We start from the raw sequence: 72,089 nt of genomic DNA, 5'->3' as shown, positions 1-72,089 counted from the left end.
ATCTTTTTTTATCTAACTTCTTGACCTGCTTTATGTTACCTATACCTGCTCTTAGCTCTTTGAGGATAATTATTGTGCTCATTAAAATTCTTCATGAAAGAATTGCAGTACTGCTCCAAAAATTGCCTATTGAGATTATATCACTAATAATAATAATAATAATAATAATAATAATAATAATAGTCTTCATGAAAGTAAACAGAATAATAAAAAATAATACTAGGTTGAAGTGGAAATTTTTGGTTTCCTTCATGACTCAGTTGTGTCATATGATGTTTTTCTGAAAACTGCTGATATCCTGGCACTAGGTGGACACTTTTTATCTATATAAAGAAATGCAGAACATAGGAGATGTTGTGGATTGCCCTGGTGTTGCTTGTATCTTGATGTTAGTTCTGCTTCCTCAAGAGGTGTTGCTCCAGCAAGGAGTGAATCACACACTCAAGTGATTTCATGTGAACCTTCTCCCCATTCCAACTGGTCAAATAAAGGCTAGAGCCTGTGGTTGGGCAGTGGGAGGGAAAGGTGGGGCCGGAGGTTTCAAAGTGGGGGAAAAAGGGAAGGAGGGGGACAGGAGATGGAGAAGACGGAGGGAAAGGAGGTAGAAGGGAGATGGAGCAGAACTGAGTGTCCTGCAGGAGCCACAGTAGCAAGGAATCTCATAGCTGGGGAATAGAGTGGTGTAGAGTAGATCTGTCCAGTCTAGGCGTGCGGCTTATGAATATTATAACTGAATTGTGTGTTCTTTGCATGGGCATATTGGGGTTGGAGATTTACTGTAATGAGATGATAGATGTATAGAGAAACAATGATATTTAATCACATCTTATTACAAAGCAACTTTCTGTCTGAAATAAAAGTAGTCTCAATGAATAACATGTGTATGCACTTGCTATTTACATAAGAATGTCAACAAGGTGGTGAGGATAGAAGAGGAAGAACGGAGAGGGGGAGAAGGTGAAGAAGAGAAAAAGCTGAAAAGCAGGAACAGTGAAAGAAGAACAGGTTGTGCAAAATGAAAACAAGGATAGACACGTATCAACCATGTCAAACAATACATTAAATATTAACCAGCTAAATTCTCCAATAAAAGAAACATGGCCACACAGTATTTGTTGAAAAAAAAAAGGCATGGCCCAACTGCATGGTGTTTATAAACATTCACTGTAAAAAAAAGCAACACAGCCGGTTTAAAGGTATATGCTGAATAAATACCTATCATACTGTCAACTGTTTTAAGTGCTGTATTAACATCAAATAAAATATAACTTAACTTATGGGCAGTAATAAGAGATCAGGAAGAATGGTTCACAATACTTCAGAAATTAATTCTTCAAGTAGGCCTTGCAATTCTATTTGTAAATACCAGAGATCCAAATTATTACAAAACAGTAATCGGCAAGTCTAAAGAGAAAAAGATGTCCACAAATATGACTGGATAGTTTAACATTTTTCTCTCAGCTAAATATTCTAAGATGTTTCTTAAGTTAGTAACCATATAGTTGCAGTGTTTCTATTAAGGGTTAAATAGACAGTCGGAGAAATTTAAAACAAAATCCACTTTTTGAACTGAAAAATATGGTGTCATTGTAATAAAATCCCACTGTGTGGATTAAACAGCAGATTACTTGTAACTAAGCAACTGTGAGCTGATATCCGGTTACAGGAAACTACACAGGACCTAGAGTAAAAATATGCAGAGGCAGGAAACAGAAAGAAGGGAAAGAAGGGCAGAGCAATGGAATTTTATATCCACTGCATGAAGCAAAAAGGAAACATTTAGAATTCTATACCCAACTAAGCCCTCGTTCAGGAGCACAATGAAACAAGACTCTTCGAGTCCAACAGGATTTGACTCAGATTCTTACTGAACAAAAATATAAAAGTCGTTCTTCAGGTTATCACATAAGCAGGATCCTAAGGAAACTCAGAAGATAAAAGAATGATGAAAAACTAAAAGGAAAAAAATGAATTCAGTCGCCATGCAAATAAATGTGAGTAAGAACTTCGTGACACTGGACTCATAACAAAGATTAGTCTGTGAAACTCTAGGATTTATACGTGAGGGTGGGGGGTATGGAGAGTGGGTTTAAAACAACCTAAGGTTTTTAGGATCATAAAAAAAGGAAGTCTCAGCGAATTTGTTTAGTCTGAGAGGCTGAGGTCAAATCTAAGGGTAGAAAAGAAGCAATATATAAACTTTGAAATAGATGAGGACAGGGGTCTTTAAAAGGCTCAATTTTTCGTAGATGACAAAAAGACATTTGAAACAAAGGACTATAAATAGATAAGAAAAAAGACTACGGTACAAAAATATCTAAACAAATTCACAATAAAAATACATGAATCAAACTTTCCAGTTAAGAATTACTATTCCCGATACCCAAATCCGGTGGGGGAGAGAGCCAGACTCTCAGAAATGTGGACAATCCTGAGAGCTCAGAGGAGACAACTATTTCTGCTCACATTCCTGACCCAAGAGGAACCCACCTAGTGTCCTCTGTGCCCTCTGGATACTGGAACCTAGGAACAGTCAGGGGCAGGACCCTTCAGGTTTCTGCCTACGCACAGAGTTGAAAGCTAATCGCCAGGAGCGCTGGCACACCTGAGAGCAAAGGTAAGATCAACTCTTCTGCTCCAAGCAACCTGCCTGGTGGCCTCAGGACACACAAAGGCAGAAGTCATCTGGGACAAGACACTTCCCGTTTCTGCTCACACCTGGAGCTGAACGGCTCCCACAGCTCTCTGTACCTAATCCCATGGTAGAGAGAGCTGGATGACAGAAAGCCCACATATATATGGAAGTTGAACAATGCTCTACTCAATGATAACTTGGTCAAGGAAGAAAGAAAGAAATTAAAGAGATTTTAGAATTTAATGAAAATGAAGGCACAACATACCCAAACTTATGGGACACAATGAAAGCAATGCTAAGTGGAAAACTTCTAGTTCTAAGTTCCTCCAAAAAAAAACTGGAGAGAGAATACATTAACAGCTTGACAGCACACCTAAAAGCTCTAGAACAAAAAGAAGCAAATACATCCAAGTAGAGTAGACTGTAGGAAATACTCAAACTCAGGGCTGAAATCAACAAAGTAGAAACAAAAAGAACTACACAAAGAATCAACAAAACCAGGAGCTGGCTCTTTGAGAAAATCAACAAGATAGATAAACCCTTAGCCAGATTAACCTCAGGACACAAAGAGTGTATCCAAATTAACAAAATCAGAAATGAAAAGGGAGACATAAAAACATAATCTGAGGAAATTCAAAAGATCATCAGATCCTACTACAAAAACCTATACTCAACAAAACTGAAAAAACTAGATGAACTGGACAATTTTCTAGACAGATACCAGGTACCAAAGTTAAATGACTTTATGAAATTCATAGGCAAATGGATGGAACTGGAAAATATCATCCTGAGTGAAGTATCCCAATCACAGAAAAACACACATGGTATGCACTCATTGATAAGTGGATATTAGCCCAAATGCTTGAATTACCCAAGATACAATCCACAGACCACATGAAGCTCAAGAAGAAGGAAGACCAAAGTGCGGATGCTTCAATCCTTCTTAAAAGGGGGAACAAAAATATTCATAGGAGGAGATATGGAGACGAAGTTTGGAGCAGAAACTGAGAGAATGGCCATTCACAGCCTGCCCCACCTGGGGATCCAGCCCATATATATGTGTGTGTGTGTGTGTGTGTGTGTGTGTGTGTGTGTGTGTGTGTGTGTGTACAGCTACCAAAACTAGACAATATATATGTGTGTGTGTGTGTGTGTGTGTGTGTGTATGTGTGTGTACAGCTACCAAAACTAGACAATATTGATGAAGCCAAGAAGTGCATGCTGACAGGAGCCTGATATAGCTGTCTCCTGAGAGGCTCAGCCAAAGGGAGACAAATACAGAGGTGAATGCTAGAAGCAAACAATTGGAAGAGTCATAGAAAGGATTGAAGAAGCAGAAGGGGCTTGCAACCCCATAAGAATAACAATACCAACCAACCAGAGCTCCCAGGGATTAAACTACTACCCAAAAAGTACACATGGACAGACTCATGGCTCCAGCTGCATATGTAGCAAAGGATGGCCTTGTTGGGCACCAATGGGAGGAGAAGCCCTTAGTCCTGCCAAGACTAGAACCCCAATATAGGGGAATGTCAGGGTGGGAAGGCAGGAAGTGGGGGTGGTTTGGTAGGGGGAACACCCTTACAGAAGGGGGAGGGGGAGGGGATAGGGGGCTTAAGGACTGAAATGTAAATAAAAAACATCCAATTTTAAAAAAAAGAAAAAATAAGAATTACTATTCCCAGTGTGAATTTTCTAAGTGAGTTATATATTAAAGTTTACTAAATCTGTGTATGTAAGCATAAATAAGGTGATTTTTTAAGTCTGGTAAAAAATAGAGTACGATCATTTTGTACATGACTTAAAGTATATTAAACAATGCCTTCGCTCATTTATGAACATTAGTATATGAAGGACTAGTGTTTACAGTATTGAATATCAATATTAAGATTGCAGTAATTTCTAAGGAAAAAATGGAGGGGAGTTAAATTGGGGGAAAAATTGGCATAGACTTCATCAATACCCATATAAACCTTCATTTCATTTTTTAACTTTAAAACACACAGGGAGCAAACAATTTTAATTGGCTAAGCTCGCATTATATTTATGGGCATGTCTGAAACATGCCATGCAGAAAGACATAAATAGCTGAATAGAACAAAGTAATATAAAATAATTTCAATTTTATGGTCGTTGTTAAAGTCCTTGAAATTTAGTAGAAATGTTTGGTTAGAATAAGAAAACATTTTCTAGTCAATAACAATAATGGATTTTTTTTCTCAAAGATACTCCTACAGGAGCTAAGTTAAGAAACTTCACCACATCAAGACAGTGACCTTGCAAAGAAGGGTGGTGACTGTGGTCAACTAATTGACTTCTTAAAAATAGCTATTAGAGAGTTATACGAGTGTTCCCAATCAAATTAATGCCTGTGATAGATATGCCAATGACCCCAATCTTTATACATGTACCTATGTATTAAATATCGAACCTCCAAACCCAAAATATGTACAATTACTATTTGTCAATTAAAATAGAATTTTTTAAGCTAAATCAAAACCTTTCATTGCCAGAGCTCTGTCTTAGTAAGTTTTCCGGGCAGCAGCATGTGAGAGTAATTCAAGAATCATTCTGCATCACAAAATTTAAATCCTGATAACATTCCAAAAGTCGAGGGTGCCTCTCACCTGGCACCAGAGTTCAATCTGAATGTGTGCGTTCTCCCTGTGGTATCCATTTCTCTTTACTCACTCAGAGTGGGTGTTCCAAAGGCTTGGCTTCCCACCCATGTGCAGCAGCAGTCCTCTGGAGAAGCTGCTCTTCAGTCCCGTGGAAAGCTACCTGGTTACTCTCCATTAACCTACCTACCATGATGTTTTAATTCCACACTTACTGGATTACTCAAAAACATTACCCAAATTCCAAAGCATAAAAATCCCTACCCTCAAACCACTGAACTGAGAATAGGACCCCGGTTGAAGGAATCAGAGAAAGAACTAGAAGAGCTTGAAGGGGCTCGAGACCCCATATGTACAACAATGCCAAGCAACCAGAGCTTCCAGGGACTAAGCCACTACCTAAAGACTATACATGGACTGACCCTGGACTCTGACCTCATAGGTAGCAATGAATATCCTAGTAAGAGCACCAGTGGAAGGGGAAGCCCTGGGTCCTGCTAAGACTGAACCTCCAGTGAACTAGACTGTTGGGGGGAGGGCGGCAATGGGGGGAGGGTTGGGAGGGGAACACCCATTAGGAAGGGGAGGGGGGAGGGGGATGTTTGCCCGGAAACCAAAGAATAATTATTAAGTATTAAATAAATTTAAAAAAAATCCCTACCCTCCTTAAAAGCATTATTTTGAAAAACTTAACTCCATTCAATGTAAATGATACTTCTGTCCAGCCTCAAGTGCCCGGACCAAGAACGTTAAGAATAATTGTTTGTCTAGTGTGTGTTGAACATGGAGACATCGCCTAGCCCTATGCAGATCCTGTGTTTGTTGCCAATTTAGATATATTCACAAGCCAACCTCTAGAGCACCTGTCACAGCGATCCAGGAACCAGAAGTAGAAAACAGTTTCTTCCTGGCTTTCTTTGACCAAGTCACTAGCTGAGCAAGTAACTTGCTCCCTAAGAAGTTTTTGTATCTACCCTGAGTCCTCTTCCCTTCCCCATCCCCCTGAAGTACTGTCAAAGTCCACACTGAACTCTTTAGGCTTGGTTCCAGCTTCTTTGCATACTAAGAACCCTAGAACTCTACTCAGCTTCCTTATAAAAATGAAGCAGTCCCTGCGTGCGTGCGTGCAGGTAGTATTGTGGTGGTACTGGTATGTGGGCTAGAGGTCAGTTTGAGGTGATGTGGAGAGTAGTCTAGCTTCTGTCCCTATGTCTGTTTCTGACTTTCCAGTCCTCTGAATATCTCTGGTCCTCCTGTTCTTCCTGCCTCTGCCGATTCCTGCAGCATTTTAGCAGAAGAGAAGTTTAGAAGAGGAGGGAGACAGGAAGACCAGGAAAGAGAGGTGGTGCTGGTGCTGGTGCTGGTGCTGGTGCTGGTGCTGCTGGTGCTGGTGCTGCTGCTGCTGCTGCTGCTGCTGCTGCTGGTGGTGGTGGTGGTGGTGGTGGTGGTGGTGGTGGTGGTGGTGGTGATGGTGGTGGTGGTGGTGGTGGTGTTTTTCTCCCTGTTTTTCCTGCTGGCTTTTTCTCTTTCATTACTTCCAATTACTCCTCTTCTGTGTTCCCTGTGACCCTTTCCACACATGAAGTGAATGAACTGTGTTCATAGTCCACCAAGCTGCTCTGAGCACTGTGGTATACTCAAAAGGCAGGTTATAGAAGTGGTTTGCAGCTTAACCCCACTGGACTGGGCAAGTGGAGCTCTTATCCCAGAGACTCTATGTTTATCTTACCGCACAATCCTATTTCAGTTTATACACATCCTTACAACAGCCTTCTGAAGTAGGCACTACAGTTTACCTTCACTAAATCTGACAGAAAACTGCATAGTTCCCAAACTTCATTATCTGTCATTCCTGCATCTAAAGGGGGTGCACATGCAGTCACCTTGGGCCACAGGACAGTCCTCCTGGCTCACTGATTTGATCAGAACATTGTTAAAAGGGAGTGTTTTAAGAAATCCTCCTCCTACTTCACTAAGAAAACTGCCCTCTAAGAAGACAGAAAATCCTGTAAGATTAAAAGACAGACTAGGGCATTGATAAAAACAGTCACAGAAATTAAAGAGGCAGTCATCGGTGCTGGACAAGGGCTCATAAACACAACCGCATCTGATCCTAATGTGCCTTGATTATAAACGTGTGGTCAATTGTGAAAGGCTCCAGTGTGCTTGCCATGAAGACGCTCATCTTCAGAGTCCTGAAAGGGATGCAGGAGGAGAAGAAAAGAAGTTCAGTTTCACACCAAGGACTGGGTGCACTGAGGGACTATAAAGGGATGACTATAAAAGAATTGGATGCATTCAGAATGACCGGTGCCATTCCCAGTGGGGCTGCGACCGGGGTTCCCAGGAAGCAGCAAGAAGGTGACCAAGCTTTTTACCTGTATATATGTCAGGCAGGAAACTATACCTAGAGAGAAGCCTCTAGAGTGGTAGACAGCTTGTTGAAGGGAGTTAGGAAGACTGTATGAAGCATCTTACTGAGGTATTATTACTCCAATGATGTAGATGCCTCCTCCCACCATGTTGAAGAAGCAGCATTGTCAGTCAAAGAGTATATGACAGCAGCTGCTGTTGTGCTGGGAGCTTTCTGTGACCATTCACTGCTGGGTTTCCCAAGAATTCTCCATCGAGGACCCTCCAGTGCTGCGGAGTACTTCAATACGTAGGTCAAGACGTCATTGCATCACTCTGCACAGGAGCGACCGCAGCCCCACCCACCTTGTCTGACCTCCAGATCTCACTCACCCACCATCTGTAAGAAGTTTTAATTAGCACCATTTATCTTATTTACTGTGAATGGTTTCAGTGGGTCTAACACCCATTCCTCATTTACAATAGAGAAGGTGTCTGATGAACAAAGAAGTAGCCTGTGTGACTCTTATGCCCATAGCTATGGTGGTTACCAATGAGTTCATTGCTTAAGAAATGAAATAAATGAGGGGCTGGGGATTTAGCTCAGTGGTAGAGCGCTTACCTAGGAAGCGCAAGGCCCTGGGTTCGGCCCCCAGCTCTGAAAAAAAGAACCAAAAAAAAAAAAAAGAAATGAAATAAATGATATTTTAGATACTCTGTCATGCATGAATCCATAGTGGATCCTTATAAAGGAATTTTAATTCTAGGGACTGGGAGGAAATCAACCAGAATCTTAAGGCGATCTGGAATCCTACCATCATTCTATTTTTTATTTGTTTGTTTGTTTGTTTTCTTGGATGTTTTCTCTATTTATGTTTCAAATGTTAGCCCCTTTCTTGGTTTCCCCTCCAGAAACCCCCCAGCCCATCCCCCCAGCCCCTGCCTCCATTAAGGTGCTCCCCCACCCATCTACCCACTCCCTCCTGCCTCCCTGCTCTGGCATTCTCCTACACTGGGGCATCAAGCCTTCACAAGACCAAAGATTTCTCCTCCCATTGATGCCCTACAAGGCGTATCCTCTGCTACACATGCAGCTAGAGCCATGGGTCACTCCATGTGTATTCTTTGGTTGGTGGTTTAGTCCCTGGGAGCACAGGAGTGTCTGTTGATTCAAATTGTTGTTCTTCCTATGGGGTTGCAAATTCCCTCAGCTACCTCAGTCCTTTCTCTAACTCCTCCACTGAAGACCCTGTTCTCAGTCCAATGGTTGGTTTCGAGCATCTGCCTCTGTATTTGTTAGGCTCTGGCAGAGCCTCTCAGAAGACAGCTCTATCAGGCTCCTGTCCGCATGCGCCTTTTGGCATCCCCAATAATGACTGAGTTTAATGACTGCATGTGGGATGGATCCCCATGTGTCCTTTCCCTCAGTCTCTGCTCCATACTTTGTCTCTGTACTTCTTCCTGTGAGAATTTTGTTCCCCTTCTAAGAAGTACTGAAGCATGCATACTTTTGTCTTTCTTCTTTTGCTTCATTTGGTCTATAAATTACATCTTGGGTATTCTGATCTTTTGGGCAAATATCCACTTATCAGTGAGTACATATCATGTGTGTTCTTTTATGATTGAGTTACCTCACTCAGGATGATATTTTCTAGTCCATCCATTTGCCTAAGAATTTCATGAAGTCATTGTTTTTAATAGCTGAGTAGTGAGTACCACTACTCAGTATAAATGTACCAAACTTTCTGTCTCCATTCCTCTGTTGAAGGGCATCTGGGTTCTTCCCGGTGTCTGGCTATTATAAATAAGGCTGCTATGAACAGAGTGGAGCATGTGTCTTTGTTATATGTTGGGGCACCTTTGGGTATATGCCCAGGAGTGGTATAGCTGGGTCCTCAGGTAGTAGTACTATGTTCAGTTTTCTGAGGATACTGATTTCCAGAGTGGTTGTACCAGTTTGCAATCCCACCAACAATGGAGGAGTGTTCCTTTTCTCCATATCCTCATCAGCATTCATCGTTCTTTAAGAAAACAAACAAACAACAAAAAAAAAAGATGAGATGAGTCGAAAGACAAACATCACAGGATCTCACTAGTCTATGAAGCTGACAGAAGTAAACAGAGAGTAGACAAGGTCACCAGGAACTAGGGCCAAGGGAAGCCAGGAAGAACTTGGGCAAAAAGAGTCAAACTCTCAGTTAAGAAGGCTAAGGTCAAGAAAACCACTCTACAGCATGATAATGGGAGTCCACCAGTGCTTGAAAACTGATATTTTAAAGAAGGAACAAAAGTAGGTTTTATGTGTTCTTGACCACAAAAAATAAGTATAACTTGGAATGGTTGTTTTAGTTATCCATTCCACAATGTCCATATATTTCAATATATCACATTACATACCACGAATATGTTTATCTGTATATATGTGTGTGTGTGCATGTATGTATGAATGGAATGTATAATTTATAGGAATTAATAAATAATAGAAAAATAAATAGATAGCAAAATGTGACGTGGGCTGTGTGTGGCTCCAGGAGTATGCACTACCTTTCATGGACTTGGAACAAATTCCCTTTTTAATGGTTGAGAAGCAGAAACACTGAGCACTCAGGACCTGTACCTTCCTCACCAGCAGCAAGTTAGGACTAGAAGTGAGCCACAGTCAGCTTCCCATAGCTCAGACCACATCTTACATCCTCTTAGGAAACCCTGGTGAGGACAGACAAAAGAAACCAGAGCCGTGGTTCAGTTGCTTAGACAGAATAGGTGCATCTAGGGAGTCCATGATTCTTCAATAATGTGATAGCCATTGTGTCAAGAAAATTCATTAGGACATGGTATTTGCATTACCACAGCCCTTCAGGGCTGGGAGATTTTGTTTTTGTTGTTCTTTGTTTGTTTGTTTGTTTGTTTGTTTGTTTTTTCTTTAAGTTATCATAATTCTTTAAAAAATTATGATTAAGATCCTTTAGTCTCAGATTCCCTTGGTTTGTATAAATAAATATATAAATACATAGCTTGTTGAATAGCATCCTAACTTTCCATAATCTAATAACAACTTGGAAATTTAGGCAATGGTGACATCTAGAAAAAAAAAATCCATTCATATCCGGGAATTTTTAGAAGTCCAAACTTCAGGATGTCTTATACTTAACATAGACTGGCTCTAGGTTTAGGTTGCAAACCTAAAACACTGCTAAAGTTTTAATTGTTAATGACATGTATGCATGTGTGCCTGTATGGAGTACGTGCACATAAGAGCAGTTGACCTCAGAGCCCAGAAGAAGGAGTCAGTTTTGCTGGAGTTACAGGCAGTTAAGAGCCTGTGGATACTGGGAAGAGCAATGCAACTGTTTAACTCATCCCAGCAGCCCTAAAATGTAATTAAAATGCTGCCCCAGCCTAAGGAATCCCAAAGAAGACAAAGCCAGTTGGGCTCCCTCCATGTCCTTAACCTGGCCTGATTTACAAACAGAAGCAGGCATTAAACTTAAGCCATTTCCTAGAAAATCATCCTTGAAGAAAAATAGAACTGATCAATGAAAAGCAACCACAAAACTTACCATGACACAACCAGGAACTTCCAGCAGGACAGACACAGTAAGATAGCTTCACAACTGCAACCAATCAAATGTGTCTTCTTTGTGGTAATACCCTCTGAATGCCCTCTCATCTGATTCTCCCTAATTCATGAGTTGCCGTTTGCCCAGAGACTTGATTGACATTTGTACTGTGCCTTAGTTTATATTTTAACGTCATTCAGCATCGAAAATGAAGAGCCCACAAAGTTCACCAAAGGAAAACACATCTCACCACATATACTTTATCCTATCATTCAAAAAGATTGTGGAACCTTACGTCTTTTACTTGACATAAAATGACAGCGGTCTCTCTTCTCCGTGTGTGGTATGCCTGCCCAGAAGGCCCTTCGGATATGGTAGCCAGGGCCATAATACTTTGAAGGGCCTTTGAAAGGAAAAATATAAATTTTAGGTGAGTTAAGTTTTAATGTAATTTTTTACCAGAACACAATAAGTGCAAGTTTTTTTAGCATTTTTACGATGAAAGGAGTTGACAAGACTAATGTAATTCAAACCCCATAGAACCTGAGGTGCCTCCTCCTCTTTGCCCATTATTTACTAGGAACTCCAGGCATTTTTGATGAGTCAAGATCATGGCTTCCTAGAAAACAAAGAGACCACCGCTGCTACTGAAAACTTCTGCGGTGGCCAGCAGGGCTGTGGCTGCTGTTTGTGGCTTTATATTGTACAGGAAGACAGGGGATCCTCCAAGAAGATGGTCCATGGTGGCCAGTGTTGCAATTTGAAAATGGAAAGAGGAGATGGTTCTGATGACACACCACCAGCTCTCTGGATTGGTGTGCGAATCTGGTGGGACACAAATGTCAAGTTGGGTGGTCAATGAGCCCCCAGCATGAGTGGCCACTGCCCATTCAAACCCTCAGTACGGACAAAGGAAATGCAGTCCTCCCAGGCTGCACATCAAGCTGTTCACAGTGCCCAACCCCAACATGAGCACACTTCCCATTCCAGGGGAATCCCCCAGGATGTAACTCCCCACAGCTTGAGAAACCACTTCTTCAATGTCATAGTATGCTGACTGAACCCCAAAACCAGGTCCCCAGGACTCCAAAAGCAGTCCTAATCCTGACACAGGCCCCTCACCCACCCCTCCTCACAGTGTGTGCCACCAGTTAAATCAGTCCCATACACCTCAGCACAGTGAGAAACTAAGACTAATAAATCATTGACCACACTCAGCCCACAGATGGGAACTGTGGTTCAATGCATCAATGCAGGTACACACACACGCGCGCGCACACACACACACACACACACACACACACACACACACACATAGCTTTAGGAGTAAAAAAATTAAAACATGTGAGTATGTGTCTAATAGAAAGGGCTTATAAGGAGATTTGGGAGTTCTAATGACTTGCAGGAGCAGGTGGAAGGTCTCAGAGCCTGACAGTAGTGGGGCAGCCTGATTGACAAGATCGATCCCTTCTTTCCTCCAAGATCACCAGGCGTGGTATCCACTCCTGCCGCCAGTCCCTTGTGCCAGGCTACTGCCGGGTAGGAGCTGAAGTGTTCCCTCTTGCTTTAATGTGTTACAGGGGGAAAAAAGCCCCCACAAAGCCATCAATTACCAAGACTGTCAGCACCAAGGAGGTGTGGGGACAGTGACAGGGTTACATAAAAGCCTCAGGGGCTACACGGAAAGAGTCTCTGGAAGTGTTAAACCACTCTTTATAGCTGGGCTCACCTCCTGTTCTCTGTTACACCCCCCTCGGAAGAGCATGTTTTTCTTTTTCCTTTTAACTTTCACAAGGATGTTTGTGGTTTGCGCAGAAAGCAGGGTGGATGACAGGTCTTTATTATATCAGCTGTCACTCATTAGGGAGATCAGTCCTTCCTGAAGCTTGCTGCTTTCTCCATCCACCCACCCCCACCCCCAGCCCCAGCCCCCACCCACCCACCCCTCCAAGCAAACTCCAGCTGGTTGGTGCTTCCTAAAAAGACATCTTCTCAGAAGGTTGTTGTAACTAACTAAGAAAGAAATGAACCTCTCTCAGGTCCCTCATATTATTTTATCTATTCAGAGATGAAGGAGGGACTTCGGATGTGGCTCAAGCTGAAATCTTTCAACCCATAAAAAGATTCCTATCAGTCTTCTAATGGAAACGACCTTGCACCAAGTCATAATTAAACTGTGGCTTTCAGCCTCTTCCAAACAAACACTTCCAACGAAATTTCACCAAAGTGATTCACCAGTCGGCCAAAATAAACAAATATTCCTCGGCGGCCAAATAAATAGCCTATGAGTAGGTTAATCCAACCAATGAGCAAACTAAAAATGCAAAAAAAAAATAATAATGCAGCCGATGGGATGGATCCATTCTGACATTGCTCAGTGGTTGTTGTGAGTGCACACTCTGCCAGTAAGTGTAAAAGGCATTCAGAATACAGGAATCAAAGCTGGAGAGAGAGAGGGAGGGAGACAGAGATGGTCTGGGAGGAGCTGAGGAAGGGGCAAGAATATGACCAAAATACCACAGCCATGATGCCAAGATCCTGGGTCCCAACTTGCATACATGTTTTGGTGGTGACGGTGGCTGTTGCTGTTGATGTTGTTTTATCACAGCAAGAAAAGAAGAATTCGTGTATAGAAATGGAAGGTATCTCGGAAGAAAATAGCACTATAAAAGATGCGCTCACCCCAGGAGAAGGAGCAAGCCATGTGAATTCCAGTGCAGAACTTACCTTAAGCCATGACGATAGGAAGTGGTACATCTTCAGAAGTAGCTGAGGCCTTGCTCTCCACACATCAGCATTGGAGAAAGCCAAGCACGAGCTCCTCTAGGAACAAAGCCCAAGCTCTAGAGCGGTGGTTCTCAACCTTCCTAATGCTGCCACACTTTAATACAGCTGTTAATGTTGTAGTGATCCCCCAACCATAAAATTATTTCATTGCTACTTTCTAACTGCAATTTTGCTACAGTTATGAACCATAATGTAAGTATCTGATATGCCGGATATTTGACATGCTATCCCTGCGAAAGGGTCAGTTGTCCCGAACCACAAGTTGAGAACCACTGCTCTACACCAAGTCCCTAAAAAAGTGTTTAGCATCCAAACCCAGGCCAAGCCAACACCACTGCACTGGGGCCTCATCGTACCTGATATCTTAGACACCAATGAAATAGCTTTCTTGCCATTCCTAAATCTGTTCCACTTTCTTCTTAATATCTACAGGGCAAGGTGAGGGAGGAAGATGCCAAACAACCTTATTTGTGCTTATTTCTGCTTAGAGGCAGAGAGTATTAAATATAGCATGTGTCACGTAATCATCAAAACAAACAGATATACATTTAGTTGCACTGTCAAACTATTTTTGACTGACTTTTGAGTCAACCCCCAAGAAGAGTTGAAGAATGTGTTGTACTTATGACTTCCAAAAGAACTCACACGGGTTCCTCAGATCACTGAAAATGGAAAACACACACACACACACACACACACACACACATACACACACACACACACATACACAGAGGTGTTTTGCTTCCTGGAGCTCACACCAATAACAGGGCCAACAGCTCCAACTTAATTAGCGCCTAAGCATCCCAAGGCCTCTCAAGGTGAGTTGCAAAAGACAAGGAATCATTTGCTCTCTTAGGCAGCATTGCCAAGGTAACAGATGTAAAGAAACAAAAAGAACGACTCCATTTTAGATGTGCCAAAGGAAAACTATGACAAGAGACCAAATAACCTTGAGCATCTGCCATGTGCCTGTTCCATGAATGGCACACAGAAAGAAAGGGGGGGGAGCTGAATTGAAAAGCAACAGCTACAATGAAACACCTTTGCAAGCTTAGCTAATGCTCCTTGGGGAACAGCTCCCTGAGAAGTTTCTGACACTTCTTGGCTACCATCTGAAGCCCTGGAAAGAAAACCACGCTTGTGAATATGGTTGAGGTGGAGCAGAAATAATGAAGATGCCGTGTAATCACCCACAGTGTGCATTGCTCCTCTGGGGTGGGAAACTACCTGGGTCAAGACCCCAACTGAAACACAGGGTCACACTGGGGAAGGCTGTTCCTTCAGCTCCCTGGTCATCCAGATGGAAATTAAAGATCCCAGGATACTTTTCAAATTAACCCAGGGGATCACCCTGGGTCTGGGCCAGTAGTTCTCAGTCTCAATAAAACTCAACTTCATGTTCCCGGCTGAGAGGGAGCCTCTCTCAAATATAGAGAAGAGTTTGTGTTCGTGTGCACAATTATTAGACCGTCCTTGGAGTGTTGTAATTACTTTATAATCCACAAGGGACTTAAGATACTTAGAAAGGAGGATGCTATGAAAAAGCCAATTTGGTTGTAATTTATAATTGAATTTATCCATGGAGAAATAATGCGTCGTGAAATGAAAGTATCTTCGGGGAGTAGATTTACAGGTGTAGGATTTATAACTAGTGGCTAAGTGCCAAGAAAATTGAGATTCCACAATAATAACTTTCAACAATACATGGCTCTAGAGTTGAATGTTCCTATTTAAGGGGGAAAGATTCTAGGCATTTTGATGGCTCAGTCACTTGATAATTTGATATCAGCTCAATATGGTATAAATAGGTCTATTGTAACAAAGAGTCTCCATCAGCTTCTCCCAGTTGGTTCTTAAATGCCATGAGCTTTCCTTGAAAGGAATTAAGAAATAACAAATTTTAGTCATCTCTTAGTAACCAGTTTCAAAGAAAAATTTAAGAGGTCAGTAAGTAGATCTTAGATGAGAACAAAGGACATCACCATTTCAGGTACTGAACTCCTTATGAACAGCAGTAATAGATGCTTTCAAATTTAAATATTTCAGGCCAGCAAGATGGCTCATCAGGTAATGATACTCCCACGAAGGCTAGACAAATCAAGTCCAATGTCCTGCAAGTTGTCCTCTGACTTACATATAACATACCACACAGGTGCATGTGTTCACACACACACACACACACACACACACACACACACACACACACACTCAGAGAGAGAGAGAGAGAGAGAGAGAGAGAGAGAGAGAGAGAGAGAGAGAGGAGAGAGCACATAAATAAATGGATATAAAAGTCTTAATTTAATTATTGCATCTTCAGTCCATCTTTCAGCCCATGACCTGAAATGCAGACATTTCAGATTTCCCTAAGAGAACAGTGAGTGAGGGGTGGCGTGCTCTGGCATTTCATCTGCTGCTGTCTTATAAATTAGCCCCAAGTTTAGGTGCTCAGAAGAAGTCATTATTTCATCCTTTTGTCAAGACTAGGTCAAGACACTGGCTACCATCTCAGCTGAGTGTCCTGAGCCCAGCATCACTCACAAGAGTCAGGCTGTTAGAGGTTATGATCATCTCAGGGTTCCACAGAACATGGATCAATTCCTGAGTTTAGGCTCCTGGTGATGGCTGGGATCTGCAGCCCCACAAGGCTGTTGGACTAAGGCTTTAGTTCCCAGTCGACATCAGACCTCCTCTATGACCTTCCAACAGCTACACTCACCACCCATCTGTTCTAGCTCTCTTCCCTAAAGTCACTGTGATGTAACTCCTTCTCTGAACGTGGCAGTACTTCCTATATGCATATCCATTTACTTCAAGTGTTCTCTTTCTTCACTTCAGCCACATAAGATCCCCGGCCCTTCTTCTTACAAATGTTTTCAAGGATCAGAACTCTATAATCCCTTTCTACACTAGCTTCATGGCATACACTATACGTGTGGTTGCTGATGCCAAACTACTTCTCAGAAGAAGCCAACCCACAAAAGTTTCAACCTAAAATTTCTTGTCCTTCCTACAAAATGTTCAGGGATCAAAATGGAACAGAGACTGAGGGAATGACCAACCAATGGCTGGCCCAATTTGAGATCCATCCCATGGGAGAGAGCTAACCTCTGAGACCATTAAGGATTCTCTGCTATGCTTGCAGACAGAAACTAGTATAACTGTCTCCTGAGAAGCTCCACCCAGCAGCTGATGAAACACATACAGAAACCCACAGCCAAACATCAGGTGGAGCTCCGGGAATCTTGTAGAAGAGTAGGAGATAGAGTTGAACAAGCCAGAGGGATCAAGGACACCGTGAGAAGACCTACAGTATCAACTAACTTGGGTCCATGGGAGCTCACAGAGACTGAACCACCAACCAAAGAGCATGAGGGCTGGACCTAGGTCCCCTACATATTTGTAACAGATGTGCAGCTTGGTCTTCATGTGAGTCTCCTAACAATTGGAGCAGGGGCTGTCTCTGACTCTGTTGCCTGCCACTGGATCTCTTTTCCCTAACTGGACTGCCTGGTTGGACCTCAGTGGGAGAGGATTTGCTTAGCCCTGCTGGGATTAGATGTCTCCAGGTAGAGTGGTATAGGGGCAGGGGGAGGCTTCCCCTTCTCTAAGGAGAAGGGGAGGGGTAATATAGAGAGGAATTTGTAGGGGTGGGACTAGAACGAGAGGAGAGAGGGGGCTGCAATTGGGATGTTAAGTAAATAAAAAATAAATTATGAAAAAAAAGAAAGAAAGAACGTGGTCCTTCCAAATGAAATCATGCTACCATTACCAATAAGAAAACCCTTAGACACATTGGGTCAACATGGATTCGTACAGGACCATATGCAAATAATACTCACTGTGCAGAAATCCTACTTTGAATTTCAAATTGTTATCTCTGAATCTCCAATGTGCAGTACTGTGCTATCTCTTAATACTGGGAAGTGCACAATGAACAGGGAACCAACCAAACTCCCTTCCAGCCATGAGATCACAAAGATCAATGACTCATGCTCTTCAGTATGCTTCGGGGTTTTATGGCAAGGTTAAAATTGCAATTTTTATATCAGTTAAAAAGCATATAAGCACACATAAGAACAGTGTGCAGATAAGTAAGAAATCTGATAGAAGCTCATATGCAAAAATAGTGGATAATGTAGCTGATGACACAGGGACAGAGTGGCAAGAAGTCAGTTTCATATTTTAGTGAGTTGTGTTTTTTAAATGCAATTCCATCCCAAAATAGTTCCAGGTTATGATGGGTTTAGAGGACCATCTATAATTGGGAGCATTTAGAATTGAAGACATCAGTTCCAATAGGAAAGTATCTATCTACTCTAAAATGTTATAACTTAGGAGTTTAACTGCATGCCTATTCCGAGTTACATATCCTAATATCCATGGACCAGTTAAGGAACATGACTTCTCTTTCATATCTGTATTTGTCAAAAAAGAATTGCTTCTACTTCATTTGCATATAATGACATCATTCTTGCCTTTAGCAGAACCATGTCCGGAATCATGTAGAGTAGTGCTATGCAGTATGCCATCCTTAGCTCTCAGAAATTCACACTGTAGAATTTTTATTTTTACAGGAGGGCAGCATATGTTCAAAGTTCAGACTGCTCACATTTGGTGCCTTGGCTTTGCCATGTGGACTAACACAGTAACCTTGCAGCCATTGCCAGGCCACAATCCAAAAGTTCCCCACCTTCTTTAGAGTGCATTGAATCCTTAGAGTTGTGAGTTTAGATGAATGAGTTACCAAATAAAACACCCAGCATCAGATTGGGATACTTAACTTTGGATTATTGGTCCAGAGTGTCGCAGAGGCACTAAATGATACAGACTGTTGCTGTTGCCCATGACTTGTCCACCAGAACTTTATGATAAGATTCTTTTGCTGAAGATAACACACTTCAGTCATAGGATATCAAGAAAATCAGGCTGGTATGGTATACCCATGAATGCATGATGGCATGAATGTCATGGGGGTAACCAAGCTCTTTTTGGTTGAAATTAAGGCCATTGCACAAGGACAAAATGCATGCCTGGTGCTGTAATCTTACCCAAAAACCCGTTGTTTGGGAGCTCATGGACAGCTAGGGTGAACTTACTATTATTTTGCTTAGTGCACATAATTACCAGACTGTCCCCTAAATGGGCATCTCTATACCAATTAATACAGCTCTCAGGCCTCATCAGGGAAGCTTCTTTGTATAGTGAACAGCAGTGAATACAGAGACTCACCCTGGTCAAAATAAATGTCTATCGAGTGCTCAGCCACAAACGAGGAATCTATATCATGCCCAAATCATTAGGGATTAGGGATTGCTGACCAGGAGCCAAAAAGATTATAAAAGCCAGAGCAATACATTATCTTCTAGACTTGGCAGGACCACAGCACCCATGAACACACAGAGGCTCTGGTTTCCTGCAGAAGACCTGCTCGAGTTCCAGCCAGGCAGCCTTTCAGCATGGAGGTGGTGAGGTGTTCACAAGCTCCCACCTCCTGGGAGTGATTGACAGCTGCTGACTTCTTGGGGAGGGAGAGTCGGTTCTCTCTAATGGTGTGGCCCCTGGTAGGTGGATCGTGATCCAGTGACTGGAGCCACACCCATGAGTGTGTGGTCATCACAGCTGGTCTATGTAGTCTAGTCTTTAAAACGGAGAACATTAATCTAGGAGAGGTAGAGAGGTGGGGTTTGAATCTGGGAAGAGTTAGGGAGAGGGATGGGGTGGAAATATGTCAAAATGTATCTTGCACATGTATAAAATTCTCAAAGAACTAGTAAGGAAAATAGGTTCCCTAAGATCAAATACAAAATGCATACTAAGTTTTTAAACCCTGAGGTTGTCCAGCCAGGAATAACCACTAATTGGTGTGAAATTTCTTGGCCTCCTCTTTTTCACATATTCGAGTCTCTTGGTAAGAGCTAGTACTGAGTGAGATGGTACGTCTCCCCAGTGAGGTTCTGTTTCCTGTAATATAAGGAACTCACTGGACTACACGTGAGGTGGCCTCTCTTTCCTGTGGATAATCTTCTAGGAAAGCACCTCAATGCCTCCAGCCGTAAATGTCCCAAACGGAGCTCTCTCAGTGCTGCCCTCCGAACGTTTGGTCTCTTGCTGACTCAGCTATATTATCCTATTTTTCCACATATGAGTTCTTATCAAATTATTCACCTCTAAAGTACATTTGTACTCATGCCTTTAACTACTACAAATTTTACACTAAAATCAGCAAATACGTATTGTGCTTAGGGTGCCCCAAGGCACTTTCGAATACGATGTCGTCACAGCTCTATGTAATAACCAGGGAGTGAAGAATTCCACATATGCATAGTTATAAATGTAGTTGGGGCTCCATCTTACTTCACCTTTCGTGGCTATAACAGAATACCAGAGACCCGGTAATTTACAAAGAAAGGAACCGTGGAGGAAAGCAGACACATTGAGAGCAACATGCAGCATACAAACTCAGAGAAGGCAGAGCTCACCTAACCCCAGCAACTGTAACAACACGCCTACTATAATAATAATAATAATAATAATAATAATAATAATAATAATAATAATAATAATAATAATAAACAAAGCACTAATCTGTTCATGAGGGTTCCACCTCCATGACACAAGCACTCCCAGGAACCCCGCTCTCAATACTGCTGTGGGGAGGATGAAGTCTAAATTCCTTCCCAAAATGTGAAGAATAATTGTGCAGTTGGCAAAATATTGTTTCCAGAAACAAATGAAATAGAAATCGAAATAAGAATGAGGGCCGCCATTGACACAGTCAGTGGGGAGAGAAGCAAAATTAATAATAAAACCACAATCAAAGGCTGCTTAAGCAATTATTTCCTGGTGACATTGTAAGTCAGCATCATTCTCCTGGAAAAAAAAAATCACCTGGTAATTACATTTTTAAGACTCAATAAATAGTCCATAATCTCTGATCAAAAGCTCCCATGTCTAAAATTTACTCTTGAGAAAATAACTTAAAAATAAACAAATTGTTTGAAGTATTATCCATAATAAAAGAAACGGTGCAGATTTATTTCAAATAAAATATAGCTTTGTTCAAGTGTGTCACCCAATCCCTCTTATATAAACACACACACACACACACACACACACACACACACACACACACACAAATATGCAAAGTGTATGAGGAAATTCACCATTTATCTGTTCCCACTTCGTTCCTTGCTGTTAATATTCTAGACATTGTCTCTCACAATACGTTCTCATCCGAATTTTCTCTCTAACCAAGCAGTTAAGTTTGCCTTTGCTCAAGATCAGCCAGCCATTGTGAAGATTCAAGCCTGAGGGAAAGGATGCTAGGGACACAACATGACTTTCCAACTTCGAGACACATGGAAACGGAGGTCCTCACATGGGAGATGCTATGGCTGTCTCGACGCGCTGACAAGTTAATTGTGTAATGAAAACACATTTGCATGAATCTCCATATTTACCTAGCAACCCACTGCCTCTAAGCATTTTGGAGGCAGACCATGCAGTGGTGTTCCCAGCAGACCTTTCTCCTGTAGTGTAAAATGAACAGTGGCTCCCAACATGCCTTACTGGTACAAGAGGGAGGGCCTTGTCTATACCATTAGCAAGCATCATCCGAGCCAATGCCCGGGTAGTTAATATTTAGACTTTCATGCAAAATTAGATTTTTCTCCACTAGGGAAAACATTTGCTGGGTGGGTCCATGTATTCACTGAGATGTACAGCAATGCCTGGGTTTAAAAACAGGATAATTAATGAATTTTGTACCCTAAACAATCCAGAAGCTTAACTCCGTTTCTTAGAACGTAGGAGAAGTAGTTCGGACTATCGAAACATTGTGCTCAATGTCAATGTTTGTCTTCCCAAGTTCACACATTTCTGGCCACTTCGTGACATGTTTATGGCTCCTGACGGACCAGGAATAGAACAGGAAACTGTATCCTTGAAGCCTTTCTGACTGGTCTGCAGACAGGCCAACGCAGTCTCAGCTTTGTTGAGCTCCCCACGGTGGCGGCTTAAAGGTCCTCCTGCTATTAACCACCCTCACCTCCGATTCTCTGTAAAATTTGGACCAGCAAGTCCTGGGGCCGTTAAATATATGGCTAGGGTAATTAAACAGGTTACAGAGAAATATTATATGGCCTGCAAACAATTCTGTAAAATGTTCCAGAAGGTTGTGTCTTGAGGGTTATGGCTGGTTTGTGAGGTTTGGGCAGGAAATGGCTAATTATGACACCTGCACACGTTTCTACACAATTGGGCCCTAGGGAATCACCTTGGGTACACCAGTCAGCCTCGCCTTCCTGGTGGGGAGCCATGCAGCAGAGGTTAGCGATCAAGCAGAGCCTTGTTAGCAGTACCCGTGGAGAAAACAGCTCCGTTCCCAGTGCGCTGGGCGACGGCTTACCTCTGTGTACTTCCCCCAGGCAACCAACAATGCTGGTATCAAAATTAGCCCCTTATATGATCGCTGTCTACTACAAAATAGCTTCGTAGTGAAAGTCAGAAACGTGAACATAAATTACTTAAATTAGCCTTTACAAAGTACTTCTTGGTACCACCAGCTTCTCATGAGATGGTACTTATAGACCGGAGCATTGTCAGAGAGCAGTTCCTTTTTTTTTTTTTTTTTTTGGAAGGAGGAGGTGAAAGATCAAGATTTTATTGTCTTCGTACACTGACTCTAATAATAGCATCTGGGAACGGTCTCTAAAACCAGAAGCACAAAGTGCTTCCTGTGCAAGCATGAGACCTGAGTTCAGATCCCCAGGACCTATGTAAAAGCCAGTGTAGTGGTGCTCATGGCAACCCCAGTGTGAGGAGGGCAGAGACGACAAAACCTCCAGACCCCTTAGCTACAAGTCAGTGAGGACAAGGTTTGGTGAGAAGTCCTGTCTGGAAACAAGTGGAAAGTGACTAAAGAAGGCACGGGACATTGACATGACACTGACCACTGTTGTCTACGTGCACACACATAGAGACATGAACAGATACAATGTATATAGCTCTCTCTCTCTTTCTCTCTTTCTCTCTCTCTCTCTCTCTCTCTCTCTCTCTCACACACACACACACACACACACACACACATACACATGCACCAACACACATGTACGTGTGCACTCAGTAAGTTAGCTATTGTATGTGTAACATATAACACTGCTATTGTGTGCTGTAAATGTTTATCTCAGAGCAATGGGGATGTGCTGAAGAATTTTAAAAGAAGGATTGTGTGGTGTCAGCACCACGAACTGATCAGATGGAAACAGCCCCTGTCTTCTTCCTGGGCATCCAGCTGACCCATTCTCCCAGCTTCCCTTGATGGTAAATAAAGCCATATGACTGAGAAAAAAGATTATGCCTGCTCTGGGCAAGGCATATAATAGCGGATGTCCCTTGCCCTCATCCTTTCTCCTCCCACTAACCCATGCATGGGATAAGGGTGTTCAGACAGTGGAAACACATGACCAAAGGAAACTTCCTCCCAATCACTGCACGGAAGAAAGCATTTGCCTAACAGGAAAAACTGCCTCAGACTCCCTGTGGGATGGGGGGAGGACACCAAATGTCTATTATAGAGAACTGTTGTGTATATGTATGTCACTAGAGTAAGGGTTCAGGGTGCTACTGCTTTAGATCAATGGTTCTCAACCTTCCTAACGCTGTGGCCTTTAACACAGTTCCTCATGTGATGGTGACCCCCAACTGTAAAATTGTTTTCATTGCTACTTCATAACTGTGATTTCACTACTGTTACAAGTAATAATGTAAATATCTGTGTTTTCCACTGGTCTTAGTTGATCCCTCTGAAAGGATCATTCATTCAACCCACTGCCTTAGATTAGGCTTCTGCCCCAGACTCAACACACCAGAGGCAAAAGTAAAATAAAAACACCCAAACCTAACATTTCAAGCTGGAGCAAAGCCACTTGACCGTTAGAATCATGAGGAATGAGACACCAGGCAAGTTTCCCATACAGACCAGTTTCAATGGACACAATAATGAAGTTTTGTCAGCTTTAAACCCGAAGCAAAAATCTGACGCTGGCTGATTGGTCCTCCTATTCTGTCTTCCTTCCTCGTGTTGTAAAGAAAACAACTTTGAGATGGCAGTAGCTTATCTTCTATTCCTACTTTAACAACAACAACAACAACAACAACAATAATAATAATAATAAATGTTTTAGCTGTACATTTCAAATTTTTATTAATAGCTGAATAATAATCTATTTTATAAACTGACCATATTTTCAGTAGCCATTCGTGAATTGATGGACATCTAGGCTGTTTCTGTTTCCTGGAAATGTCAGTAAAACAGTAACAAACATTAATGATCAGGTATATCTAGGGTAGAATGGGGATCCTTACATGCATAACCAAGAGTGGTACAGGTGAATCATGTGGTGGAATTATTTTTCACTTGTTTAAATTTCTTTTTACTTATTCTCTCGTATATTATGTCCTGACCACAGTATCCCTCCCTCCTTCCCTCACAGCACCTCTCTCCCGCTCCTCCCCCCATAATAAATATTTTTTTAAAACATCTGTTTGCACAACCAAGCTCCTTGACTGGAACCATAGGACTGCTTGCTTTTCACTGGGACAGGGTATTGCCCGCTTCTAGAGTTGATAATAAAAGACAATTAAGATTCTTGAAATGTCTGCAATACGTGTCCTTTGATAATAGAGTTGTCTGGTCTAAATTAGCACAGTGAGGCACTCTCGAATGTTGATACAGTTGTTGTGATTGGGAAAAACAAACCAGCGTTTCGATTTGCTATGATGCGTTGCTGTTATCATTTCTCAAAGTGCCTGACACAAACTGCCATTCCCAAAGTGCCCCAAATCTTAGACAACAGCAAAGTGTTTTCTTTATAGATTGGCTGCTGGGTCGTCTCCTTCAGACTGGTACACAAGGGCAAAAAGTCTTCCGATACTATTTCCCTAAGTATTACATCCAATTTTCCCTTGAATATCTCAAGTCCCTGTGTCTTGACAGCTTCCTGAGTGAAATTACTCTGTGGCCTGATTGACCTTCATGGTTTGAAACGTTCTTTCTCTCCACATCAGACTAGAGGGGTTTTTTCTCCTTTCTTTCTTTTTTTTTTTCTTCTATTTTCAGCAAATAATTGACCAGACCCTGGTGAGTGAAATAGCTTCCTAGTGAAAACTGAGCATAAATAATTTAAATTAGCATTCATAAAGTTCTCCTTAGCTGCAATCTCATTTAATCCTCTTATAAGGGTAGCAAACATGATTTTCATTTGCTAGGCTCTGAGTCTTCAAAGAACCTACCTAGGCAAGAGAACCACATAGATACTCAGTCCTACTGAGTCCTAAGTTCAGCCCCAATCCACCAGCCTTGGCTTCTAAGACTTAGTTCGTAGAAGCGCATGGCTGTTCACGCTCAGGTTCATCAGTAGTCTGGGGAGGTTAGTTCTGCTGGAGTCTTCGACCTTGTGGCAGAACAATTCTGTCTGTCATTCCCTTGAAAACGATGCATTAGAGATGTGTACAGAGAAGTAGTTTACAAAAGACTCTGGTTGAAGAAACTCAGTTTCTCATAATTAATTAGAGTCTTCGATGGTGAAAGAAGTTGTGAATCTTGGGACACTTTGTACCGCTCTTCACAGGGTCACTCTGTCTATGCACTAAAGAGCAGAGACTATGGTCCTTGCATCTCCTTTTTGTCTCTTCATTCCTAGCGCTTTCCTGAGAAGGAAAAGGTAACCACCCTAGCCCCTCCACTGCCTGCCCTGACTTCTGTGATCTTTTCTCAGTGACTTAGAGCTGGTCTGTGCTGGGAAAGGTGGAGAGATCAGACTGAGGGAGAGGCGCCCACATCCACCCACACTGGCCCTGATAGAAGTGCAGGTTCAGGAGGGCAGACAAACCCTGGGCTGCAGCCTGTCTGTGCCAAGCTCATCACCAGGGCTGGGTAATGAGGTCAATGTGAAAACAACTGGAAGGCACGTTCCCCAGGAAACCCAAGCAGAGTGGAAACGGCCCGACCTCATGTCACAGAATCCAAATCCATTGAGTCAATTGCCAGAAAACACGACATGACCTTTCAGAGGGAGTGTGCATCGCTGGGAGAGCAGGCTGCCCTGCTCTTTTCAATTCTCAGCTGCCCTCGAGGCAGCAAATCACTGGAAATAATAGAGCAGGCTCCAAACCAGCACTCCTTTAATGAAACACAGAGGTGCTGCATGGAGCTTGACAGGGGCAGATGGGCATGTGAGCCTGTGTGGACAACACGCACACACACGTGCATTGACATGCACTGAGTGTCCCTTCTGTTCATACCTCAGTACCTTTCAACATAATACTTCATGTCCCCCGTGAGATTACCCATTCTATTCTGCATTTTGAATGGACTAAGGCATCCATTGCATATTTCCCAATAAGAACATTACCTCCACAGCCTCCTTCTGGACAGCAGCCAGGGATCTAACCTAGACTTCAGTGCGCACAGCCACTTCCCATCCAGCACTGACCAAATCCTACAAAGGGTTCACTGGATCTGTGATCCTGTTTTCCTGAGTCGGTTCCCTCTGATCTCCTACTGTTGGTTCCAGGAAAAAACTTCTACCCTCTAAGCCCTTTTATCAATCCTTGTGAGACTGTTTTCTTTTGTCCTCCTGTCATTCCTACTCTATAAGAATCATGGCCCAAGACCTCTCCAATATTTGCAATAACAGTTGAAAGGGGATTCCTACTTTCAAAAGAAAAAAATGTTAAAATAGGTTAAATCTTGTAGTTAGGGTTCAAACCTAAAGCCAGGAAGGCATGTGCCTTACAAGTCCCAACTGAGCCAAGAAAACTAAGCACATGAAAAAAATCTCGAAGGTCCTTATTTAAAGAAAGTTACACCAGGGTCCACAACCACATCACAATCCCCATGAATTACTTTGCAAAGTTTTTACCCTAATTTTTTTCTTAATGCGAGAAAATAATCTTTCTCAGAGGAAGACACTTCATCCACAGGCTGAAAAATATGAAACTATTTATATGTAAAGAATGAAACCTTGGAGCAAGGGGATGTTTAATATGTAATCCACACAAAACAATCTTTGTTGCTGAAGAGAAATCGCATCGTCATAAACGGGCTAGCCATGCCCAGGTTAATTGCATGGACATTGCATGCATGAGCTCCTGACAGAACAATGCCATGTAATGCTTCCTCTCATAATATCTACCTAAAACTGGGAATCACTCACAAGTAGAACAGTCAGGACAGCTCCCAGGAGCTATGAAACATATTCCCCACAGATTATAAAATACTTTGAGCACTCATTAGGAAATGTAATCACTACTTTATCATATAAAGCTGTTGCTCGCGGTTGGAAGCTGATTTTTTTGTGGGTTTAATATAGCTCTGGGTCATGCTTTATGGATTACTCTGCAAAAACGCATGGCTTGAAGTTTCCATCAAGGTTAGCTCAGGCAGGAGAAGGTCGGGAAGGAAGCAAGCAGGGGTGCGGCCCTCCTACTGAGGGAAAAGAAGACCATTATTCTTGGGACTCCTGGGGAGACTTAACTTTGGAAACATTGCTGGAGAAGTCCCACAGAGCCCCCAAGAAATTCACAGTCAGCAAGTAGTGAAAAAGCATCAGGGGCCAAAGTTGTCCTCTATAAGTCACACTGCTCATAGCGACAATGATCCTAGAATGCCCAGCACTGTGTAAGGGTTGACTGTGTGCCGACAATATTCTATTCTGAGGAAGCTGCTATACCCACGGCTTCCATTTTGAAGATGCAGGACCCGTAGTGTGGAGAAATTAAATTACGCTCATCTGAGGGTCACAGGGACACTAAGAAACAGTACCAGGATTTTAATGCTGGAAGTCAGGCTCCAAAGTCCTCCGTCTAACTCCTTGTGTATTGTCTCTCAGGGCATAGGGCTCAATCTATATACAAGTTTGCAGAAACATCTGATACTCAGAATGCATGAGGGTAAAGATTAATCCTGCCTATATTCCACCGATGAGGAAGTCTTTTGTTGCTTCTTGCTGTGTCTATCTCTCTGTTAACTCAGAGATCATACTTTGCTCTCAAAGTCCTCCAGCAAACGTTCAACCCCATATGAGATTAACGCTACTGAAACATTCATTGTGGCTTCTGTTCCCCCATCTTCTGAATTAGACCATGATTCTTATACAATTATCTTTATTAATTTCATTATAAATTCTATAAGTAGTTATGATGGTTTTAGGTTTAACAGTTAGCTTGTCACAATAGTCCCAATGAGGTATCATCAGGTTGGCTTTCAGGCATGTCTATAAGGAATTATCTGGGTTGTATTAATAATATAAGAAGACCCAGTCCACTGTGGGCATCACTACTGCATAGGGAGGGATCTTGAACTGTGTACATGTACAAAGGGGGATGAACATGGGTAGACACACCCTTGTTCATCTCTCTTTGCTCTTGACTATGGATGCAATATGCATTGCCTCAAGTTCTTGCCTTGGCTCCCTAGCAATGCTGGAATGATGAATTAAAACGAACCCATCCCCCAAGTTGTTTTTTGCTGGAACATTTTATCACAGCAACAGAAATGAAATTTAAAAAGAAATTGGTACTAGGAACGGTGTTCTCTTTGGTTCTCTGACATTGTTCCACAGCCTTAGGTGATGCAGTTTACTGAGAGACAATGGGTAGAGTAAACGTGAGACAGAAGATGGCAAACTATTTCTAGAAGAGATGTGTTAGGCACACACCTACCATGTATACGTTTTGTCCAATGTGTCTATCCGTTTCATCTTGAGAGCTTTCTAAACCAAAACGCCTAAGCCTATGTCAGACCTACTCAAGCAGCATCGTCAGGAGTCAGGCTGAGTAGCAACAGACTTTAAAGGCTCCACAAAAGCAGTGTCACTCAGACATGATGAGCTTGACGATGACCTGAACATAACCATTGTGACCTTGTGCCTTGATGATAGACAGAAAGACAGACAGACAGATGATGATGATGATGATGATGATGATGATGATGATGAGAGAGAGAGAGGGAGAGAGAGAGAGAGAGAGAGAGAGAGAGAGAGAGAGAGAGAGAGAGAGAGAGAGGCAGGTTTGATAGTCTGGTTGCTGGACCTTTGAGTCTAGTGATCACATAGCTACGAATCTTGAGTTATGGCTGATTAGTTAAATGGGAGAAAAGCCACACTGGCAAGATCTCTGACACTTTTGTAGTCAGCCACTCACTGGCAGAGTCCAGGGAATACCCAGAGACCACTGCAGACACAAAGACCATTTTCCCTATCCCAACCCATGCTCACAAGGAAACAACAGGTACTGTGAATGAGAAAGTTGCATCTGCCTGATGTTGACAGAGTCAACAGAAAAGGGGTCATTGGCATGGACCGGCTGTTTAAACCAGTTGATGGTTAAAGCCTGGAATTCTTGGGGAATGGCTAATAGACACACACTAATCAATGTTGTTGCCTCTTGGGGAAGTTCTATGAGGTGAATTTTCTCTGCACTATGAGTAAATTTGTAACTCCAATATGTGTTAAAACGTAGTGCACAAAACTTCAATTTGGGGCCATCAAGGTGATGTAGTGGGTAAAATCACATATGCTGCTAAGCCTCATGCCCCAAGTCCATCCTTGTGCCCACAAATGAAAAGAGAGAACTGTATAACAGGGTCCCCATTGGAGGAGTTAGAGAAAGGATTGAAGGAGCTGAGGGGGTTACAACTCAACCAACCAGAGCTCCCAGGGACTAAACCACCATCCAAAGAGTACACATGGACAGACCCATGGCTCCAGCTGCATGTGTAGTAGAGGATGGCCCTGTTGGGTATGGGTTGGGGTAGGGAGTCCTTGGTCCTGCAGGGTCTTGATCCCCCCCAGTGTGGGGGGTGTCGGGGTAAGAAGGCAGGAAAGGATGGGTGGATGGGTCAGGAAACACTCTCATAGAAGGAGGAAAGGAATTGAGGAGTGGGTTCAGGGACAGGAAACTGGGAAAGGGGATAACATTTGAAATGTAAATTAAAAACATCCAATAAAAAAGGGGGGAAAACCTGTCCCATATCCCCTCCCCCTGCTTCTATGAGAGTGTTTCCCCACCCACCCATTCCTTCCTGAGCCCTGACGTTCCCCTCCATTGGGTTGTCGGGTCTTGGCAGGACTAGGGTCTTCTCCCATTGGTGCCCAGCAGAGCCATCCTCTGCTACGTATGCAACTAGAGCCATGGGGGAAAAGAAAAGAAAAGAGAGAACTGGCTCCTACAAGTTTCCTCAGAGCTCTTCTTATGTGCTGTGATGCACATGCACACACGCACATACACACACATACACTATCATAATAATAAATACATATATGTATCAATATAAAAATGTTATATAATAATTTTATACATACTAAATGCAAAAATTTTAAAGAAACTGATTTTGTATTTAATTCACTTTAGAGTAATTATAGGTTTTTTCATCTCTTCTTTTGCCCTTGCATCTATAAATGTTTGTGGCCACCTGACACAGGTTGGACAAGCCCCTTTAAGACTTTGCTTTTCTGTTCGCTGAACATGATACCTTGGTACAGTTCCATGACATTTATCTTACTTTGTGCTGCATAAGATTCCTCCACGTACATTTGGATGTCTGTCGTTAATTTTAAAAGTCATCTTAGCCACTGTAACTTTGCAGACCTCTCTCACACATTCTCTCTTTCTCTCTTTCCCTCCAACGAGGCAGATGTTAAGGCTTTCTGGATTTGTCACGTAGTTCATGGAGGCTTCATTTTTCATTGTTTTTGTCTTGGCATTTTGGTTTGGAAAGTTTCTGCCGACTTTACCTTCAAGCTCCTAACCTGTGTTCAACCTTCTGATTTGCCAATTGAGGGCATTCTCCCTCTTTGGTTCAGTCCTCCTGGTTTTAGAACCCCATCCGTCTCCTTTTTACATCTCTGCTTACATCTGTGGTCCAGACAATCCAGTAATGGCTGCTGTGAGTAGAAAAATCCAAGAATCCAGCAGTTGCTCATTCTATGCTGCTGAATACCTCAGCTGGTCTTCATTAGATGCTGGAATCTTGAAGAAGCCCAGGGAAGGAGTGGGCTTGCCCATGAGAGTGAGAACAAGCAGGCAAAGAGCAAAAGCTTCCTTCTTCCATGTCCTTCTATAGGCTCCCAGCAGAAGGTGTGGCCCAGATTAAAGTCATGTGTCTTCCCGCCTCAAGATCCAGGTGAGAGGTGGATTTTCCTACTTAAAATTAAACAAAACAAAAAAGAGCCCTCATTGGTGTGTCCTCCACTTTTGAATTTTAATTAATTCCAGATATAGTCAAGTTGACAACCAATAACAGACATCACAAGAATCATTATTTACCCAAAAGGGGGCTTTACACTTTTTTACATTTTTCTTGCAGCATCACACAAAGAGCCAAGAACATAAATTCTTATGATGGAGTTCTGTGTCCAGCCAGGCTTCTCTGTGGAAAGCAGTCTCTGTCACAAGTTGAATGAGCCTTCTGTTCATGAACACTTCCTGGAATGGCATGCAGGGACTGGACATGGGCATAGGATCCACACTTAAGCTTGACCTACGCTCTGTTCTCAACATTTTGAAATTCTTAATTTGTGAGCAAGACCCTGCATTTACATTTTGCTCTGAGCCTTCCTAATTAACTAATCTTGCCCATGAGTAAGGAAGGAAACAGAATGGGGGCAGGGAGAAAGGATACATAGTGATGCAGTTACAAGAAAGTAGTGATCCCACAGGAGCCCAGGATCGGGCAGCCCTGATAAGTGGACAGAATCACCTGGATGCAGGTCAGCCTTCGCAACTGCCAGTCATGGTTGCTAGCTACATCAGAGAAAGGCATTATTTTGGACAAGACCCTCTCTGAGACCCAGGACAAGACAAGGAAGTGGGTTTGACCGACGGTTGTGTAATATTCTCAGTAGCTGGAAATGTAAGCGCCTAGGGCCAGGAGGAAACAGACTGGACCACATATATAACATTCCTATAAACTCGGAGAACACAAACACATCTCCACTTATCCAATCAGCATCAACTGAAAGCTTACTTCTACTACCCCAACAGACTCCCCCCCCCGAACCAAACCATCCTCTCAGGAGTAACCATCATCACAAATACACTATTATGTTCATCATAGACCAGCTTTGCCAACCTTGGCCCTGGGTATCTGTACCCGTGAGTGTTCTATATATCTATTCTAGTCATCACTCATCTGGTCTGTCTGTGAGGCACAGCAGTTATTTCTAATGTCGTTTGCTGCATAGTGTCAAATTTACCGTGCCTGAGGATGGCTCTCCAGGGCGTGTTCAACTGTGGATGGTTATGATAGAACAGTTAAGAACACTTTTGTACTTTTCTGTTACCCATCTCTCTTGGAGATATACATGTGTAATATCTCATATATGTATATATATGAGATATTACATATATATGCATATTTTATGCAGTAGAGGGCAAACACGACATAAATCTTACTGGATACTTCCAAGCTGTTTTCCAACACTCCTATTCATGTTCTATTTTCAGAACATCCTGGCTGAATAGAAAAGTAACTCAGGGCATCATCAATTAACACAGAGGGAAAAACAGTCCCCATCCGTGCTCATATAGAGAGCCACAATGAAGGAAAAGAAAAGCCTGTGGGCTCAACTGCACTAGAAAAGCTTATAAATTATTTCAATTTGGGGATAGTGAAAGATCAGGACGGAATATCACAAATACTTTCTAAACCGAGCTGCCACAGGCCCACAGCCCAAAGCACTGTCCTACAGAGCTCTGCTGAAGGTTTGGGAAAACCAGGGCCCCGTGGCTGGTACTTTGAAGAAAAGCTTTAATTAAAATTTTTTGGGGGATGAACTAATTCCCACAAGTTCTGCCTTAATCCAGGAGGTGGAGGGTGCCTTTCTCCTCTCTGGCCATAAGGAAGTCAAGGAACAATTCTGAAGTCCTAATCCCTACGAGTGCAGATGCAGCCTGAGCCTCTGCTCATATCTGAAATCAGGATAAGAAAACCCTCTTCAATAGCCTATTGTTGTTTTATGACAGGGTTTACAAATGATGAAGTGTGGAGTAATGAAAAGGTATTGTCAGTTTTTGTGGGTCACTTTTTATAATTTCTGCAAGTTTATTACTGCCCATTACCCCATTTCTATACAAACTTGCAATCTTGTCATTGACAGGGATTCCTTCCAGACTTCCTAAGTTTTTCAACATGGCTGAGGCAGACATAAATGATGGTCCTTCATCTCAAGGAGACAAACTATGGCGCTCAAACCACGCAGCCGTTTCTTAGAGTGATTTTATATGGAAAGCATTCATTCACCGTAAACAAATTTGCTAGCTATGAAAATTCATTATTCCTGGTAGAATCCCATTTGGGTGCCCAAAGGGACCACAGAATAAAACCTAGCTTATTGCCATGTTAATTCTTATTTAGAACATAATAACGAGAGTATTGATTATATACTGCTCTGTCTAAATGTTCATATTCTAAACATACAGTGGGAAAGAGGGGAACATGGGAGGCAGAAACAACAGCAGATATCACAGGAAGGGAGAGAACCAGTGAATGACAAGCTGGGTGTGGGGCTGGCCACAGTGCCGTGAATACCACGACACCACCTGAGGACCCCGAGCACCTCTTCAGCCTTTGTTACATAACGACATTGAGTCCTGAAGGAAAACAGACACCATGTTCCTTTTATGAAGTGACAGGATATGTGGCATCCTTCCTGGACTATGTCTCCAAGATAACTTTGTATAATGTTTTAAGGGGAAATAAAACCCTCCCCGCCTCTTTCACCTAAACGGAAATGGAAACATACAATAAGATTTCATTGCAGTATCTTTGCCAAAAGCCAGGTAACTTGAAAAGACGCATAGCATTTGGGTAAGACGACACCCAAGCACAGTGCTGAAACGCAGCCCAGACTACAAGGTCACAATCAGATTTCCCGTGACTTCCCAAACTGCTGAAGAAGAAACTGTTCAAGTGAGGAAACATGAGCTCGTTCTCTCTCTCTCACACACACAATCCTCTCTCAAACACCTGCAGATGCTCATTCACATCTGTGTTATTTACTAAGGAATAAATTTATTATTTATTTTATGATGCTATCTCAACCCCTGGGATTTAGAGAAAGAAGACATTGAAGCTCGGGAATAGAAAGGAGACAGAAAACCAGACACAGCAATAACCGTAGCTCCTGAAGCCCACGGCGAAGTGGAACGCTGATGCATTGAAATAAAGGCTGCGATAATGCAGCGTTAAACAAATACGGCCTCCTCCATAATAGAAGAGAGGTCTCGGGGTTCCATCCGTGTGAAAGGATCAGCAGATCTCCGCTCCATAATAATAACTGTTATTATTATTTATTAAGCACCTATCACATAGCGGATGCCTCGGGCGCTGTCCGTAAATGAAAGAGAAAATGTTTTTTTTTTCTTAAATCAGTGCTTGAAGGCCTTATGAAATAGGAGGATTCTATTCTACTGACGCGCTTTCCCCGTGTGTTTCATTTTATGGCTGCAATCAACGCCGAAGGAAGCGTCCTGTCCTCTGGCCTTGAGGAAAAAGAATGAATGGAGAGGCCGACAGGAACAGTACTGCAGGAGACGCCAGCACCCACTGGCGCTCCTAATGGACACGTGAGCTGTGCTTCCATCAAGAGCAAGCATCTGACCGAAGTCCTAAATGTCAAGCAAGGGTCCCATGGCAAAAAAAAAGAAAAGAGCACCTGTTCCTGAGTACAGAGACCTTGGATATGATTTTTTTGTGTGAAAAATGTAGATAAGATATTGATGGTTTAATTGCGTTTATGTGGTTTAATCAGTCTGCAGATCTGGTCAGTTTTTACCTACTATCCAATTAAATTAAAACTGAGCTCTGGCTTGCTTCACATACAGAAAAGGTCTGAAAACCTGAAAGAAAAGTATCCATGAAAGAAAGGATGGATGGGCAGATGCAAAAAAAAATACTGAGACCAAAATAGAAAGTCAATTTCTTGCCTCTGAGTTGGCTTCAGACCCCTCCCCCTGAGCCCAGGCTGGACATTTTGTCCATCTCTATTAGAACTCCTGTCACTCCCAACTGAACCTTAATTATCAGAGTCTTCGCCTTTGTGTACCTACTGCTCCCTATGTCCCAAAACCACTAGAGATCTTTCATGACTGTCTTGGCTTGCACACAAGTATACACACACACACACACACACACACACACACAGATACACAGACACACAGATACACACACATATACACACACATACATACACACATATAACACATACACACACATATACACACATACACACACATATATACATATACACACACATACACACACATATACACACATACACACACATATACATACATACACATACACACATACACACACATATACACACACACACATACATACACACACATACATATACATACATACACATACACATATACATACACATACACACATACATACACACATACATACACACATACACACATACACACACACATATACATATACTTATACACATACATACACACATACACATACACACACATACACACATACACACACATACACACACACACACACACACAGACTTTGCTTACCATCTGGAAGTAAAGAGCCATGTAACAGGGAAAACGTGAGGTGCCCTAGAATGTCATTAAATTAGCATATACTGGACAAGTTAGGCCATCTCTTTAAGTAGCCCCATCTATAAAGGATCGACTGTAAGTTGGTGGTCAATGGAACTTTGATGCCTTCATAGAGCCTCAAGCTAAAACATCAGCAAATCCTTGCTGCCAAAGCCCAGCTACAGAAATGTGCAGCATTCATGACATATACAATATGGCTACTCATTGAGCACTTGCCAACAATCAGCCCACTCACGACCTCACCGTGGCCTAACAGTCATTCCCATTTCACACATGAGGAAAGAGGCAAAACGGGTTTGGCCAGGTAACTTGCCTAAGAGTATACAGGGTGATGGAAGATGGAGCTAAGTCACTAGCAGACAGCTGTATCTCATGGAAACACCAGCAGGAGCCTTCCCAGTCAGTGCGGCTGCATTAGATGGTGAGTCGTCCTGATCCTGATATGGAAGGCTGGAAGCAGCAAGCAGATAAAGGGGTACAGGAAACAAAGAAAAGTAAGGTAACTACGTCAGCCACCTATTACAGATGGTTAGTAGAGGGGAGGGAGGAGGGGGAGGGGGAGGATGCAAGAGGATGAGGAACAGCTGAAGATGCAGGAGAGTGGAGGCAGGCCAATGATGGGGATGGTGACAAAGGACTAAGGCCAATGATGGGGGATGGTGACAAAGGACTAAGGCCAATGATGGGGGATGGTGACAAAGGACTAAGGCCAATGATGGGGGATGGTGACAAAGGACTAAGGCTCCAGCACATGCTTATTAGTCTGAAGTCGGCTTCTCATTTTGTAACAACTCACTCCAGAAAAAAAAAAAAGACAGAGAAAAAATGAACCCAAGAGCAAGCAAGATACTTCACGGGGTAAAAGAACTTACTTGCCACCAAGCCTGACAACAACACGAGTTCAATTCCCAAAACCCACATGGTAGAAGGAAAGAGCTGACTCCAAAAGCTGTCCTCTGACCTACACACAGACACGCGCGCGCACACACACACACACACACACACACACACACACATACACACACGAGAGAGAGAGAGAGAGAGAGAGAGAGAGAGAGAGAGAGAGAGAGAGATTTAAAAGGAATAGTGTTGACACTTGAAATTATTTTGTGAGTTACCCTTTCTAGGTCCACTCAGTAATATAGTTAATACTTCTTTTCGGTTAAATGCATATATGTATAAGGAAGCTACCACATGACCTTAAGCACACATCCACAACACCAGGACACATGATGGAGAGTCATATGGAGTGGTGAGGTAGTAGCAGACGTGTAAGTAAGATACTCACAGGGTTGGCTCCCTCCACACACTCTCTGGGAGCCAGCCGCATACGAGGGCTTTGTTAGGCCCACCCAGAACGCTATAAGAAACATCCATTCTTTATTCAGGAGCGGACTCAGTACTGAGAACTAAATGTGGGGCCTCATTTATACAAGGCAAAAGCTTCACCACTGAGCTGTAGCCCAGCCACATTTTATCTTCTATTTTGAAACAGGATCTCACTGAGTTGCACAAGCTAACCTTGAGCTCACACTGCAGCCAAGGCAGGCCTTGAAGTTCCAATCTTCCTGACTCAGCCTCCCAAGCAGCTAGCATTCGGACCTGCACCATCAGGCCTGGATTAACCAGCACCGTCCTTCTAAGCACATCGCCCCCTCCCCGCTCCTAGTGTTTTATTGACTTGTGGACTCAATGTTCTTAGGTCTGAAAGTCTTTTTGAAAAACAATGGAATTCCAAAAGACTGTGTAAGTTCTCCAGACTATCTGAATGTTGCAAACTAATTCAAAATATGTGCAGAGCATTATGTCACCCTATTGTGCATGTAAGGATCAAGCACAGCTTAACTTCTGGGAGCTGTCGAGGACCCCATCTTAAATCCATTTCTTGACTTGCTCAAAGCAGAGACCGCTGATTCTTGGATTTGTGTTCCGGTTCTGAATTGGAGAGTTGGTGTCTTCCTTTGTAAAATGGGAAAACCAATCTTCCTCACTCGTGTTTATTCTAAAAATTAAATGAAATTATGTCGGTCATGTGCACAGCCTCTAATTAATGCAAAGGTTACCTGTCAGCTTCTCTCCCTTAAGAGGGATCACAGAGCCCTGTGGCTACTGCACTCAGTCAGAACTGGAGAAACAGCCAGGGCTTGTGACTTTACACTGATGTTATCTATGTAAGGGTCACAGTCAGGGTCTTGCAGAGCTCCCTGGGAACTCAGATTCAGCAAATTCTGGTACATCAGAAGCCTCTAAAAAGTTAGCCTGTCAGACATTATCATTCCTCCCCACCAAGCCCCAGCTTCCACCCACCACTGCACCCTCCCACGTCCCTGTCTGTGATCTGCAGGACACTCTCTTCCCAGATGTGTGTGGGTGTCCTGCATATCTTCCCTCTCAGACAGACCGTTCTGCTGGATGAGTCAAGACCACACTTCTGTGCTCCACAGAAGCTCACTCTGTGTCTCAAGGTCTTGGAGGATGATAGCAAGAGGATGATTCTCAGGACAGGGCACTGGGTTGCATCGGGAACCTTAGAACAATTTCATTGACTCTCATAAAATGTTCTTTTGTGAGTTCTCTCTCTCTCTCTCTCTCTCTCTCTCTCTCTCTCTCTCTCTCTTCCTCTTCCTCCCTCCCTCCCCCTCACAATTTTACTTTATTCAAATCTTCAACTATCAAAAATAATGGAGTTAGTAATTGTTTAATCCCCCTTCCTCCTGAGCCCCAGTTGCAGGCTGGCAAAATAGAAAACTGCAAGGTTTGTAAGGCTAGTGCATGCACAGGGAAGAGGTTTTACATATTTTTAACAAAGCAGATAGGGCATTGGTAACTGACTTGGCAAAACAGTGGGAGTAACAAGCCAGAGAGACTGAAAGGCACGTGGACATCCAAAGAGTTGGAGTCAGAAGCCTAAGTTAAATAAAACAGTTCAGTGGCTGGGGATTTAGCTCAGTGGTAGAGCGCTTACCTAGGAAGCGCAAGGCCCTGGGTTCGGTCCCCAGCTCCGAAAAAAAGAACCAAAAAAATAAAAAAAATAAAAAATAAAAAATAAATAAAACAGTTCAAAGTAATATATAAAAATATCTACTCCCGGGGTTGGGGATTTAGCTCAGTGGTAGAGCGTTTGCCTAGCAAGCACAAGGCCCTGGGTTTGGTCCCCAGCTCCGAAAAAAAGAAAAAAAAAATATCTACTCCCCAAATCCATCATTCCACTAATGCCAACAGCAGGCTTACACCAACATGGAGGGAAACAAGTCTCCCTCTAGAGAAGTCAAACACTCTGGAAGGCATAAAACTAGTGGGGACAGTATGGTAGTAGAACGGCTCACTCTAAGGCCACCAGAGCATAAGCCAATGACTCTTCACATGCTGTGGACCAGAAAGCATATAGCCATTTCAGGTACAACCTTACCCTGTATCCCTAGGATCCACACCCTCCATCAGTGCCACTGACTGAGGATCAAATGTTCAAATACACGGGCCATTGTGGGACATTTCAGACTTGAATTCTAACAAATACATTCACTGGAATAAAAATCCAGAATAAAACCAAACAAAGTTGGTCAAAGGTCAACATTAGAGAACCACTCGAAAATGTTGATAACAGCCCTCCAAGTCATGAAAAAGTATTGTCTTCATTTTTGTTTTCTTTCAGTTTTCTTCTAGCTCCGTTCACCAGTTAATCCCAGGTAGAGGTAACACCCTTTCTGGGTTCGCAATGGTCCTCCTCTCTCAAATCACCCTCTCAGACTCTCTGCATGGGCAGACACATAAAGGACTCAGGTCTTTCCAACAGATAGTTCTAACAATCTGAGAGCTCTTTGCTGGTCTCCATAAACCAGTGTGAGACCATGTGACCATCTAGGAAAGACAAAGGAGAGGAAGTATCAGGTGCCTGGGCAGCACCAGGGAGATAGAGGTCCTACCATGACACCAAGTACAATGTCTGAAACATAGACTAAACCAGTGGGTGCCTTGTTATAGTTTGTATCTTGAATGTCTCAGGAAATATCTGTGTGTTGAAGGCTTGTCCCATGAATAGTTGGGAGATAGTGTCCTATCTTCGGGGGTGGAACCTAGTGGGAAGCCTTCCGGTCATTAGGACGTGTCAACAAATGAACAAATCAGACCTCAGCCTCCCTCTCTCCCTCTCCCCCTTCTCCCTCTCCCTCCCTCTCCTTCTCCCCCTTCCACTCCCCCTCCTTCTCCCTCTCTACAACACTGTGAGACAAACTCTTCCTTCTTTTCATGAGTTGATCATCTCAGCTCCTTGCCATAGTAACACAAAACTGACTAACAACGCATGTTATTTGAAAATATTGAAATCACTGAGGGAGATAGATGAAAGAATTCAAAGTAACTTTCTGTGGGAGAATGATGAGGCCACGAGGGATGAGGGGCTGTGGTGGTTAACCTTTATTGTCAACATGACAGGTTCTGAAATTGGATGGAGCTAAGCCTCTGATCACACCTGTGAGGAATGTTCTCAATAACACTGACTAAACTGTGGCCAGACCTTCCAGCAGTGGCTGATGGGAAAGGATTGTTTGGAGGTTTGCTTTTTGTTGTTGTTTTTCGGTTTGGGCCTGCTTGCATCATATGCCTTTGAGTATTCCTCCACTCTTATCAGTGTTGTTCCCACCCTTCAGTGACATGAGAGCTCACCTTCTTTGGGCCCCCACGGACTGAAGACCAGTGTCTCTCCAGAAGTTTTCCAGACTCTCAGTGCCAGATTGGGACTGCTGAGGCCTCAGCCTTATGAACTGAGCAGCTACAGTGCTCTCGGCCTTTCCAGATGTGCACAGCCATTGTTGGACTACTCCACCGAGACATGATCATGCAATCTAATATATCCCCACTTAATACACACACACACACACACACACACACACACACACACACACACACACACACTCATTCTATCTGTTCTTTTCCTCTGGAGAACACTAATTCTAAGGTATATAGCCTTTGTTTTTATTGCAAATATTTTGCTACTCCTGGACTTTTAACCATCTACATATTTTTACTCTATTAAAAGTAAAATAATATGAGTGCATAGATAATTGGTTGTACAAGTATCCAAAGTTGTAATAGAAAACTAATGATTAGCATAAATATAAACATTCCCTTTGATCTCACCTCGGCAACAGCCACACTAGCATCCACTTTACATCAGGGCTCATCTTTGCATCCCCTTCTCTATTAAAAAAAAAGGATATACAAACAAGTGTCATTATCTGAAGCACACATGTTTATATATATGTGTATATATATGCATATGTATATTTATATATTATACGACATACTAAGTATGTTACATATATATGGAGCAATTTTTAAAATAAAAGCCTGAGATCTTATATTCTTAAGAAGAATCATCCTTTGTGCTACTAGATGTCACCAATTTTCTCTTTGGATAAAGAAGAATATAATACAGTAAAAGATAAAGATGATGAAAACAAAACACAGGCAAGGATGTTGGATGATAATGGATAGATGATTGATAGATGATGATGATGATAGATAGATAGATAGATAGATAGATAGATAGATAGATAGATAGGGCACAGAGAGACAGATAGTAGACAGATCAATAGAGAATATTGATATGATATGATTAATAAATCAATAGAAAGAGAGATAATAGAAGACAGAAGGAAGATTAATAGAAAAATAGAAAAATATAGCTTGATAGATAAATCAATAGAGAAAGATACATGATAGATACATAGATAGACAAAGAGACAGATAAGTATTTATCTTAGTGCCTTTCTTCTTGTCTCTTGCCTCCTCCTCGTTTGCCCCACCCAACCCCTTTGACCTATCATAGTGTCCACTTCTTCTGCCTGGCCCTCTTCTTTGAAGTTCTGCATCCCTTTCAAAGAGTATGCCTTCTCTCAGTATGTGGGCAATATGTACAGATCAGGGTATTCAGGTGTTTCCAGAAACAGCAAACCCTAACAAGGCAGACCTCACTGGCTGGTGTACATGATGTGAGTACGTTATATTCCATGTGGCAGCCTTGGATGCCCTGCTCAAATTCCATTCCTAAGAAAATCTCTACAGAGTTTGTTCTGCCTCACCACATCACATGCTTGACCAGACACCAAGAAGATACTGGCATCATGCTTTTAGGGTGCAGCCTCCTCCAGATCCGTGAGACACATATACTATTCTTTATAAGTTACCCAGTGTGTTACTCAGATTTTCACACTACACAAAAGACACCTGAGATATTCAACTTTTAGAGAAGAAAACCTGATTTTGGCCCACACTTTTGGAAGTAGTCTTGGTCCATGAACAATTGGACCCATTGCTTTGGGCCTGTGGTGACACATCATTTTGGGAGTACAGGATAGGACAAGCAAGTTCACAATATGGCAGTAAACAAAAGGAGAGAAGAAACTGGAGTTCCTCAGTCTCCTAGGACAACATGCATAATGACCTAACTAGGCTCCACCCCTAAGAGGTCCTCCACCTCCTAGTAGTGCCAAGTTGGAGACCAAAACCTTACTGACGAAACCTATTGGACACAATGAAGGTGAAAACTAGAGTACCCAGAATCACATATTTTGTTAGAACAATGAAAGATAAAACAGTAAAAGAGATGGAGAGAATAATGGGTGACCTAGGACAGGTGTGACCCATTCCCCAATGTTGCCAGCATGTATGTTGCCTCCTGAGCAGGCTTCTGACTGCCTCTCACACCAGCACTGTAGGCGGCATGGTCACAGTCTAACAAGATGAATCACACTGGCCAAGCAATGTCACTCCGTGGAGCTCTACACACCCTCAAACAGTCACTCGAGAATCTCCAAACCCATTCCCAGTCCCGACACCTGACAAGTAGTATTGTCAGATGAGAGCTGAGATGGGATAAAGAAATGAGAAAATTGTTGCCAGCAGCACACTCCCCTCCCCTCGCCAGTATTGATCGGACGCCATTGGCTGTGGATTGTTCCCCACCTTTTCATGTTGACTGTATTCCAGGAAGGACTCCGTGTTTTCAGGGTTGATGGAGATCACCCAGTGTCCTCCTGAACTCTTCTAATAAAAGACAATTACTTTATGTCGCCTCAGGCTCTTCCCAACCCGAATAATGTCAATGTCAAAATCTCCAATTAAAATGGACTTTTTTAAAAGAAGAAAAAAAAAGACTAATAAAAAACCCGGAAAGAGTAAGGCTAGCATGAAAAGCTTCTGATCAACCAACAAGCCAGTTACTTCTGGGGCAAAAAACTGCACCAGTCCATAGGCCCTGGGTTCAAGTTCAAACCATTCCATTTAAACTGCGTGTCCTAAGAAATAACTATTTATCCCATGGATTCTCTATTTGCAACCTTTCAGAAGATGGGCTCCAGGGAATCTCACTCAGGACTCCAACTGATAGATCATCTGTAGGGAGCTTTACCTGTGCCTCCTCCAAACAGGATTTGCAGCCAGTCCCCAGTCCCAGAACCTGAGAAAGGGACCTTCCTTGGACAGAGACATAAAGCAAAGTGAGATCATTAACGGTAGTCCCCAAGTCAAATTGACTGCTGACCTTTAAAAAGAGGGGAGATTTAGATACAAATGCATATGCACAGAGAAGAAATGCATTAAAGGGGAAGACATAACGAGCGTACAGCAATGTGTAAGCCTGGAGCTTCCAGAAAGCACAAGAACCTGGAACAGTACAAGGAGAGGAGAGAAAGGAGGTGGGGCAGGAGAGGGGGAGGGAGGGAAGGGGCTCGCTGTGTGTAGAGTTTATCTGCTGTTCTTGATTATAAGATTGGAAGTGCCCAAATATACTAGGCCGTAGCCTAGCTATTTGAGTTCATTTTGGATATCGATTGGTGACAGATAGGAATAGGGCTGTTAAGATTACCCTCTTTGCAATGAGGGCAGTGTCTGAAAGTGCTAGAAGGTACTAGTCATTTCTGTTAGATGACTGTGATCACACACAAAATTCAATTCTTGGCCCTTGCCATCGCTGCTTGAGGTAGCATCTGAGAGGCCCCTTCTTCTGCACCTTCTCACACTTATCCCTCCTGGAGGATATCCAGTCTCTAGTTCACCAGGAAGGCAGCTCCCGGGGACATGCTCTGCGAGGTCCTTCTAATGAAACACCCGCAGGATCCACAATCATCTCTCTTGCTGAGCTAGGCAGGGCAGGCACAAGCCCTTTCTGCCTCGTACTTTATATTCTACCTCCTTAGATATGAATCTGAGTATTTCTGCTCACATTAGCATCAAGATACTGACTGCGGCTTGAATGCCCCCTTCTAGGCTCGTGTTGCAATTTAATTGCAATTAATACAGTACTAGAACGTGGGCCATTAGCTCGTGATTAGGATTAATATTCTGGGCTCAGGGGTAGAATAGGTATCGAGGGAGCGAGATGTCACACACGGGTGTCCCTCCTCTCACATGTGCTTAGCTTCCCTTTACCATATGAGATACAGCACAGAGACCCTTACACACTCACAGGGCGCTCTTAGACATCTCAACCTACAGGCAAGTCTGAGAAGATTCAGTGAAAGCATCTCCCAGAAGGACACCCCTGTGAGCCGTTGGCAAAGGCCCAGAACTATGACAAACTAATCTCTTGTTTTCAATCGATTCCCCAACCTCCCTTTTTTGTTCTGCTTTAGCAACATAAACTAGATTAAGACAAATGTTAAACCCCAAAGAAAGAAGCATTGCCTGGTTTTAAAACCTTTGGAGGTAGACTGACAAAGTTATAACCCCACACTCCTTTCTCTGATGTGCTTTTAGGGAAGCTGGGGTGGGGGTGGCTCAGTCAACAAAGTGCCTGATGCACAAGTACGAGGACTGCTGTTAGGGTCCCAGCACCAGTGAGAACAGTGGGCACCTCTGAGACTTGAAAAAGATCTCTAGCACTCATGGTCAGCCAGTGTAACCAACAGGTAAGCTCTCGAATCAGGGACACTCTGTCTCAAACATTTACGTGGAGAGCAATGGAGGAAGACACGAGACATGGATGACTGACTTCTACATATGCACACACACACACACACACACAAGCATACATATGCACACACATGCACTTACCCACGTGCACCTACCCTCACACATGCGCACCCCAACTCAGACACGCCACACTCTCACAAATGTGCTTGCAAAGACACAGGGCCATGAAGAAGTCATACAGGACTGTCTGAGGCTTCATTTAGGGACAATATGGAGAAACTGGACTTTACTCCCTCTCAACTTCATTGTCTTCAACTCCGCCGTGAGGACGAGAAACCATGTGACATGTTGGGGATATTAAATTTCTCAACCAAGCAAGGATACAAAAAAACTGGAGGCTCGAGTGGAGACAGCTGCGCGGTGTGAATATGGCTCATTTGCTGTGGACTTTGACAGAAACTCGACAGCTCTCCCGGCTCCTCTTCATAGTGGAGTCTCTCGAGGAAGAGACCATGGCAAGTTTGCAGAGCTCTGTGGTCTTGTTCAGAAGTTCCAGAGCACTGAAGCTCTGTCACTGCTTAATATAATCAGGAGGGAGGGGCAGGGGCTGCTGCTGCTGTTGCTGCTGCCTAGTCCCTTGACAAATGCAAATCCCCAGCTAGCCACAGAGGAACTTTTTTTAGCTTCTGAACCTAGCTTTGCATTGACTTATCTAGAATCCACCCTCTAAAGCAAAATAGAAACCCCTATTTGGTAGATAATTTAAAATTCAAATGAGTACAAATCCTATTTTGCCCACTTGGAGAAATTATTTGCCATTCTTTCTAGCATACTACAAGGATTTAAAAAAAATCCAAACTGTCTCCCTTTGTCCTTGCTTTCCTACAAGAGCACATGTCTATGTCTTCGTGTGGCTATCTGTGGAGTAGGTGGTTGTCATACAGGATAAGTAAGGACACAAAGGAGACAGAACTCTTCTATTTGGAAAGTTTCTTAGATACTTCCTAGTTATTTTAAAAAGTATCTAAGAAAGTTCCTTAGATACTTTTGTTGGGAGAGGAGAGAAAGGGAGAAAGGAGAGCACAAAGTATCTTTAGAGACATAACGTGGGCCACAGGAAGCGGCAGGAGGCCCTAAGGCCTGTGAAGACAAAGGAATTCCACATGAACTCACATGGGGACAGAAGCTGCTCCCGGCCTCTCCTAGCAGCAGCTAAGCATATGGCTTTGCATGGTGCAGGCTTCTCCCTGCTTTGCGTATGAAGCTGGTCTAAATTACTTGAAAGTCCCTCAGATTTTGGACCCCTCATCTATGCTACAGCAAGGATGTTCTGACGTTTCATCTTCATAAAGTATGGCCAGGAGTTCGCCTTTCAGTCACCTAAACAAAGTAGGTACTCAGGTGGAAGTTGGCTCCACGTTTTCTGTTATGCACAATGGAGAAAAGTTTGGCTCTATCCAATGTCGTATTCTGTCTCCCTTGTCTAGGTCCCTTGTGTATGTTACTACTCCTGTCCACCACTTTCTAGTATTATAAGTTAGTAAAATCCTTTACTTATTTTGACATACAAGTTATTTCTCTCTGCATCTGGCTTGGTATTTACTCCTAGAGAGGCATGGCTACATGAGTGGGGAAGGCTGGACCACCTTGCAAGGAGATGTAGTTTGAACCTTGACAGTCTTCAGTGGCTTGGCTGCTAGAATTGTGTTATTGGGAGATGGTGGAGACTTTAAGAAATGGGGCCTTTAGTAGGTCAGTGTGAACATTAAATCAAAGGCGGTGGGACACTAGTCTCTTCTGCCTGCCTGTCATTCGCATCCCCTGGCCTTGAGGCCATGGGCTTCATTATCACATGCTCCCTCCACTGCTTTTCCACAGGCCAAAGCAATGGGACCCACTGAATGTGGACCGAATCCTTCCACGTCTGTGCCAACATAAACTTTCCCTTTCCATAAGTTGACTATATAAGGTACTCCGTTATAGTAACAGAGAGCTGACTGAATACACAAACAACTCCCAGTGTGATATTACCATAGCGTCTTCCAGCAGTAAAGGTCCAGTGTCCGCTGACACTGAAAACAAGAACCAGGGGGTTAGGGATTTGGCTCAGTGGTAGAGCGCTTGCCTAGCAAGCACAAGGCCCTGGGTTCGGTCCCCAGCTCCGAAAAAAAAAAATCTCAAAGAACTAACAATTTTTTAATGACAATGGCATTATAAAGAAGATATGAAAAAAAACTAATTTTTTTTAAAAAGCTTGGGTGTGTGGACTGGAGAGGTGGCTCAGTGGTTAAGAGCTCTTGCTCTTCTTCCAGAGGACCCAGATTCAATTCCCAGCACCCATGTGTCAGCTCATAACCATCTCTAACTTCAATTTTAGGGGACCTGACACCCTCCTCTGGCCTCTGTGAGAATCAAGGACACAAGTGATACACACACACACACACACACACACACACACACAGAAAAAAATATATAATTTTTTAAGTTTGGGAGTGTCTTTTTTTTTCTATAAATGCCCCCATGGCATGAGGAAGAGCTCACAGACCTGACAGCCCTGAGTCAGCATGACCAGTCGCAGTCAGGTACAGCAGCCCTTAGTCCTCGGGTGTTTGTTTCATTACCAATTTTTCAGAGGACACAAGAAGTGACAGGCTGAAACCTCATGATGACCCACAGGCCATGACAAGACACTCCCACAGCAAACCATGCTCACATCCGTCTTTGGCGATCTGTATTCTGCATCTGTATTTTTCCTGAGTTGCTTCCAACACAAACTGAACATCTCTTCTCTGAGTGTCTTGAACCGGAAGTGTTTCGGATTCCAGATTGTTTCTGGTTTTAGAATATTTGTTGATACATACTGCTTGGTACCATTTAATACCCTCAGTTTGAATAAGTCATCTGGGTTTTCCGTAGGGAGCAGCTATGATCATTAGCTGGTACCGATAAGGGAAAGAGGTTGGGAATATTGACTCTGGGCTTGAAAGGAGTACGTACAGCCCTGGACATCAGGCCTCTGTAGACGCTGGTCCAAGGGGATGGGATCCCAAGCTGCCAGGCACTGGAGCCTCTGAAAAGATGTGATGAAGCCAGTGAAGGAGCTTGGGAATCCTGCACATTGGAACCACACAGCTGCTGGGATCGACTGGACTGTCTGGGGGAAGGACAGCTGCGCAGAAGCAAGGGGGAGGGGGAAGCCATCATAAACAACACAGCTCCCACGATACAGCCTCTCTGCAGAGACCTCCACTGGCAGGTCACGAAAAAGTCAATGGGTAAAGGAGAATATGGTCTCCCATGAATTCATGGCTCCCCATGAATTCATTAATACCCTTAGCTGAGTCACAGGCAGGGAAAGGTGTCCCATCTCCAGCACTCAGGGTAAGTACAGCTATCTCCAGGAGGTTGCCACTGATGTTCACCCACTCACAGCCTAACTTTCATGGTTGCCTTCTTGGCTCTCCTTTATGCTTTTCCCTCCTGTGAATGAATCCTTAAACAGGCTATTCTCTGCTTGCATTATCTAAGAGCTCTGTGAAATGAGTGCTCAGGCAATTTCACCATCATGTTTACATTATATATGATAGGGTATACTTACCCAAAATAGATTATTAGATTATGACATCATAGGCAGCATATTCTTATAGGGCCAGCATCACATATGCAGCCTGTCATTGACCTAATGCCATGGACTTTCTCCAGCTTTTAAACCCATAATGCATTTGTTGGGTATTCATTCTCTCACTAAACAGCCACTGTATGGAACTCCACTCTATCCCCTTTTGTTGTTGTATAGTATTCCATCTATAAGTACATTGTGATGGATTAGCCCTCATCGTTTGAAGGTTCTCTCTCAAATGACTGCTGCTTCTGAGACACAGAAATACCTGCTAGCAAATAGGATCGCTATTCCCAAACATTTTGTGGTATGGTGGTGGAATGGTGGCTCGTCAGGAGTTCAAAATCATCCTTGACTACATGGCAACATTGAATCCAGCCTGGGTTACATGAGACACTGTCTAAAATCATAAAGAAAGAAAGAAAAGAACGTAACTTCCTAATGAAATTTGTATTTGTGTGGGAAGAGGTATGCGTGTGCAGATTCGTATGTGTACCAGTATATGTGCCTGTGCGCATATACACATGTGGAGGCCAAAAGTATCTGTGACGGTATCTATATGCTCGGCTCAGGGAGTGGCATGATTAGAAGGGTTGGTCCTGTTGGAGTAGGTGGGTCACTGTGGGTGTGGGCTTTAAGACCCCTGTCCTAGCTTCCTGAAAGCTAGTCTTCTCCTAGCTACCTTTGGAACAAGAGATAGAACTCTCAGCTCCTCCAGCCCCATGACTGCCTGGATGCCGCCATGCTCCCACCTTTTTGATAATGGACTGAACCTCTGAACCTGTAAGCCAGCCCCATTTAAATGTTGTCCTTTATAAGAGTTGTCTTGGTCATAGCGTGTCTTCACAGCAATGAAAACCCTAAGACTGTATCCCTGAGGTGTCATTCATTCTTCAGGAGTCGCCCATTTTGTTGTTGGAGACAAGGTCTCTCACTGGACCTGAAGCTGATTGATTAGGTCAGGCTGTTGGCAGCCATCCCAGGGGACACACCCATTTCTATCCCCTGCCCCAGCTCTAGGATGGCAAGACTGTATCATTTCATCTAACTCTTTATGTAGTTTCTGGAGAGCAAACTCAGGTCCTCATTCTTGTATAGCAGGTGCTTTCCAGCTGGAACATCTGCCCAACCCTTGAATGAAACTTTTTGAAGGAAGATGAAAGACAGAGGGAGGACTTCCATAAAGCCCCTAATTTTGTGACTTATCCGTGAGACCACCCAAGGCAGAAACTAAAATGGTGGTTGAGAGTCAGGGTAGGGTAATAAATGAAGGTTAGAATACATGAGAAGTCCACAGCTCTGTTTCTAGGCAAGATGTCAGAAAACATGTGTCAGAATGTTCCAGAAGAATATATACATACATACATACATACATACATACATACATACATACATACAAACAAACATACGAAACCAACAGCAGTGGAATCTTTCAGAGTGTATGCATCCCCATTATGAGGTTGAAGTGCAATAAAAACAATGTGCCCATAGACTACCTCAGAGCCCTCATCGCGTCTGACTTCCACACAACCTTCTGTGCCTCAGAGTTGCCACTGAAGTGAGAAGAGCAATGACAGCCAAGCTCCCACAGCCGTCTGCTCACTCAGGTAAAGAACCATCTGCAAAGTTCAAGTGCATCCTGCACAAAAGGTAGGTCCTTGCTAATGAACAGCGGCCAGGGCTGACAGTCTGGGCTTCTGGCCAAACTCATTTGTTTCCATGAGTTCCCTGCGCCAGATGAAGTTGGCGAACATTATTAGGCCCCCAAAATATTTCCTTGGGTAACTGATGCAAAGCCTGCCATTGCTGGCCACTTCCAACAAAGAGGGATGCTTTAAGAAAACTCGATGGAGAGAAAGGGCTGAGAGAGCCACAGGGAGACTGTCCTGAGGGAGACCTGAGTAACTTTGCAGGTTTCACCTTGAGTACTCGGATTCAAGTTCAGCTTCTGATTACAAACTCAGGCAGGCTCCTGCTGGGATTGGGAGGGGAGCTTTTCTTCTGTTGTAAATAAGTACTAAATAAGCGGGGAATTTTACAAGACGTCTAGGGAGTGTATACTAACCTCCCTTAGAGGGTAATGTTAGTAAGTGCGTTTTCACTGAAACAGACAACAAAAGATACACCCAGAAGAGTCCAGAGTCCCGGTAAAAATGCTAATTTTTTAGTTAACATAAAAAGAGTCTTTTAAGAATTAATTGACTTATTCCAGCTTCTGGTCTGATGTGTAAGGAGGAAAACAACACTAAAAAGCAGAAAGATTAATCCTTTCTACATCAGTCAGAGAGTTACATGGGAAAACATGCCCTGGAAATTAAATGAACCAAGCTGAGGAGACAGCTCAGTCAGGAAAGGATAAAACCCTAAGCTTAGATCCCATCACCTACACTATAAAGCCAACAATGGCAATACACATCTGGAAACCCCACTTGGAGGAGGCAGATGATGCAAAATGATCCTTGGAGTCCATGAGTCAACCAGCCTAGCTGGATCTGTGTGCTCTAAGGCCAGTGAGAAACCCTGTTCAAACAGTAAAGCAGAGAACAATAGAAGAAGACACCCAGTGTTAATCTCTGACTTCTGTAACTCTGCAGAGAGGGAGAGGGAAAGGGGGAGGGGAGGGGGAGGGAGAGGGAGAGGGAGAGGGAAAGAGGGAGAGGGGGAGGGAAACTCAACTAATTATGGAACAGAGCCCTCCATGGAACTGGTGCTGAAATAGGAAAAATCTAACTATACTTACATTGCCTGAGACTTGCTCTTGGTAGCCATTGTGCAGTAGTGGGGCTCAGTGGCTGGGCTTAGGTGGAGTAGAGTCCCAGAGTGACGCTGAGGCCAGGCTCTGCCTCCCAGGTCCACCATAGGCACTGCTTAGACCTGAGGGGTGGCAAACAGGAGCCCCATCCTAGCATGTGGTTAGAAATTAAGAATGGAGGATTGCCAACAGCCATGGCCTTCCATGAGGAGTGTGTCTATCCATTCCCTCAAGTTCTGAGAACTGAGTCCTGTTGGAGTTGGCAGTAGCCACCCAGGAGGAAGCTGGACCCCGGAGGATGATGAGGCCATGGTATCTTGCCATCAACCAAAGGTTCTGAAAGCAATCTCTTTCAACAGTGGTGTGAAACTCTCCAGAGGATGTGTCTGACAGTGTCGTTCTAGACAAGGCATGCCTATAACCCTTCCCTGTCCAACGGAAGCCCCTATACATTTTAATAAATTTTTATTTGCAAAGTGGAAAAAAATTAAGTTGCTGGAGACTCAATGTAAACTGTTCAAAGTCCAGGGGATTCAGACATAAGAGGGTCCACTCTTCTATATTATGCTCAAGGCCCTACCAGAGGCTTACAGTGATTTTCAGAAACAAATTCCTCCTTCTTTCCCCAAAAAGGAACTGGTTTTAAGTGCTTCACAACACTCTGCCCAGGCCTACCATTTTACAACAGTCCGTCCCTCAGAGGGTCAGAGTCTAACCACCTTAGTGGGGGTGAGGTGGAGGCAATACATACTCCAGCTTCTCTGACCATCCTGCCCTACCTGAAAAGGAGATAAAAAGATTAAGAAAAATGAAAGAAGCACCGATGATCATCAGGGCAGGAGCTCACAGCGAGAATGTAACCAGGTGCACAGACTGAGACCCCCGTGCCTCAGCAACTGTACTCCTGAAGACCCATCCATCAGAATGTCTTTGTAACACCCCATCATGCACAGATAGAAACAAAACAATTTTCAAGGCATATTAAGAGGCAAAAGAGCAAATAGTGGCTCACGCCTGTGACCCTAGAGACTTGAGAAGTAGAAGCCAAAGGATCAGAAGGAGCTCAAGGTCATCCTTGACTACATAATGGATTTGGGGCCATATGAGACCCTGTTTCAAACAATACAGATTTTAATCCCAGCGCTTGAGAGGCCAAGGCAGGAAGATCTCTGTGAATTGAAGGTCGGCCTATCTACATAGCAAACTCCTGGACAGCCAGGGCTACATAGTAAAAGCCTGTCTCAAAATACAAAGACAAAATTAATTAAATTAAAAAAAGAAAATGTACCAAAAAAGACAGAATGAGCCATCAGAACCACACTGATATGGTGTGAATGTTACAAGTATCAGTCTATGAACATGTATATATGTGTATATATATATATGTATATTATATATATATATATATGTGGCTGATATTCTGAGAGTTTCATTGAAAGGGTAGACAGCATGCAAGGACAAGTGGGTAATGTAGCAAATAGATGGCTGTCCCAACAAAAAAACAAAAAGGAACACTAGCTGCTCTGATAGGCTCAGTCCAGACCAAATCTGAGAAAAGAGTGTCCCAAGAGCTTGAAGGGACATCCCAAACTGAAAAGCACAGAGAAAAATAGACAAAAACAGAAAAGAATAGCCAAAAATCCTGGGGCAGCTAACACTGACGTCGTGTGTGTGTGTGTGTGTGTGTGTGTGTGTGTGTGTGTGTGTGTGTGTGTGTGTGTGTGTACACAAGGGAAAAGAAGTGGGATGCAAGTCGTATTTGAGAATATAATGGCTGAGAATTCCCCCAAAGCCGAAGTCCAATGCAAACCACAGGAAACTCAGGATATTAAAGCAAAGAAAATGATAAAAGATAAAGGAAAGAAGCAACTCCATCCAGATACATGCAAGCCTCAGAAAAACCAAACACAAAGAAAAGGACTTGAAAGAAGTTACAGATGGGAGAAACCATGGTGATGGTTGCCACTGATCGTCAGCTTGACGGAATGTAAAATTGCTCCAGAGACAAGCCTTGGGCATGCGCTGATGGACTACCTAGAATAGGTTAATTGAGATGGGGAGGACCACCCTGAATACAGACAATATCTTCCATGGACAGATGTCCCAGATGATAGACAAAGGAGAAAACTAGCTGAACAGGAGCAGTCACCATTCTCTGACTCCTGACTATGGACACAATGTGACTATCTATCTCAAGGTCTGTTTGCCATGACCTTTACACTATGGTGGACAGTACCTTGGACTTTGAGCCAAAATGAATACTTCGTTCTTTACGTTTTCTTCTTGCCTGAAACTTTATCACAGTAAGGAGACAAGAAACTAATATAGCCAACCACTTGCCTGTTCAGGATAAGGTGATGACAGACAGACAGACAGACAGACAGACAGACAGACAGACAGACAGACAGACAGACAAGCCATATCTGTAGTGGTTTGAATGAGAATGACTCCCATAGTTTCATGTATATGAATGTTTGGTCTCAAGTTGGTGGAACTATTTGGGAAGCATTAGGAGGTGTGACCTTGTTGTAGGAATTATGTCTCTGGAGTGGGGGTGGAAGTACTTTGAGGTTTCTAAAGCCCATGCCAGGTTCTCTCTCTCTCTCTCTCTCTCTCTCTCTCTCTCTCTCTCTCTCTCTCTCTCTTCTCTCCCACCCCCCTTCCCTCCCTCCCTCCCTCCCTCCCTCCTGCCCTCCTACTCGTGTGTCAGATATAAGCTCTCAGCTATTGCTCCAGCGCTTGCCTGTCTGCCATGATGTCATGGACTCTCTAAAACTGTAAACAGGCTCCCAATTAAATTCTTTATTTTGTCTTTATTAGTTGACTTGTCTGTAGTGTCTCCTCAAGGCAATGTAACACTAACAAAGTAGAAGCCCTGCAAGCAAGAAGAGAATTGAGCAGAATAGTGAATGTTAAGTGATAAAATAGCCAACATTAAATAGGATGGGGACTTACTTGAAAGAAGAAAGAACTCAGAAGGGAATAAGAAAGGGCAAATGCATTGTATACATATATAAAATTCCCAAAGAATAAATTTTAAATGTGAAAGAAATATTTAAAAGAAATTATTCTGAGAAAAACTAACATAGGCCAGAAACCGAGATGCACATAGGAAAAGAAGTCAGAGAAGGAATAAGTAAACATAAAATTAAATTTTTCAATATTCTTACTCTTAATTTATTTAACAATTAACGGTCTGTTCAAAACAACTACAAACACACACACACACACACACACACACACACACAGAACCAGATGCCACATGACATTCCAATGACAGACAGCATTTGTGATAACACACACACAATGTTACATCATTGCCGCCATCTTGGCCTATGTAAGTACACTCCTGGTGTTTCTACACTGATTTAAAAAATGAAGATGGGCTGATCAGAATCGTGTCCTTCATCAAGTGGAGCATGACTTTGTGCATGTACATGTTTGTGTGTGCCTGTTTGTACATGTGCATTTTATGGGGAATGAATGATAGGAACAGTGCAGGAAGAAGTCCTTGACTGTGCTTCATTACTGTAAAATGCTCACAAGACCTGTGAAGCAGAATAGTATTAGAAAGTAGAGTTGAGTTCATTTTAAATATTTATGCCTAGAACTCTAGAGGAACACCTAGAAGAGGGGGGGAAGTAATTGGCGTAACATTACTTCTATCCTTCTTACTGTGACATGTGACATAGCAGAAGGCATAGATGAAAAACATTTATTGTGCCTCATGATATCAAGGGATTCGGGTCTACAATGGCAGAACACACTTGCAGAGTGGCTCTAGACAGCAGGGTGTTCCAAGAAGGTACTGTTCCTCCTTCCCAAGTTGATGTATAGAAAAGAAAAGTTGGGGGACAGACACACCCCCCTTCAAGTCTTACTCTAAAGTTATATTAATCAAGACAGACAGATATTCCTGAAAATCAGGAAAGCAAATCAATGAACACATTGCAAAGCAGTGGTTCTCAACCTGCGAGTCATGACCCCCTTGGGGAGTCACATATCCGATGTCCTTCATATTAAATATTTGCATTACAAGTCATAACAAGAGCAAAACACATTGTGAGATAGCAATGAAATAATTTTATGATTGGAGGGTCACCACGACATGAAAAACTGTATTAAAGGGTCACAGTGGGCACTCCAGACACCGCCCAGACCTGAAGGAACTGATCAACAGTTCTCTGCACCCAAATCCCATGGGAGGGAGAGCTAAATCTTCAGAGGGGCAGACACGCCTGGGAAGCCAGAAGAGACTACACTCTGCCCACATTTCTGACTCCAGAGGAAAACACCTAATGCCATCAGGGACCCCAGTGGACAGGGGGTCCGGGAAAAGGCAGCGCAGGCCCTCCTGGTTGCCACCGTCACGGAGAGCTCAAAAGCAGCCCCCCGCGAGCAACTTGAGCCCTGGGACCACAAGTAAGACCAACTTTTCTGCTCCAAGCAACCTGCCTGGTGGACTCAGGACACAGGCCCACAGGAACAGCTGAAGACCAGTAGACAGGAAAGACTGCACGCCCGAAAGCAGAACACTCTGTTCCCATAACTGGCTGAAAGAAAACAGGAAAACAGGTCTACAGCACTCCTGACACACAGGCCTATAGGACGGTCAAGCCACTGTCAGAAATAGCAGAACAAGGTAACACCAGAGACAACCTGATGGCAAGAGGCAAGCGCAGGAACCCAAGCAACAGAAACCAAGACTACATGGCATCATCAGAGCCCAATTCTCCCACCAAAGCAAACACTGAATATCCAAACACACCAGAAAAGCAAGATCTAGATTTAAAATCACATTTGATCATGATGCTGGAGGACTTCAAGAAAGACATGAAGAACTCCCTTAGAGAAATGCAGGAAAATATAAATAAACAAGTAGAAGTCTATAGAGAAGAATCACAAAAATCCCTGAAAGAATTCCAGGAAAACACAATCAAACAGGGAAGGAATTAAAAATGGAAATAGAAGCAATAAAGAAAGCACAAAGGGAAACAACCCTGGATATAGAAAACCAAAGGAAGAGACAAGGAGCTGTAGATACAAGCATCACCAACAGAATACAAGAGATAGAAGAGAGAATCTCAGGAGCAGAAGATTTCATAGAAATCATAGACACAACTGTCAAAGATAATGTAAAACAGAAAAAGCTACTGGTCCAAAACATATAGGAAATCCAGGACTCAATGAGAAGATCAAACCTAAGGATAATAGGTATAGAAGAGAGTGAAGACTCCCAGCTCAAAGGACCAGTAAATATCTTCAACAAAATCATAGAAGAAAACTTCCCTAACCTAAAGAAAGAGATGCCCATAAACATACAAGAAGCCTACAGAACTCCAAATAGATTGGACCAGAAAAGAAAATCCTCCTGTCACATTATAGTCAAAACACCAAATGCACAAAACAAAGAAAGAATAAAAGGATCACAGTGTTTGGAAGGTTGAGACTCACTGTGGTAGAGCCTATGATTAGGTCTATATACGTATAATCAGCTGGTCTTTAATAAGTGAAAAATAAAGCAAAAATTGTTTTTTCAGCAAGTGGCACCAAAAAACTTAGAAAACTAGACATCTATACATGGTAGAGGGGTGGGGGGAGAGGAGCCCCAGAAAACAAAACAGGAGAGAATCTGGGGGAAGGGAGATGAATGAACAGCTGGGGCAGTTAATTTAATTTTTATACTATAATGATAGTTGTGTGCCATTATCAACTTCTCTAAAGCCATTTGCTGGAAAACACTGGATGAACACTAACACAAACTATGGGCTCTGAGCAATCATGTGTCAGTGTAGGCTTATCCAGTTGTGGCAAATACATCACTGTCATTAGTGAGTGGGAAAATGTACTCAGTGAGTGTAGATGGAAGGGAGGGATGGGCTATACTGAACCCCCACCCCATGCGTTGTGTTCAGTTTCCCTGTGAGCTAACAGCTGATCTATAAATACTTCACTATCCTAAAAAAAAGGACACTGAGTGATTTACAGGTGCTGGATGCATTTCCTGTCAGATGCCATATTCTTCCAAAGCACATGTACTTACCAAACCATCACCACTTGAACTCTAGATCTGCCCCACCCTCTGATGAAGTTCCGGAGACATCTGTGCAATTAATAAATATCCTGTCTCCTGGAAAGAGAGCATGCTGGACTCCCAGCATGATGCTTGGCACTTTAAAATACATTATCACATTCCATTCCCTCAGCAATGCAAAGAGGTGGGTATTGTATATCCATTTTCTAGGCGGAAAGTGTTCACAGATACATAAACACATCGGGGAATATGGAAGATCTCTGCAGCTGCTTCCACAACTTAGGAACAATTCTTTACAAGCTAAATTCAGAAAGCAAGTGTGAGAAATTCAGTCGTATATTTATGAAAACCCCTAAGAAAATCTTCAGGCATTGTAAGAGGACAACGGAAGGCAGAGAGAGCTGGTAAGTGGTTTGGTGTCTATTTGCCTTCATTGGAGGCTGCCTCATCTTCAGAGACAGCGTCAGGAATCTCAAGTATACAGAAAGTGTCTCCACCACAACCTTAGCGTACCCATCACTCAGTAGGTGTAATAACATTCCTGGGTGACCAGTCATGACCTCTATGAGATCCAGCTTGGACTTTGCCACAGCAGCAACACCAGCAGCCTACATTAACCAGAGTCATTACACTAGGTCCTGACACAAATAACCTCAGAGTTCTCATAGACACAAGAGAACAATGGAAGCTAGAAAGTCCTCTTCTATGCATGTGTTGGACCTCTTTTCTCATGTGACTTAGCCACTGAGTCTTTTCCATGTACTTCTGGATGTTCTATGTGCAAACTCTTCATCATGCAGAACATTTTAGGGACCGTACCCAAAGTAGCAAAACCCTATCTCCCTATGGCCCAAATTAATTACTTTGCAATGCAAAAGGGGACTGGGGGCACATAGTTGTGCACCTGGGGGAATTAGAACCTGAGAACATGCACATGCTAGCAGCTCAGATACCAGTCTCTTGTGTTTTTTGAGCTCCCAGCAAAGGAGAGGAGAAGCCATGTGGAAGTTGTGAGGATGAAGGATGCTGGTGTCAATGGCCAGCCCAGCTCTCCTCTGGACTGTGCTCACGTACTGAACCTCTTGAGGGCTCAGTTTCTCAAGTGTGAGATGAAGCTAAAGAAATAGATAAAAGTGGACATCGCACTGCCTGAGGATCCAGCTATACCTCTCTTGGGCATATACCCTAAAGATGCCCCAACATATAAAAAAGACACGTGCTCCACTATGTTCATTGCAGCCTTATTTATAATAGCCAGAAGCTGGAAAGAACCCAGATGCCCTTCAACAGAGGAATGGATACAGAAAATGTGGTACATCTACACAGTGGAATATTACTCAGCTATCAAAAACAATGACTTTATGAAATTCGTAGGCAAATGGTTGGAACTGGAAAATGTCATCCTGAGTGAGGTAACCCAATCACAGAAAAACACACATGATATGCACTCATTGATAAGTGGCTATTAGCCCAAATGCTTGAATTACCCTAGATGCACAGAACACATGAAACTCAAGACGGATGATCAAAATGTGAATGCTTCACTCCTTCTTTAAAAGGGGAACAAGAATACCCTTGGCAGGGAATAGAGAGGCAAAGATTAAAACAGAGGCAGAAGGAACACCCATTCAGAGGCTGCCCCACATGTGGCCCATACATATACAGCTACCCAAATAGACAAGATGGATGAAGCAAAGAAGTGCAGACCGACAGGAGCCGGATGTAGATCGCTCCTGAGAGACACAGCCAGAATACAGCAAATACAGAGGCGAATGCCAGCAGCAAACCACTGAACTGAGAATAGGAACCCTGTTGAAGGAATCAGAGAAAGAACTGGAAGAGCTTGAAGGAGCTCGAGACCCCATATGTACAACAATACCAAGCAACCAGAGCTTCCAGGGACTAAGCCACTACCTAAAGACTATACATGGACTGACCTTGGACTCTGACCTCATAGGTAGCAATGAATATCCTAGTAAGAGCACCAGTGGAAGGGGAAGCCCTGGGTCCTGCTAAGACTGAACCCCCAGTGAACTAGACTGTTGGGGGGAGGGCGGCAATGGGGGGAGGGTGGGGAGGGGAACATCCATAAGGAAGGGGAGGGGGGAGGGGGATGTTTGCCCGGAAACCGGGAAAGGGAATAACACTCGAAATGTATATAAGAAATACTCAAGTTAATTTAAAAAAAAAAGAAATAGATAGATGTAAAGTGTGGAGACTGCTTGAAGAAATTTCATGGATGTATGAGCTTCAGCTAACTCGAGACCAAGTGCAAGACGCTTCCACCAAGGGAAGGCTTTGAGCATGTGACCCAGAGACCCCATGCAGCCATGACTCCTGATGGCTAGAGGAGAGCTTTCACGGGTGTCTAAGCCCCTTGTCCATTATTGCCCAGATCTATGGAGATTGGCTCATCACAAAAACCCAGTTCCTAGGTCTGAGCCTCAAGTGCCCAGTGAGGCAAGCCCTTCACAAAGTAGGGGATGAGTTTGTAGTCCAGTTTTCCTAGAACCAAACAGCAACTGACATCCTAAAACTAAGAAGAACTAATAAAGTGCCAAGCCAGCCTTCTCTCTATAGACAGGGGTATCCAGATATATGCAGAGAAGAAACTAAGTTTTGCATTTTTGCTTTGTGTTGCTATTTTGTTAGCTCTAAAGCTATCAAAACGGATATCTCCTGGTGGTCCCAGTATCCATCTTGAGAAAGTATAATCAACAGGGAGGTATATGTGCTACACTAAAGAGACTCGGAGAATACCCACAGAGCCATATCTGTGGGCTGAGTGCCACAGAGGCCATCAGAACCCCCTCCCATGCTCAAAGGATGTGTCACTGTTGGCCAGGCCCACCCTGTCAGTGGCAGGAAATTAGGCAAGCCTCACACAGAGTCCTCCCAAATACTATCATATGCTGGGTTGACTCTATGCCAGAACTCAGGGGAGGGGTTTCATTCTAGATCTAAACATAACTATCTGGGCTTAGTCAAAATGTCTAAAGAAGAGATGTCTTTTTTCTATCTCGTAGTCAAAGGAAGCCATGAAGAAGGAAGGGTCCCCATAGCTGCCAATGGTCCCACCCTTAAAACATAAATTTTATTCCGATGGTCATGCAATGGCAATACAACTTCCATGTTCTTTTTTAACAGACAGTCTAGGTGTCTGGAGATTCGGGAATCCCTGTCCCTTGTCAGCAGGAAAAAATAACTAACTTTCCCAGAAGCCCTATTCAGCTGGCTTCCCTTTAGATGCTTTGGGTCAGAACCACATCTCGTGGCCAACCCCATCTGCCAGATCATCTAGAAAAAGTCACAGTTGGGTGTTTGTGTTTGTGAGTTCCCCCATGAATCCCCACGGTTTCAACCAACCACTGAGTGATAATATTAGGGGAAATCTGTCTGTGCTAAGCATGTCTAGACCTTATCTCTCGGTGTAACAACTATTAACATAAAGTTACAACTGTGAGTAACCTAGACAGTAAAGCTTGTGGGCAATGTGTGTATGTTTGTACGAATACTGTGGGACCCATAAAGTAACCTGGGCATCGTGGATCTGTGTGTCTGCAGGGGGAATCCCGGAACTAACCCACTTCAGGGTAACTACCTCCTGTGGAATACACATCCCCCACCCCGGGCAGGGGGAGAAAGATCTGCTAATAAAGAGAAACTAGGAATGAATATTAAGTAAGAAAACCATGGTGTCTATTACCTAAAACGCCAGCGGAGCTCCAGGAGCTGCAGTCAGAGTGCTGTTTACATACCTCTTCTGACTGGCCATCTCCGGGAGCCCCACATGCCTGGAACAGAGCAGCCACACGGCTCCAACCTGGCTCGCTCAAACAGCTGCGAATATGTGCGTTTGCACATAATTACTGACTTCCTCCTCAGATTTAATGTCTAAGTTTATCTTCACTTTAATCCAATTTCACGCCTGGAGCAGAGGGACTCCAACAGAAGGTCTTTCTTAACCTCCCGATATCATTAATTATTGCTACATTGGGAGTTTCTGCACAGAACAAGCAGGTTTTTAAATAGAAATCATTTGTCTCTCAGCAGGGAAACTCAATAGCTTTATTTCCTACACTTGAAGCTGCTGCACTCGAGTGACCCGTTTCGTGGTGACCACCCCAAGATCACCTCCAAGCAGAGCCCAGCCCTCCTCGCCCCCTTCCAGACCAACCTGATTTGCCACCTGTGGTGGGAGACATATATTTCCTCCTTTAATTGTTGAATGGGGTTTACTAGAAAGACCAGCCGTTCCCTGGGCTCTGGGCATTTGGTCATATTTCCTGGTGATTTTCTGCTCAAGGAAATCCCCTAACTCATTAAAAAATAATAATAATAGATTAATTGACCAGTTCGGCAACAAGTAGCACCAGGACCCAATAAACTTTGCAAAGAGTACGTTCCAATTACAACCGTGCTCAGTGGGAGTGCGGTGGGTGAGCCAACATAATCTTTCTTTGGAGTGCGAGGATTTTTATGTTTTCTTCCCCGGCTATGACACTCTTCTGCCCTAGCATGGACTTTGGGTCTAACTGCAGTCCCTTGTCTTGTTGCTGTACCTGCTGCTGAAGACACAGGGTCCCAGCAAATGACTCAGAGAAACAAATGGGACTCAGACAGGGTGGCTGGCCGCAGGGCATGTAGACTGAGAAGAGCCTATTGCCCCCAGTGCACCAACACCCGGGATGCTTTCAGCATCTCCTAACCAAGCAGTTGCAGTTGGCCCTTGACACCTCAAGGTCAGCAGGAAGCAAGGGTTTTGTAACTAGCCTGATTGCAGAAGCAGGCTGGAAAAGTTCATTCAAGTCTGAGATGTTGGATCTGAGGAGAGACACTGGCAGGATGCTTCTCAGTGGGGCTTCTCTCCCCAGAACAAGCTATACTATCAGTCAGAAACCTGTGATACCATAGAACAGTCCCTCTGAAAGGGTACTGGAAAATAAATGACATCATACAAGACCAGATTGCAAATTACCCCAACAAGGATTTATTAAGCACTCCTTATATATAGGTGTTACTTTGTTCTACTAACAATGATTTGTAAATCTGTACCATATAACGTTTTATATACCTTAAATATATGCAATAAAATATACTTTTGAATGAAAGGAGAGGCAGCGAGAGAAGGAGCAGGGGTTTGGCCTGGCCCAGGATTTGCACTAACCCAAACACTAACTCAAGGTTGTTGCTTGTCAACTGAGCTGCCTTACCTATAAAGTTTTATCTAAAATGAGCCTCTGAACTCAGCACCTCTTCCTCTTGGCCCTTTTCTTCTTCTCACGGCTTTTATTTATCATTTGTGCTTCCCCCTCACTAGTCTCTCTTCTGCAGGCCAACGAAGAGCTGGCCCCGGCAATGAAGTGAAGCAAGCACCTGGCTCGGGTTTTGCAAAAGAAAAAAAAAAAGCAAACACCTGTTCCTGTGGAAGGCTGGGTGTAGCCAATGGACAAACTGGCTGCTCCTATCTCTAGACGTACATAGCCCTGAGACCTTCAGGGATCTCCAGCCCTCAGCCTGCCACCTGCTGTACATCACAGGCTCCCAGTGCCATGTATCAATTGATCTCCGTTTTAAAAAACAGGTTCCAAGCCAGGGTTTCTCAGCCTCAGGACCAATAGCACTAGCTTTCAGGGGCTGGTCCTTACGGCAGGGGTTTTCTTCCACACTGACAGCTCATCCCAGCCTCTGGATAAAACTCGCCAGCAGCACTTCCACTCTGGTTGCGGCAACTAACAATGTCTCCTGAAGTTTTGTCTGATTGGAGGCCCACTAGGCAAAATAAATGTTGGTTCACTGAAATACTGGGATACCCAGTGTAGTGTATGAGCGTTTAACCAAACCAATGCTGTTTTTAAACTCAAATCACATGTTTCCCAGATCCACTTAACCTCACAGTGTTTGTAGAAATAAGACTTCAGGGCTAGTGAGGGCTGGTCCTGGGCAACAGGTAACATTTTAAGAAGGAACCTGGACAAACAGGATAGAAGTGACAGCCTTACGTCACTTATCACTGAGATAGGCGAAGTGGTCACCAACATGCTTCATAGACCCGCATGAAAATCCTTTAGCCAGAGACCAAGTATTTAGCTTGATCTCATCTTCTTAATTCCACAGTCCATACAATCATAAACCCTCCCCACCCGCTGAAGCATAGAGGTGCTTTTTGTATTTCTCCCAAAAGTTCATGTGCTGGAACCTGCTTTCTAAGAGGATCGTGTTGGAGGTGCAGGACCATTGAGAGGCAGAGCCTGGTGTAGGTCATGAGAACAAAGTCTCAAAAGGGATCATTTGTTTCCGTTGGTTCCCAAGTTAGCAGCTTTTTTTCAAGGATGTTATTATTTTGTGGGTATGAGTGTTTTGCCTGTGTGTATGTTTGTATAGTGACCGAGGAGGCCAGAAGAAGGTGTAGGCTCCTCTAGGAGTGTGGTGACAAGATAGGTTTGAGCTGCCGTGTGCATGCTGGGATTGAGCCCACGTCCTCTGGAAGAGCAGACAGCTCTTATCACTGAGCTGTCTTGATCCAGCCAAAAGCAAGTCCTTATAAAGCAGGGTAGCTTCCCATTCTCAGCCATGCTGTGACACAGCCAAGACGCCATGCTCTTTGAATCCTCTAGCTCTAGGAATCATGAGCTAAAATAGGTTCTCTTCTTTTCGAACTATCCAGTGGCAGCCGTTTTGTTATAGCACCACAAAACAGACTAACCTGTCACTGCCTTCAACAGCCCCTTAAGTGCCGGGCACCAAGCTAAGCCCAAACACAGATCACTACTGCTCTGTCCTTCCCACCCTGCCTCTGACTATTGGTTGCTCCTTGATTCTGGACTGCCTCAGTCCCTTTCCTCTCAACTGCAAGGTGCACTTCAGTGACCAAGCTCTGAGCTTCCCAACCACCCTAGGAAAGATGACGATTCTTCTCAAACCCCAGCTGTCCCATCACTGCTAAAAAATACCAGCTCTAACCCACATGGGAACAGGACCAATGAGCACATGAAACAGAGGGCTTTGTCAGAGATCAAAGCTGGGCCACTGCTGCTGATTTCATCCACCCTACCTTGCCTGGGTGACCCACTCCTATATTCTGAGGCAATGGTTCAAAGGTTATTCAGAGCCTTTTCTGTCAGACCAGTTTTTTTTTTACATTATATTTGGGGGGAAAACTTACTAACAACCTGGTAGTGAATTTGCTTTCTTTTTCTTACTGTTATGTGGGCATTGCGATACACCATCAGGTTTCTTGGTGTCCAGAATCTCACAATAGCAGTCTAAGCATGCTACAGATATGCAAAATTTACACAGTGCAGTGGGAGGTGTTTTAAAAAAAAAACACATTAGTAAAATTGGATCTCCAGCACCAAGTGTTTGCAACAGTTTAAAATATTAATGCATGTTGGATGCCAAGGCTCAACCAGACTCCTGTTTGGCAGGAACAATTTTGCATAGGTAATTAGATACACGTGCAAATATTTAACTCTAAGCCAACGCTTATGCCATTGAAGTACCGTGGTTCATCAGCTAGCCACCTGGTTGGCAGGCCCAATTAAAGGTTTGCCCGAGTTACAGCTACATCCTTCATTGTCTCTGTATCCTGAAAATACAAACAATTAGGGAAATAGAAGGGGGAGGGTTAAAAACTGATTGAAAGATAATTCTGAATCCTCAGTTCTCAGAGGATGCCAAATTGCTGGAAGTCCGCAACCACGCGTACTCTTATGTTGTTTTTATGTCTCCTAAGAGATCACGAGCTGCTGAGTTGGCTAAACCCAATCACGCCCGTTCTTCAATTTGAGTGGATTGTCAACTCCACATTCCATATACGATGTGAACATCTGGGGGAGTGGGCATAAGTCAATGGTGGATCACTTGCTTTGTATGTGTAAAACCTGGAATTCAGTCCCCTACATGCCAAAAATATAATCATTAGTATTTTCTAAATTTTAATCAGCATACCCAAAATCAAGCCTCAACATACTTAAATAAATAGTAGTGATGATAAACAGAAAAAAAATCCACACAGAAAACACAACTACAGAAACTTGTAATGAAGCTAAGAATTTTCTAATCTCTGGCTTCATCACGGGTCCAGAAGAACCACATAGCAGAGAATTTATTACAGAGGGTAGGAATGAGGACAGTGCCTACAGTTGGAAGGTCCTACAGTTGGAAGGTAGGATTACTTGGTCCCCAGTGAGGAAACCCTTTGGAGTTTCCTCCATGACAAAGTGGAGAAAGCAATATCTATTCTACTAGGTGGTGGCCAGTATGCAGCCAAATGTTCACTTTGACCCTTGAGAAATAGAGACAGTCAACTTTCCATCCTGTCCTTGGCGGGGGTTGGGAGTGCCCCGAGGGACACTGTGGTAATGCTGCAAGCTTGTTAGAGTTTTCCTAGAGTATAATGTTGGAGTGCCTTGTAAACCAGGCATGTCTCTCCTGAGGTGCAACACCTCATTCCAAGTGAGACTGACCATACTGTGTGACGACACATAGTAAGACCGCACCCTGTAGCATGAGCTACCATAGCGATAAGCTGCCACCGTGCCAAGGCTTCTAAAGACCAACAGTTTTCAAGAAAGGCAAAGAAAAGTCCAACAATGGTACTCAGAATCCGCACTTGTAGCTTCTAAAGAGTGTGTGAAGCCTTTTCAATTCCCTACCATAAGTTCAACCAAAGAATATCCAGAGACACGCAATCTTTTTAAAGAACCCTATGTAACAAGGTTTGTGTGAGTGTGCACATTCAATGTGTGTGAACAGTGTGTGGGTGGAGGCACTCACCAAGGTGGACTGGGAGCCTTGGGGGTTCTCCTATATCAGCCAATCTCCCAGAAGAAACGCCTAGGAGAGATGCTCAGAGATGGTGTTGAGGGTGGACTGCTGGGCCTCACCTTGCTTGGTAAGACCTATTACCCACTACCAGTTCCCCCCGTTACGAAGTTTTACAGTACTTCATCTCATTTAAATGAGTGCACCCTGCAAGAAAAAAATAATCCATCCTGGTGTCAAATGGACCCTCTTGTTTAATAGGTTGCTCGGGTATTTTGATAAATTAATTCTTAAAAGTCTCAATGCCAACATGCATTTATACCTTCAAGGTAAGGGCCTGCTATTCACATCATTTTGTCGCACTGGCAAAGGTGGGCCAGGCAAACACTGCCCTGGTCACACCTTCTGCTTCTTGTAGAGCGATTTCACGTAATTCACTTGAGAGCAGAGCGTTAGAGTGAAAGAACAGGGATTGCCATTGGATAAACAGGCTCGTTCTGGCTAGTTCCTGTACAACATGAGCCCGGATAGTCCCTTACCGTGGTCGTGCCCCACTCTCCTTACGGATAAAACGCAATGCTGACCTGTGTGAAAGAATCATCGTGCCCCATGGCATGCTGGGTACCTCACACACCCACTGCCCCAGGAGAACAAAGGACTAAGACATCCGTCTACACAAGTAAAATCCCAAACACTATACTCAGTGCTATTGCTACCAGATCACTTCGCTGGTGAACAAGATTTTATTCTCCTGGAATGGTGAGTAGTGCTTGGTAATGGAAGCCATCTTGGAAGATTCCCCAGTAACAGCCTTACCTGACACATCACAATAGGACCGTCTGCAGAGGTCAAGCTGATGTAACAAACTGATGGTAACTTTTCTTAGATGTCTACTTTTTAAAACTGAAATTATTGTACACTCAGGAGGAGTTGCAAAATAACAAAACCAGTGCACTGGCGTAGAACAGAAACATCAGATAGTAGAGCCTGGGACATGGATTGGTGAGTAGTGTGTCTGCTTTGTAAACATGAAGGCCTGAGTCAGATCCCCAGCGCCCCTCATAAAGCTGGATGTGGTGGCTCACAGTTATAATCTCAAGGCTGGAGAGGCAGAGACAGAAGGGCCCCTGGGGCTTATTGACCATTCTAGCCAAATCCAAGAGCCCCAGGTTCAGGGAGAGACCCTGCCTCGAAAAGTAAGGATGAGGGCAACTGAGGAAGACTCTTGACATAGAAGTCTGGCCTCTACATGCACACACATTATCATGCATTTACACATATACACACACATATACACAGAGAGAGAGAGAGAGAGACAGAGACAGAGACAGAGACACAGAGAGAGACAGGGAGAAAGAGAGAAAGACAGGATCAGAGAGACAGAGACAGACAGACAGAAACAGAGATAGAGATAGATAGGGAGAGACGGAAAGACAGAGACAAGAGAGAGGGGATAGCGGCAGGGAGGAACCAGGAGAGAGAAGCATATATGCAGACACAAATAAAGTAAATCCATAGAAAATTGATGGTGATTATGTGTCCAGCAGACAGTCCAAGTGAATGTCAATCCCATTATAAAGTGGAGGAAACATGACATTCTACTAAACACGGTCTCTGGAACCAAAATGCTTGAGTACAAATCCCAGGGTTTGGGACGTTCACCTGTATATCTCTGGCCAAGCAGCTCACCACCCTGTGCCTCCACATCCTCCTTCTGGAAATGTCTACAATCATAGAATCTCCCTCAAAGGGTTTTGGTGAAGATTAAATAAGGTGATGCTTTCGAAAGATTGCCTGGCCAGTGCTTCACGTTCAACAAATGAAAGATCTTGGCCAATAAGGCCACCGTCCTCCTCTCGGAATCCCAAGACTTCCCTGAAAGATAGGACCTGCGGGATTCAGAAGGGGGATGAGATGAAGAAGTATGAAGCTGAGCAGAGAAGGCCAGGTCAGCATCTGTGAACCCCAGATCACCCCAAGGGCACCAGACAACTCGCCCATCCTACGGCTGTTTTATTGCATTGCTACAGATTTTCAGTCAAAACAGTTTTGTGAAGGGGTTTTTTTTTGGTTTTCTCTTTTTGTTTTTGTTTCAGTCCTAAGTCCCACTTGCCCCGCATTGGTTGCTGAAAAAAAAATGCGAGAGGTCAGACAAAATATAGGCCAATGAAAATAACATGGCAGCAAGAAATTAATTGCAGAGTCTGTTTAATATGACAGGGGACCCCCTAAAATCCTATTATGTCGTTCCCGGCTTCCCTTCGTCATGCGCACGGGTTCTGTGCACAAAGGCCAGGGCAGTCTCCCCGGTGCATTGCTGCATTAATTTGACATTTCTGGCTCCAATTAACCTTACGTTTCAACTATTTTCTAAAGATTGTTCTTTTAATTTGCGATAAGGTTATTTTTTTTCCACTAGTGTTTCACAACTTGTGCACAAAGGCCTGCTGTAGAAAACCTAGCCCAGTGCTGTATGCTTCAAGGCAACGCTACCGTTTATATACTTTGCCTGTTAGGTAAGAGTGAGAGCTTCCTGCAATGGAGGCTGCTGGGCAGAGGCGTGGGACCCTAAATGGCACAGTGGGTGCTGTAAGCCAACTGTGGGCCCCACTCCAAGGCAAGAGCATGGGAACCTAAACGTAAACATGCTGGGTTATAAAAGGGTGGGGAAATGGTCCCATTGGGAAAGTGCTTACCACAAAACCGTGAGGACCTGAGTTCATATCCCAGGGCCCACATAAAATGTCCAGTGTGGCCATGCAAACCCCAAAACCCAACTCTGGGGAGGCAAGAATGGGAGAGTTACTGGGGCTCCCTTGCCAGCTGGTCTAGCCTTTCAGTGAGTTCCAGATCCACTGGAAGATCCTGCTTCAAAACAGGGCCAAGAGCAACAGGAGAAGACACCCCAACATCAACCTCTGGCCTCTACATGTACACGGACATGTGCACACACCCACATACCCCATAATTTGAAGCAATATGCTGAGTTCAGTAGCTTACTGAAAACATGAGTACACACATAAGTAAGTACACACGTTTGCCACACAAATGGGAGGACCTGGGTTCAATTCCCAGGACCCACAGAGAAGCCAGGCATGGTGGCTCTTGCCTGTAATCGTGGTACTAGGAGGGCAGAGACAAGAGGATCTCTGGGGCTTTCTAGCCCACTGGCATAGACCAACAGTGAGATCCATGTTCAGTAAGACCTTGTCTCCAAAGAAAATAAAGTAGAAAGTGATGGAGAAAGATACTTGACATTGATCCCTCGTCTCCAGGGAACACACGTGTGAGCACTCGCGTGCACGCTCGCGCGCACACACACACACACACACACACATTCATACACAGAGACACCATCACACACAAGAAGTGAGGCTTACTTGGAGGAATATAACTTAGGGGTGTACAGTTAAAGTGACTACAGAGCACCCCCATCTCTCTTTTGCATCCTGCCTGCCACGAGGTGAACACTTCCCCCTCTGTGTGCTCTCGACCAAGATGAACTGCTTTGCCACGTGCCCAATAACAAAAGAGCCAAGTGACCACAGACCAAGGCCCCTAAAACAATGAGCAAAGTAAAGCTCCCCCTCCTTCTGAGTTATCACGAGCATCGTATCACAATGACAGGAGACTGGTTCACACCCCTCCCATCACCCTGTCTACCTTTGCTGGTGTCTTAACCTCAGAAGGTTGAGGACTGGAGACTATGCCTCAGAGCTCCACCATCTTCATGCAGCTGGTATTGTGAATGGCGCCTGTCACCCCCCTGGGCACGCCACACTAGGATGTATAATTCTTTCAATGACCTATTCTCTGAATGACTCTAAGAGCACTCGGACTTGGCTCCTGCAAACACTGGATTTATTACCTGTAAAGTATGTGAGGCAAGAGGTCCCTGCTCTCATTTTCTTTAAGAGCTGTCACCTTGAGGCTGGAGTGATGGCTCAGTGGTTACCGCTGGCTACTCTTGCAGAGGATCTGGCTTCCGTTTATAGCACCTACATGATTACAGTTACAACTAACTGTAACCCCAGTTCCATGGGATCCAACACCCTCTTCCGGCCTTCACCGGCACCAGGCATGTGGGATGCATACATGCACACAGGCAAAACACTCATACACACTTGAAAACCATGGTCATCTCTCAGCTGATTCTAGGGAAAAGGCACTAGGCTGTGTAGGATCCTTGGGGAGCAGCAAAAATGAACACGAAGATTTCTTTTCTCAGTCATGCCTACACAATGCTTAGAACATCTGTGTGCAATAAACCTGATGGAACAAGTTCTCCGCCCACATAGCTACTACAGGATCCCGAGGAGCGAGCTGGAAACAGAGAGCCACAGGCCCAGGGAACATGATGGGTGTGCACATGTCCCAGGGAGCTGGATAGGAGCGAGGAGAAGGAAGAGCCTTCAGCTCGATGTCTCTCTGACATATGGAAAGAAGAGAGGAAGAGTACTAACTGAGAAAAAGGACTTTCCATCACGATACAGTCCCAACAGTCATGAGCAGACCGAAGGTTCGAATGGACTGTGACCCCTCAATATCTATGCCCCATGGGAGGTCAGTTCCAGGGTACCCCATACCATTATATAAAAGGCCTGTACCCAGATACAGAGTTTATCAGTAGTCCATGTAAGCTCCAGGCTTCTGTCCCTGACACTGAAAAAAAATCAGTAAGTAAAGAAAATGAAGTTGTAATGTTTTTACAGAATCTACATGTGTCCTACCCTCTACCTCAACAAGTCTAAATGGCTTGAAATTCCCAATGCAGCAAACAGTATAATGCCGTATTGCTGAGGGAAGAGTGTCAAGAAAACATCTGTTTATTCTCAACACAGCTGCTCTTTTTTTCCCTGAAAGTTATTTTTCAGAGGCTAAAGACTTGGCTAGGAACAGAAGGCCACCAACTGTAATCATGGCTGTGAGGTAAACTGCCTGGATTCCTCCCTCACCCATCTTCCTTTATCCCAGATCCCCTGGAGTATATTGCTTTAAAGATTTGTTTTATTTTTAACTATGTGTATGTGTATATGCATATATGCATGTATGTATGTACGTATGATGTAGAGGGCAGAGATATGCTCATGTCAGTGCAGGTGCCCACCCTCCTGCAGTGTCCAGAAGAGGACCTTGGGACACTTGGAGCTGTTACATCTGGAGTTACAGCTGCCTGATATAGACACTTGGTGCTGAACTCGGGTCTTGTGCAAGAGCACTACACACTCCCAACCACTGGGCCATCCCTCCAGCGACTCAAGTGTTCTCTGTGTCCTTTCATTCTATAAGCCTTGAAATGTGTGTAAGTATGTGATTTGCTTAAAAATTCAAACATATCCACTTCACCGACTGCATGTGAGCCATCTCTCCTCAAGATATCTTCTGTGGCATTGTGCATCTGGAACACTTCTCTTTAACGACCTGTTTCATCGCCGAAATAGCAGTGATAATTTCCAAGCACACTCAGCAACAACCGATAGAGCCTATCAGCCTTTGATAGACTTGTATGTTCTCCAGTTAGTGAAGGAAAAAAACTTTCCAGCATTTGGTGCTCACAGGAAGGAAGAAGGATTTTTTTTTTCTTTTCACACTTCAGGCATTAGATGCTGAGTTTTAAAATACCCTGCGTGGTGTGAACTTAGCTTTCAACATCGAGCACAGCTTTTCCAAGTCTGAAACCAAGCAGTTGAGAAATGAAGATATTAAGCAGCGAAACGCACACGTGCGGAGCATGGAGTTGTTAAGCTGACACACATGTGGAAGAGATCGTGCATCCACACTCAGTCAGCTGGGGGGCGGGGGGGCCTCCTTCGGTGAATCTGAGCCTCCAGCCTCCAGAGGGCATGCATGCACAACAGCGTACACAGACACACAAAGAGAAAGGGAGACGGGGCAGAGTCTTTTACAAAACGTACCAGCTGAAGCTTGTCTTTTGCGTTCATGTGTAGTTCCTTCCATATGTGTATTTGACATCTGCATCAAACAGAGAATGCTGCACGAATGTCTGAGGAAGCTGTTTGGTTGGTGTGCGCGCAAGCGTATGTGTACATGCTGCTCTGGCTGCTACTTCTCTGGCGCCAACCAGTTTTCTTTTCTTTCTTCCTCTTCTTCCTCTTCCTCTTCTTTCTTCCTCCTCTTTCTCTTCCTCTTCTTTCTCTTCCTCTTCTTTCTTCCTCTTCCTCTTCTTCCTCTCCTCCTCCTCCTTTGTCTTTTTTTTTTTTGAGACAGGATCTCTCACTGGCTAGCTGTTCAGCAAACCAGGCATATGCCCACCCACCCTAGCACTGGGATTGCAAGTGCCACCATGCCCTGCTTTCATTTTTAAAAAATTTTAACTCGTTTCTTGGCAATTATATACAATATACCTTGATAATATCCACCTCCACCTCTCCTCCCCGTCTCCTCAGA

The 72,089-nt window shown here is 43.6% G+C and overlaps 1 long non-coding RNA gene across 3 annotated transcripts; it reads right to left on the bottom strand.

The window, feature by feature from the left end:
• Positions 1-30,325: 30,325 nt before the first annotated feature.
• Positions 30,326-71,796, bottom strand: LOC148007715 (uncharacterized). 3 transcript variants are annotated; one of them, XR_015647055.1, is made up of 5 exons: positions 44,750-45,066; positions 43,009-43,140; positions 42,564-42,644; positions 40,737-40,796; positions 30,326-31,157 (listed from the first exon to the last, which is right to left on the bottom strand). It is a non-coding gene; the product is annotated as an uncharacterized LOC148007715 (long non-coding RNA). The 3 variants fall into 3 exon arrangements; XR_015647059.1 differs by lacking the exons at positions 42,564-42,644; positions 43,009-43,140; positions 44,750-45,066 and adding an exon at positions 71,597-71,796 and having other exon boundaries at positions 30,333-31,157; XR_015647056.1 differs by lacking the exons at positions 42,564-42,644; positions 43,009-43,140; positions 44,750-45,066 and adding an exon at positions 71,597-71,754 and having other exon boundaries at positions 30,333-31,154.
• Between the last annotated feature and the right edge of the window lie 293 nt (positions 71,797-72,089).

This window comes from Rattus norvegicus, chromosome 1 (assembly GCF_021556685.1).
Source record: "Rattus norvegicus strain SHRSP/BbbUtx chromosome 1, alternate assembly SHRSP_T2T, whole genome shotgun sequence".
NCBI classification, from domain to species: domain Eukaryota; kingdom Metazoa; phylum Chordata; class Mammalia; order Rodentia; family Muridae; genus Rattus; species Rattus norvegicus.
This window is presented reverse-complemented; position numbering and strand designations above follow the sequence as displayed.